This window comes from Musa acuminata, chromosome BXJ3-7, assembly GCF_036884655.1.
Source record: "Musa acuminata AAA Group cultivar baxijiao chromosome BXJ3-7, Cavendish_Baxijiao_AAA, whole genome shotgun sequence".
NCBI classification, from domain to species: domain Eukaryota; kingdom Viridiplantae; phylum Streptophyta; class Magnoliopsida; order Zingiberales; family Musaceae; genus Musa; species Musa acuminata.
The window spans coordinates 39,554,844-39,605,459 of NC_088355.1; the positions used below are offsets into that span (position 1 = coordinate 39,554,844).

The following is a 50,616-nucleotide window of genomic DNA, read 5'->3' on the forward strand; positions in this document are numbered from 1 at the left end:
GTGAGGTTTGCTAAACTCCATGGTTTGGGATCGAAGTGCTCCTATCTATTGGGTGCTCGACAAGCCTTGGTCGCTCCTATAAGATTAACATCACATTGGGTTCGAGGATCATGATGAGCGTTAGTAGTATCGTAGGCTACAGAGGTGTTGGAGCCACTTGTTGAGTGATAGGATTATGGCGATGGTCTATATCATCCCTATTAACAACTGTACTTATTGAGTTAGGTTCAAGAAGACTTTGACTTTGACAATAATATGAGTCAGGTCCTCACTAGATGATATAGGCTTGGATCATTGAACAAATGCCAATACTATATCGAAGTCTATATTGAGATTTGGGAACATCAACTGCTATCCCCCGTGTATAAAATATGCTGTGGGTCAGGGGTAGAGTGTCATCGCTTAAGCACTTGTTGAGTGGGTTGACGAGATTTATATAATATGAGTCCTCCTTCTAGCACCAAAATATTATGGGATAATTGACGCCTATGTTAGCCCAATATGGTTGCAAGAAGAATAAGATGATCATCAAGGTACCTCTAAAACTCTCTCGAGGGCTGAGGTAAATCTACTCACGTACTTCATGAATCACCTATACAAAGACCAAGGTCAAATAAATTTTTCGATCCGATCTTTTAACTCTAAGATAGTCTCGGATGGATGAGTGAAAATAGTAAAAAATGACTAACCTGTCCAAAATATAACTTTGTACAAAAGAATAATATATTTCGTTTGTTTTGGACTGACGTCCACATAGTCAGACCATTACGCGGGTCTTATCATCTTCTTACCAACTACGGCTATGTGTTATGCTATCATTAGTCGAGAAGATTTCCCTATCAAGATGAATCTTAAGCACATTCTCTTAGACATTAATCCGAGATTACGTTACTTACTCACCATGCACAGAGAGAGAGAGAGAGAGAGAGAGAGAGAGAGAGAGAGAGAGAGAGAGAGAGCCTGGTTTCGAAGAATGGAAATAGGAATCATGGACTGAGACAGCAACTCAGTGGTTTCCCACGAGAAAACGGAAGCTGCTTCTTCAGCCTGTCAGCATCAGACCACCCATCGATCACGACCGACTCTGATGACAGATTCGTCGATTATGATCATGATGTCGTACCGACAACTTCAAGTAATCCTTTCGTAGATGCTACTGGCAGCGGCGAAGCGATGGCCGAGAGAGATCAACCTATAACCAGCAACACAACCTCATCGTCCTTGCCCAAGATCTTGGAGATCAGCAGCTTTCAGACGTCGAAAGAGAAGACATAGTTATACAGCTTTCAGAGGTCGATGCAACACTTACAAGATATACGAACACTAAACCTATTACATCAGACTCAGAGATCAGCACCTGCTCACTACTTTCCTATCACCCCGGGATTGATTGCATAGTAGAAGAGAGAGAGTTAATGATCGTTAAAGAGCTCGTGTACCATCTCAGCATCATGAGCTATCAAAGAACGAAAGAAAATGTTCTGCTTGACTTTGACCAGCGCCCGCATCATAATCTGCGATCGCCATGTCGGAAGAAGTTGACTCGTTGATCTGCGATGAGAGCAACTTGTCCAAAACCTTCCAATCTATCAGCTGGCCGTCGCAGTTGCTTCTTCTCTTGTTAGCACCGTGCTCGTCACCATGTTGGACCGTCCATTCCTTCGTGGATAAGCTTGGACTGTCCATCTGTGGAATGTCAAACGCATGTTCTATGCCCCTCACGTAAGAATCCATGAGGAAGGCAGGCCTGGAAAAGTTCACCGGAGAGCGAGGTCCATCGATGGTGTAGCATGGCCTCGGACTAGGGCTTGGCTTTTGGAACGCTCTACAGACGACCCATCCTTCTTCCTGCAACTCAAGTTCAGTACGGCATGCATGCGAGCGTTGGGCTGAGTTCTTACACGGAGTTGACTTGCCTGAGGAGGTCCGTGTTGACTCGTCTGAAGACGGTACTCATGCATGATCCAATCGGTCTTCCTCCCGTTCGGGGCTCGTCCCTCGTAGAACACCAGCGTCTTCCTCATCCCTATGATTCGAGAGCTGGAAAGAACGGGCTTGTCGCGCCCCGTTGCTTTCCAGAATCCGGCAGCGGTGGCTCTGTTGGTGCGAGTTCCGCTGGGGTACTTCCTGTCCTTGAAGCTGAAGAAGTACCATTCGGTTTGCTCTTCATGGCCATACTTGCACCGATCTATCCACCAAGAACAGCAAGCATTAGTCGTACGGAGTAGATCGATGGTAAGAATCTTACCGTAACGACGACTAGCCTTGGAGATCCCATGGCTCCATTCGATAGAGATCGACATCCCGAATGACGTCCGGATCGATCTTCTGGCAGGCCACCTTTCTTGCAAGATAGTATCCGACGAGCTCTGCCTCCGTGGGGTGGAATCTGAAACCAGGTGGCACACAAGAATATTCCACCACCTCCATTGCCGATTCAGCTGTAAACCCTAACACGCACCCACGAGTCGTTCATGCATAGAGGAAGAAGATGGAAGAGAAGACACTACATACATATATCAGCTATCATGTAATGCAGCTTATTGTGATGTTTGATAGCGATCTTCTTCTTCTTCTTCTTCTCTTTGGAGCAAACGATGTCAACAACAACAACAACAACAACAACAACAACAACAACAACAACAATTGCTACTACGACAGAAAGCAGACGATAAAATTGACTTTTTTGAGGATGAAGCATGCCTGCCCTGTGTTGCTTTGAGTGCACTACATGGTTGGGTAGCTTTCAGCATCCACCACGCCCCCACAAACAAACAATCTTAAAGGCCGAAGGCACTAACGACGGCTGAAACTTTACAGTGACAATCCGCCGCAAAATCGACCGCTTACCCACTCACGGATGCTACACTTCTTCTCGCTACACACACGCATGCATGTAAAGCTTGTGAATGAGGAGAAAAGGATGAAGGGAACTAAAACCATAGCATCCATCCATCGAATGCTATACGCATCTAAGAATAGAACCACTAGCTAGCCAGTTTGTACTTGCATATATATATATATATATATGCCTTCCATTGCACTCATGCATGCTACTTGACCTAGCAATAGAGGAGAGAGAATGAATCTATCTTCAGTCTTCTTACCCATGGAGGAGTTCATCTGGCAATTCATTATCGAGTTGCTTCCAGAGAGAGAGACAGAGAGAGAGAGAGAGAGAGAGAGAGAGAGGAGAATAGAGTAAGATGGTAGAGGCAGCAGAGGGTTTTATACAGGTGGGAAGGAGCTGGAAGGACATAAATAAATGAAGGAATTAATGTAGAGAGAGAGAGAGAGAGAGAGAGAGAGTAGTCATCGATTGCGCGTGGGGTGGGCAAAGGGGAACGGAAAGCATGGAAAGGGACAGAGGAAGTCGATTTGGGCGGCGGGGAGTGACAATAAGAAATCCTCACTCCACCACCACCACCACGACCACCAGCAGCAACTCCAGCTCCCCCTCTCCCCTTGTGTTGGTAGCCTCCTTTACCGCCCTTGTATTGTGCTGCAAGACTTTCTTCTTGGAATAGACGTTAGATTCTGAATGCCACTTCTTCCTGTCCAAGAAATATCATGTGGTGGTCTTCCTCTCGCACCACAAACTAAGCCAATCATCTGTGTTCATTTCCGAGAAAGAAGCTTCCATTAACAAGAACTAAAGATTGTATATAATTCGGTAGTCTTGTAATGAAGAAGTATGACATCATGAATGGTATTGCCATCTATCTCTATGAATCCAAGACTTGGAACGCAAGAAATACCATGACGACAAAGAAAAGCTAAACCCTTGTCGTTCAAGAAGAAAGCACGGAAGACTTATGTGGGGAATGTGTCCCAAGAACAGCCATCTGAGTACCAAATGGCAGCTAGTTTAATCTGTGTATATTATTCCGGTGGCCTGCACTGCTTTTGATGGTGCTTGCTAGTACCATATTAGAACCAACAAAGGGAATCACAAGTGGAAATGCGTGCTCTATCCTTCTTTAACTCGAGTTAGTCTCACATCCATCGTTCTTCAACAGTACCTGATGGCCATTTGGTTACTTGATGAAGGGATTTCTCATGCTCTACGTACGTATAATTCATTGTATACCACACCTTCACCTTGGTCGGGAGGAAGGATGATCCAGAAAGATGACCCATCGTTATGGTCCGAGATCTTCACCATTGGTAGCTTCGGAAACATGGACTTCTCCTTCTCCTCTTAATTCTGGAATCGAAGGGTCTCACCTTCTTCTTTTCGAAGTGACATCACATCTGTAGCGTATGCAGCTTGTCCTCATGTTTAGAGAGAGTCGGATTAAGATGCTAATGGTTCATGAAAGAAGGATCTTTTTCTTTTGTGGCTAAGTGGATGATGACCAGAACTGCTGGATGCTAAGAAGAGATCAGTGAGGGAGACACAAGCAAGTAGTATATTGGGCATGAGGATACCTTTCCGTGGCCGAGGCGTGACAAAAGTGATTCGTTCCAAGTTATAGAGCCGATTTCCTGTGACACGCTTGCGCTTGTTCTTGGACAAAGCAACCTCCTTGGACTTGGACACCCACGGGCGGCCAGTCTCCCTCTTTATGTGTCTCGTCATACTTTGCTTGCTTGTAATGCCTTTCTAACATAACTATATTATGTCTTGCCTCTCTCTCTCTCTCTCTCTCTCTCTATCTGTGTGTGTGAGAACACAAGCTTTCACTTTGGCATGAGGGATCTTATAATCTTGGATGGTTAAGACAGTTAGGCAAGGCCATGCTTGTTGCTTGCGTCACTTGGATACTGTTGATTGCTTGTTGGTGGAGTTGAAACTGAAATGAAGACTACATGAAGACTTTTGTTGAAGATATAAGACTCAGTAGTCCAAAGACTTTGTTGTGGAGAAACTAATCACAGAGGTCTCTGTGTGTGTGTGTGTGTGTGTGTGTGTCTTAGAACACAAAGCTCTCAGTCTTGAGACTTGACTAGCAAGCAGATAAGGACATGTCTCCTCCCACAAGTGGTAGCCTTTCACTTTGGCATGAGGTATGATTGAACTCTACTTTGGCTCATGAGCTAAAAGCCTTGAAGGGTAAGGATAATTAGACAAAGCCGTGTGAGTTGCTTGTGATGTGGTTGGATTTGAAGCATCACTTAAATACTAGTTGGTGGTGGAGTTGAGACAGAAGTGAAGAGTACCAACTGTTCCAACAACATGAAAACCTCTTAATGAGTCCAAAGAATATGTTATTGAGAAGCTAATCACAGAGGACTCCTACTTCTTCTCTTCTCTTGGCTTGGCTACTGTTGCAAGACAAAGGAGTGAGACCAAGCTAATAATCTAACCCACTTTCCAAGTACCAAAAAAGCTTAACCCAACACTCCCCATGGGCTTATTATTTTGATCTGATGACCTGAACATGGTGGTCCTCCTTCTGTTTGTCATCATTGGAAATGGATGACTAGTTGGGACCAGTGTGGCACTGCTAATTTTTGGTATGTGTCTGACATGTGGCAGCCTTCATCATTGGGTGCATTGTATGAAGATTGCCTTCAGAAAAATAATCCAGCCTGTTGCTGCCAATGTTGATCAGACATGCTGTTCTCAGAGAGAGAGAGAGAGAGAGAGAGAGAGAGAGAGATCTAATAACCAGTTGCAGAAGTTATGGTGCATGATTTAACTAGCTTTTCTTTTCCTGCAATTTTGTGGAAAAAGGAGCCATTGTAGTTCATGTTCTGATCCTCTACCTGTAACCTGAAATCTGTAATCCATCAATGTATGATCACCATCATGTTTGCTTGTGACTTTTCTCTGTTGTTGCTCCATTATTTTGCACTCTCATGTTTATAGCATGCCTCACATAAATAGTGTTGGCATGTATAGCATGGAAGAAAATTGACATTCTAAATCAAAATTGAAGTGCTCTCTTTCCTTCACAAATCTATTTTGGTAGCCTTACTTCCTTCACTTGGTTAGGAAAAATAATGATTCATGTCAACTCCATTTACTGGTAACCATAATATTTTGTGTCAGCAATTTCTTGGGGAAGTCGAGCTCTTTATGATAGTATTTTCAAGACAACATATGAGCTGATATGAACCGAGCAGGTGATAACCGAATGCTGCAGAAAAGAATGAGAAATGTTCTTACAACATGATTCTTCTCTGTAAAGATTCTTAACAAGTCCATGAGTTTGATCTCTTGATTAGAGGCTTCATCGCCTTGTCCTCTTCAAGAGAGACCATCCCCAGATGTGATGGATCTTCCAGCATCATCTTAGCCACCAAATAACCTGCAATCGACCATGTCTGGAACTTCCTTGCCTGTTTTCCTATGTACCTCCCCAGCTTGCCATCGTAGTATTCCGGCCAGCCGTCTTTCAAGAGCCGGTTCTCTGCAAGCTCGATTGCTCGTCGGGCAATCTGCGGTCGACCAGTCTTGATACAGGCTGCAGTGAGCAGCCAAAGAAGCACTGCGGTGACAGCAAAAGAAAGGAGGAAAAGTTGTATAGTGGTTAGAGACCTTTGTGCATGTCGATAGTCAACATCTAGAATAATTACAAGCTAACAAGGTGGAAAAGAAAGAAAGCACAGTGATAATGAGCACAAAATAGCAACGATATCTTAAATAACCTGAAGCGGCAAAGTTTATGTAATGAAATCTCCAAGGCAGCAGATTCTTTTGATTCATCATCCCCATAAAAAAAAAAGCGTCAAAGGCCCCAAGTTGACTAACCTGGCCAAGATCCTCCATTGTGGTAGCTCCATCTTGTATTCTTAGGATCACAACCGGTGACGATTCGCCACTCATGGTTCTCGATGGCAGGATATGTTATTTTTAAAGGCATTTCTCCAACCAGTTCCTCCCAACGCTCTTCGATGAGATCCATAATAGCCATAGACTGCTCCGGGGTAGCAAGAGATGACAAAATGGCGACAAGGTTTCCCAATGCGAACCAGCGGAAGTCCATCCTTGCTGGACTGACATTCCCAATAAAATAACCTCCTCGCGTAGGCATGAAATCAAACACCCAATCTGGAATTGAGTCTGGGATCACATTGAACTTGTTGACTGCTGTGTGAGAATACTCCTCTGTTTTATAGCGATATATGTCATTTAATTGCTGAAAATCAAGCCAAAAGTAACTTCTCATGTGGTAACTTAGTGCATGCAAACGTTTCACGATTCTTTCTACAAATTCCTTCCCTTCCGCATCATGTTTAAGCATTGGCAGAGCACACCTCAAAGCCATAAAGAAAAGTGCCTGAATTTCGATAGGATAACCATATATACCCTGAAAATAAAGTATGTGACAGAACACATATAAGTGAATCAGAACAAATAGGAATATGTTTGTGAATAATATATACAAATCCATACAAAGTTTAAACATGTGGGACGTCGTGACCAAGTCCAAAACCATATGGTATGTTTAGAAAAGTACTAAATAAATGCTTGTTTGGGTGCATAACAACTTACGAGTCCATCTAAAGAATCTTTGCTCAAACCCCTTAAGTTCATGCCAGGCCTAAATATATGGCAAAAACCCTTTCTTAATAAACCATATGACATGACAAGACAGTGGTTGCTCCATCTGATATGTGCTCCCGGATTGTCCTACGAACAGGCCTTGCCTACTAGGACCACTAGTTTTCACAAAGTTGTTTTCTTAGGTTAGTGCTGATACAATATATGTCATGATTCCAGACTGTAAAAAATACAGGTTTTAGGCCAAAAAGACCTTCGAGTTCTTAATGATGGACAATGACTCACCATTTGCGAGGGGTCTTAGAAAGTAACTTGGTCATGCTATCATGTGTTTATGATCAAGTCTGATGTGGCCCTGTTAACCGTCATGCTTATGACCAGCTAGAAGAATTAAGTGGGGTATGTTATGGTCTTTAGTTCATACAAAACTACTTTTTTAGCCAAAATCAGTTGCATGTTACATTTGTTTCTATTGACAAAATGAATATCCTATAGTAAAGTCCAGTAAGGAGATATTCCTGTTTTAACTTCAAGAAGAAAACTTTGGTGTGAACAGGAAAAATAATAGAGATCTTAGCAGTCAAAAGCAGAAAAGGACAGCAAAGGATCTGAAGGAAACAAAAAAACGGAACATTTTAGGAGAAGGATAAAAGGTTCAGAATAGTAAAATAGTGATCGAAGCATACGATATCTGAACAGATGACTGCATTGAAGAAAAATGCTTATGGTCTTACCATTCGTCGATCAATCATTGAACAACCATCAGCACATAGGAGCGTCGGAAATGTGTCAAAACCTTCTGATAGGCATAAAGCTAATATAAGCCGCATTCCCTTTTGGCATTCATGTGTTTCTGCAAGAGATAAGTCTCCAGTTGACTTTGTATAGGCACGGAGAAGTATAATCCACCAGAACCCAGAGTCAACAGGTGCAACTCTTCCAATTGCGCTTTCACCAAAATCTGCAATCAGTGTATCTGTTTTTCGACCAGCATCATGGAGCACTTTGAAGCTCGCTGGCATGACACCTTCACCAAGCGTGAAACGGTCTATCTTCTTTTCCCACCCTTGAAGATGGAGGGTTTTCAGGAGAAAGTTTTTAACTATCTCCGGTTCCCCATTCATTAAAAAAGCGAGTGCACTCGGTACAAAATCACGAACAAACACCTATATAGAAGTAAATCAGTGATCAGCTTGCGACACCAGTAGTGATCTTATCAAGCATGCATTTTGAAATATTTTCCCCTTGCTATATTGCCATAAACACATCCATCAGAGCGAGCCATCAGAAGATAGGATGAAGCAGCAAAGTGAGCAGCCGCACGGTGCATCACATCATTAAGAAAATTTACATAACTAGAAAGGTGGGTAGCAGTGTTATCTCCGTGGCATCATAATAGGTTGAATGCACTGAAAGATCAAAAGTAAGTGCTTGGATTTGCAGAGCGACCCTTCAGGCATGCATGATAAATCACAACACCATTAAATCTATAGAAAAACATGGCAATCCAACCAGCAAAACACTAGAGAAAGGAGGAGGGTGCATTCTAGTATAATGTCATCGAGCAAAATCCAAAAGGTTTTGGATATCTACAGTACGTTACTAATGAAACACCAAACACAGCAGAATTAACTGAAGAAAAAGATCCACTCATACAATACAAACTTTATAACTACCTGATCATAGTTGAGGATCTCCTCCGACCCGTGATCATTGGCAGCGATCGTCCCCACCGGCTGCCCTCTGAAGTGCACCAACGATCTCCGGAGCGAATCCCATGCCTCGGCAACCATCGGATGCGGCTCGAAGGAGTTCCGAGCTGTCGAAGGCGTGTCAAATCCAGACCTATACCCTGCGGGCGAATATATACTGTCATAGCCCTCGAGGGCTCTGACATTGATCGAGAGCTCGCTCAAGGACCTCTCATCGAACGATCTCTGCCGCTCAATGTTGAGCTTCGGCTTGTTGAGGAGCCGTGATAGGCTAAGGTCGTCGATCTCCACCGAAGAGCTTGCCTCCTTGGGCCCGTCCATACTCAAGACCGATCTGCATCAGTTCCCAAAAAACATACAACTTTCACGAATCTAACCCAGCCCACTATCCAAAGAACAAGAACCAGTCGTTCCTAGTACAAGATCCAGTCCTTCCTAGTACAAGATCAGAAAATCCAGAGGAGTAAAATCCAAAAAAAAAAAAACAGAAAAAGAACAGACAAATTTCTCCGAGAAGTAGAGAGGGACAGACCTCGAAAGGAGGAAGAGGCGACTCTCTGTCTCTCTCGACAGATCGCTCGGAAGAGATGGAGATCAGAGGCGGCCACAGGGCTTGAGGGGGAAAGAAGAGGGGAAAAAGCGAGCGATTTGCCAAGGGCTGATATTTAAGGGCCGACAACGGGATCACAAGCTTGCGCCGTTAACCTGAAGTAGCCGGTAACATCACACGGAGACTCACCGCCGGCGCCAGTGTTGCATATTCTGGCACACATAACGGAGGTAGATCTACCAACGGCAGAAGTGCAAGTAAGGCTTCCCATGTCCGAGTTCTCGGGTAGGTTGTCGCGTTCATTCGTACGGACAGATAGGGGTATAAAAGGAATCAATTCTTTACGTACTCACCCACCGACGAACCCGCCATGTTATCGGTGGCTGACATGGCCCCTGCATGGCGGGTCTCCTCCTCCACCGGTGCAGTAGGTAGGTTAGAATGGCAGGACGATTGGTGTGTAAGGGACGGGCGAGTCGACGGCTCACCAGTCCTCACCGTTCATTCGGTGTAATCCGCACTCAAAGCCCCCCAAAAAGAAGGGCAAAAAAAAAAAGGGCGGACAGCTTGGAACAGCTTCTGATGGGTTGCAGGTGGCGGACGAAGGGAAGGTTTCAGTGAGTTGGGTTTGTTTATCCCGGCAGGCACAACCGAGTCTTTGACTGAACGCCGGCTGCACGCGTTTGTTGCATGCCACAGTATACATCCAAGGGAAGGCAGAGTGGATACATGACAGCAGTGTCGAGCACAGTGATCCCATAGACTCAGACTGGACCATCTGGTTTGAACTAGTCCATGGACGGACTTGTAAATGCTGGCCCAACCATTTCCAAGTTTTGCGATCCTTGCGCTGTTAAACACAGGTACAAAGCAGTGTTATATATCAAACTGGTTAGTTAATGAAAGCAGATAAGGGAAGGAGAATTCATTCCATGCATTTTTAAGAGTTAAGAGTTACCAAAGATGGCCATGGATGCTGAATGTCTACCATGGTGAGTCTTCATATTAGAATGGCAGGCAGGGGCACTTAATCTCTGTGCCCAGTAAGTGTTGTACTCCTGTGGAAGCAAGTCAAGAATCAGAAAAAACCAGGTCATCTTTGGAATCTTGTGCCTTCTTAAGATCACTTGTCATATGACAATATTCCTGAGCATCCAGATGACCTAACCTCTAGATTTGATGATAAAACTGTGTGCAGATCTTGTTCACTTTTCTAAGATCACTTGACACCTGACAGTGTGCTCCACCACTCAGATAACGTCCAGATATACTGTTCAGTGTATTTCTTGTGCAATTAAAGATGAAACTTGTGGACTTACTGATCTTTCCTTCACCATCATCCACTGGTGTTATCCATCTGCAGACCACAGAATGGGAGAGAGGATTAGATGCAAAAATCAACAACAAGATGGGTTTCAAATTATAACCACTAGAAAATTATACACTGCAACCACTAGGAAATTATGTAGAATCATATGGGTAGTAAAATAGAACTTGATAAGAGAAAAGATGATGACAGAGCAAATAAGCACATTGCACTGCACTAACATGAACTTGTAACAGGGTATATGATATATGAGACTCATAAGAAATGAGGATGCTGCAGACAGCTTCAGCTACAAGTTTTGGCTCAGCTTTGAATGTGGTGTTTGAAGTCATAAAAATCTGACTGAATTTTAATGAAACTCAGCTTGTTTGTCTGAATTTTAATGATTGACTGCTGACATATCCCAGTGCTAAAAGGCTGAACATGGCAATGGATTTTAATCCTGGTGAATAAATCCAAGGCAACTATTCCAGAGTGGTCATTGGTTCACAAGTATGTTTGGTCTCACAATACCTACATCATAGTTTGCATCGGCAGCTTCTTCCACATTTATGTGGTCCCTCTTGGCAATAACAGCTTTGATAAAAAGCCAGACTGTCCTAAAAATCTAAAAAACAAGTTAGCTGCCAGATAACATGATAGTTGCTGATAACATTGTCAAGCCACTCAATCTGAAACAACTTCAACTCGTTAAAAAAACACCCCACACTACAAACAAAAGAATAGAAGCTGTTTAAAGAAGAGGTATCACAGGAAAACATGATGAACTGTATGAAAAATTTACATGACATGCAAAAATGCAAAGTGAGCTACTAGCCAGATTAGAATTGTACACAAATATCCGAGACAAATTACTGTGCTGAAATGAAGTACATCTTTTGACACTTTCTAGATAAAACTTGCTAGAGAATTCCATCAGATGCATATATTGACCAGAGCATTCAAGAACCTCCGTGACGGTAAAGAAGTACTGAACGGTAGACAGTAGCAAGATGGAGGAAAACAATCAGCAAAATGATGAGATCGTCCAGAAAACCAACAAATCCAAATACTCCTGTACCAAGAGTGTCAATACTAATTGTTAAAACATGATATAAGATCAGTAACTACAAAAACACTGCAAGTACAAATATCCACAAGAATCATGGAGACGTGGTATATTACCTTCTGGGATAATGTCCACGGGACTCAGCACATATATTGCAGTTAGAGCCATCTGGAAAATTTAAATCTCAATATACTTTAGTAAATGTGCAAAATAAATCAAAATGGGTATCCTAGAAACTAGAAAGTACCTAAGCGAGCATGGGTACTGCACATAGGCTTACAATACACGTTGCATTAACATGTTGTCAACTGCTTTATAATTGGTTTACAATTTTGCAGAAATCAAATTCTAAGCCTCATTGCATAATCTTTTAAAAATTCTTTGAAGGGACTATCTGATTCTGCTTCTGGACACGTAGACTTATTCCATGGTCATAAAAATTTTGGTGTCCACTAAACAATTTGATGTACACCAAAACAGTAGCACATTCTGTCCAAATAACTCCGAGAATAGGAATGCATATCCAGATTATGCCACTAATGCATATGCTTCCTTTTCCTCATTGTTATCAATTCTTTGTCATGAATATTTTTATTGTCGTGATAAAACAGGTCGGCCATGTTAATATTACATTAATACCTTAAACATCTATCCTCTCTTGTTGTTGATCACATCAATTGGTCACTTATCACTATAACTTCAAATTACCTAATTATACTTTGATCTTGATAAAATTTTCTATTTTGATACCTGATAACATACATTCATGAACAAAGACTTTTTTCAATATTCAGTATGATGTGTGTTTCCGGGCACTTGTGTGACAGCACACACTTATGTGCTGTGTGGTAAATTGATTTGACCGCCTATCATGGCTACTTCGTAGAACATTATCATGACAATGACCAGATAACAATATTTCATAATCTGTTCACAATAATTATTCAAATATTTGGAAGTCCTTTCTCATAAACATTTAAAAACTAAAGATTATCATCGCTATGGAAAAAAGTTATGGGCCCCACATTAGATTTGTTTAGCAGAATTAAATCTCAATACTGCTAAACATTGTTGGCATTTCAGTGGCATTTCAGTCCATAACTACCAAGGATATAGTTTTTTTACCTTTGTTGCATTTTAACACATCAAGAAAAAGAGGATTGCAAACCTTAGAGGTAGGTTAAATCCCTAAAAGATTCTGGCCTAAATATTATATCAAATACATTACAGAATTATATGATATATTCATAGAGTTGATTCCAGGATAACTTGGCTCTGGTGATCTTAATGTGACCTTAAAGGATTTTGAGTATTTTAACAAATTAAAAACAATGTGGATGCAACTACTTCCATTCTACCTTGCTCTTTGGTAAAAACTCCTGAACAAAAGCAAAAGTTATTTTGTATTCCAGTCCAGAGACTCCAGACAAGCATCATTCAAGTACTTTTGTTACATAAGAATCCCAACCTAATATTGAGCTTATGATAATCATATATAAGAGTAGCAATAAACCTATATATGTTACTAGATCAACAATTACCAATCAAAATAACAAAATATGTCTGGAAATGTTGATATGCCACTGAAGAATCAAAGTTCCATAGACATCAAGAACTTTTCACTTAAATAAAACAAAAAGAAAAAGACAGGATCTAGCTTTTGTTGCATATGGTAAAAAAGGTAAATGTATGATGTAGCAATTTAAGAAGAAACAAATAGATTAGGTAGAAACACAAAATCTTGACCATGATAATGCAAGAAATATATTTATTGAAGTTTGAAAATGAATATCTAAGACTGCTCCCTTTTACTAATTACGAATTAAATTATATATTGAAAACATATAACAACCTTCTATGCACATTTCGTCTGAGTTATCAGTTACTTACAGCAAGAATCACTCGTACTCTGAGGACGAAGGGCAGTGACCTTTGTGGATCCATCATTTCTCTTAACAGCCTTCGGATGAAGAATGGAAGGTCCCTCAACCTCTGTGATGCCAAAATAGTTAATCTTTTAACAAATTGGCTTTCGATTTAGGTATCAGTTCAATATCAAAGGATTGATATTTGACTACATATTTCTGTCTGATATGCCTCTCAATATTACATATAGTAGATGTATTGGAAAGTTCTCTTCCTAACTAGAATTTCTTTTGTTGCATTTGACAATTTTTATTCTTTACAAAAATAAAATAAAATGAAACAAAAAATTCACTTTAGTATTTTTAAATGAATATTCTGCACTGTTATTGTTAAATACTCATCTAGTCACGTCATCTAGATGAACATTTGCTAGTGATTTTTCGTTTGAGATGGGAAAATTTTGATAGGCAGGGAATGGTTTTCTTATCCTTTGAAGAAATGAACAAGAAAGATATGTGATGGGAAATTCACCTGTATAAGGCTGGATGAGCTTCCACCAAAATTTCGGTTGTATTTCTCAATGTTTTCAAGAACTCGACTAGCTTCTGGGTCCTGGCGCTCTTGTACAGCAGCATCAGTAGGTATTAACAAAGTTATGAAACGACGGCAAATGGGACACTTGCATGGTTGAAGGGCAGATCCATGATGCCACACACGCAGAATACAATGGCCTGAGAATACAAATTTGATAGTCTCAAAACATATTATAACTAATTAATCAACAAACATACTGAGACAATAATGACCTCCTGACTCTACAATTAAAACTTGACTTAGGACCAATAATACCTACCATCTCTGGGATATTTGAGGTAAATGATACTGCAAATCTTCAAAGCTATAAGCTAGATGCATAATCTAAGCAAATTTAAAATCACTTCTGAGATCAAGAATCTAAACATATGTCCACTAATTGCCATTGGAAAATGTCTTTTATTCTACCTCACTAATTCATGTAGGAGATCTCTCAGGGAAACCATAAAAGATTAAGTGATAGAGCAACTAGCATGCTTATTATAGAAGCATGAATAGAACTAAAAAATCACCATCACTTTATGAGAAAGCATAAAGAAAGAATGAACAGCGAGAACAATCTGCACAGGCTGTGAATGACAACATATGACCTCTCAAAGTGTAGAAGAACTAACCAGTGTCAAGCAAAAGTCTTGAAGATACTGAAGATGAGCATTTTACGAGATTATTATGTGTCCCTAGCCAACAAATAAAGTTGGCATTGTGAAAAAGCTCCAAAACGTCACAAAAAAAAGGTAAAAGAAGAAGAAGAAAATGTACATTATAGTGTGACATGATAATAAATAGGTTTTAATACACTACTGCTACATGACTGAGCCATCGTGAGATGTTTTTTTATCTAATATAAAAATGTTGCTCAGCTGGTTTCGGGAGCAATGATTAGGAAACAAAAATGTTGTGATTCAAAAGAGGAAACAAAAACTATAAGAGTTACATGAAAGATCTACTTTTGAGTCCTCATCTTTCATGGATCAACATAATAGCCATATAAACTTTCATACTGTATGTAATCTAGTAATGATGTTATTTTAATTGATGAGAGTTTAGTTGAGATTTAAGTCTTACCTTGATCGATGGAGATAAATGATAGAAACCAAGAGTTTTAGGTTTAATAAGACTATGATCAAATATATGGTATATTATTTTAGCAAGGCCAAGAAAAGAATCCAGAGTACAGTTGAAATGTTATGTGCATAAGAAAGAATTCAACTATCATAAATAAACTTGCATTACTTGCTCGAAGAAAACATCACAAATCTTGATGGCAGATTCCATTATTCAATTAGTCAACCTTCCAAATATTCTTGCATACAAATTAATGTTATGGAAGATAAAATACTCTTCTTTATTAAACTAAACCTGACAACCATTCATAATCCAAATTCACTCCATATTTAATAACAACTAGTCATTCAAAATGCGTTTCAAAATTATGAGATATTATCAGATCAGTTACCATGGATTCCCATGAAAATTCTTCATCCAACTGACTAAAATTACAAAAATGGTGGCATGCGACTCAACCTAAAACAATGAATAAATTGGCTCTACCACCTCAGGCCAGCGAAGAATCTCCACTTTGTGGGAAAGCTCGTCTTGTTGCAACCACACACGATTAACGACGAAGAAATAGAAATGAAAGATTCAAAACTAAACAAAAGGGACATCAAGAACAAAAAAATTAGGGTTCAAGATCTTATGAGATATTGTCAGATCAGATACCACGAATTCCCATAAAAATTCTTCAACCATCAGACTGGAATGACAAAAAGCGCTGGTCAAGAATGCGAAAGCTAGTCTTGTTGCAATCGAACACAATTAACAAATGAAGAAAACGAAACTAAAGACTCAAAACCCAACAAGAAGGACGTCAAAAACAAGAAATTAAGGTTCAAGATTTTACGAGAGATTGCCAGATTAGACACCACGAGTTCCCACAAAGATTCTTCATCCGACTAAAACTACAAGAACGATGGGAATCAACGAAATCGATGAAAAAGTTGGATCCACCACCTCAGGTTAGCGAAGAATCGCCAACATGCGGGAAAACTCAGAAAACGAAACTAAAGGTTCGAAACTAAACAAGAAGGTCGTCAAGAACAACAAATTAGGGTTCAAGATTGTAGAGAGAGAGGGAGGGGGTGGGTTGGGGTTAAGAGCCGTGACCGCAGAACCAGTGGGAGCAATTGGCTTGGCATGGGAGGGTGAAGCTGTCGTGGCAGATCGAGCAGAAGTCCTCCTCCGGCGGAGATTCCATTCCTTCTTTTACTTTCTCGGGCCGGGGAACGTGATGAGATGAATCAAGAAGCAGAAGAAGCGCAAAGACCAAATGACGGCATCCTCGTAACTTCGCCGGAGCCCCGCGGGCTGCACGCCTCCTGCTTGTCTTAATGCGCGCTTAAGCATCCACGGAGCCTCACATGCCAATTATCTTTTTAATAGGATTATTATATTTTTAAAAGAAAATTATAATATTTTTAATCTGTCTTTTGAACCGATCAATGCAAAGAGTTCGTATATTTTATCGAAAATTTATCTAAGAATTATTTAGGATAAAATCCTAAAATCCCAAGAATTATTGTGTTTCCAATAATACTAAAATAATTATATTATAGTATTTTTATGTTATATCATAATATTTTTTATTCTGAAAATATTATAATATAGTGTAAAAATATATAGTATTTTTATATTACGTTATATATATATATATATACTATCACTATTTTGGATATTGGATGTAAAACTTAGCTTAGAGAGGGGTAAATATGGGAACCAATTTATGCGTAGGGATATGTCTGTCATTTTGACAAACCCTTTACGGACCCCTCCTCTGTCTCCTTCGTCGTCTTTCTCCGCTGTAGGAACCGTCAAAACCCTAACCAGGACCGAGAGGGTGATATAAACCCTGTCAAGTTTTCTTTCGTTCCATGGCGACCACCTCCGCCTACGCCGCGTCTTCCTCCGTCGTTCGCATTCTCTGCTCCAATCCCGCCCGCGATCCCCCTTCCGTAAGAAGACAGCCGGAAACATCTCTCTTCTCCCTACCCATCTCTCCTTTTTCTTTGATTACCTATTCTAATGCCTAGATGCTGCTTCGATTGTAGGGCTTTAAGTGTTGCTGGGGTTTTAGCGGGAGTTTACGGTTCTCCTCGAAGAGGAGCACAGCGCCGCTGGCGATGATGTCACGGAGATCGGACACGAGTCTGGGTGACGGGGATAGGGAGAAGGACACGAGCACCTCGGCTGTGGCGGAGGGTTTTGCTGATCGCTTGGATGATTTATCTTCGGAGTCGGGTTTGTTCAGCCTTCTTGATCATTTTTCTTGTTTTATAGATGAATTAACTGAGTTTGGAAGCTCATTTTTACAGAATTGGAAGAGAGGGAACCGAGCGTCGCCACGATATTGACTAGCTTTGGAAATTCGTTTGATCCCTATGGAGCTATGAGTACACCATTGTACCAAACATCCACATTTAAGCAGGTAAAAGTTCTTTTTTTTTCTTCCATTTCACTTCAAAGAAAATGACTTTATTGTCTAAAGAAGCTTTTAAATCTAGGCCATTTAATTGTATTTGATAGTTGCTTAGGGTGAAAAAGAAACAAAAAATAGCAGGCCTTGTGAAGCAAACCCAGGCTTTCAAGCTTTTTTCTGATAGATGCGTCTAATCAATTGGGGAAGGAGGATGATAATGGCATGATATTGAAGAGCAAAGCTTTTTCTACCTTTTTATTTTCTTTTTGCTCCCCTTTCTCAAAGAGAAATGAGTTGTTGAAGAGCTTCCTCTCCTTTTTTCTATGAATATGTGTTGGTTCTGGAAAAATACATGGATAGAGTTTAAATTGAATGTTGAGCCGTAGAAGAAGTTTAGTTTAATTTTCCCTTTTGAGCCAGTCATTTCTTGCTTATTCTGAAGTACTTGGTGATATGCTTGTTGAGTTGCAAGTTCTTGCCTTTCCATGTTCTTCAGCCTTCAGCAACTACTTATGGCCCCTATGACTATACCAGAAGCGGTAATCCTACTCGAGATGTGCTGCAAAGGTTTGTTATCTGATGCTGGTATGCACAGCTTAGATATAGCAAGTATAATTTGGAAATCATTTCTCATTTTTTATTGATAAATATATTGTTGTCTAAATAATCAGTCTTATGGCTAAGCTTGAGAAGGCTGATCAAGCATTTTGCTTCACTAGTGGCATGGCTGCTCTTGCTACTGTTACACATCTTGTTGAAGCTGGTGAGAATCTACCTTTAAATATCCTGACATTTGCCACTGGACGTAATTGAATGGCCAAGCTTTTATATCTAGGTCAAGAAATCGTTGCTGGAGATGACATATATGGCGGCTCTGACCGGTTGCTATCACGAGTGGTTCCAAAGAGTGGGGTTATCGTGAAGTTAGTTTGGCGTCCTTCCCTTCTCAACAGATATTTTTTTTACCACAGTTGTCAAATGCGAACAACATTATATATTTTTGACATTGCAGACGAGTTAACACATCTGACATCAATGAGGTGGCATCTGCAATTGGCTCTTCGACAAAGCTTGTGTGGTTAGAGAGCCCAACAAATCCTCGCCAACAGATAACCGACATACGCGTACGCAAATGGCTATAGTGGTTTGTTAGACACTATACTGCTTCCTTTTTGGAGAAATTCTTGTGCCTAGGAAGGTGTTCTGCATAAGTCAAGGGTGTCTTTTGTGACCTCTCTCATCTGATTATGAAGCATAGTAGGATTTGCACTGTGATGCCCCAGTTTGTCATTATTTAGACTTTGGCATTTGATCATTCTTTTGAAAGACTAAGATGCCTCCCCTGGATCTTATATCATGCTGTTTGTTGGTCACTGTTTTTAAATAATCTGTTCTCTTGATATCATGAGATGCCTTTGCTAATATTTTCATTTAATGGCAGAAAATCTCCGAGATAGCTCATTCCTTTGGTGCGTTAGTTATGGTGGACAATAGTATCTTGTCTCCAGTGCTATCTCAGCCATTACAACTTGGAGCAGGTATTCTTATGGACTGTTATTGTAGAATAGTATTTTACAGGTTCTGGCATCTTCAGTGTCTTAGTTAAATGATAGGTTTCTGATTTACTGGCAATTTCTTCCCCTTGCAGATATTGTGATGCACTCAGCTACTAAATTTATCTCTGGTCATAGTGATCTGATGGCAGGCATCCTTGCTGTAAAGGGTGACAGGTGGGAGATTTTTGTTATTGATGTTATTTATATAGCTCACAATCTCATTTACATTTCACATATTTTGTTGGCATACATCATATATCCCGGTAAACATCAAAATAAGTATTTTTGAGTTGCAGCCAACCATCCCTAGAGTGGATGAACAGCCAATCAGTCATTCAGTTTTAAACTCTGACATGTTATGGCATCCAACAGAATATATATATATATATATATATATATATATATATATATATATATATATATTTATTTATTTATTTATTTATATGTATATGTATATGATTGTCTATCAGAATACTGCTTTATGGAGAACAAGAAAATTTAAAAAGAAGTGACTGCAAGATATGATGTATGATGTTTATCGGAATTGGTTTGGCCTTATGGATAAAAGTAGTGCAAGGGCCTTTTGCAAGAGTATAGAGGACTCTTTTTTAGTTTCTACAAGTATCATTCTGAAGTTAAATATTAGCAACCACGTTGATAAACTTTTTTTATGCAAGAATATTGTATCATGACATCCTACTGGGCCTTGGCCTACTTGCGAGAATACTTGCGAGAGTCCCATGATTTACTATGCAAGATTCACGTTGCAATATTTTTTTTATGCAAGAATATTGTATCACTGATAGAATCATGGGACTCTAAATTTACTATCTTTTTCTAACTGTCATACTAATAATTCTATCAGTGAATCTGATTGTGTTTCCTGTCACTATGAAATTATTACCGTGTCCTGTTACTGAAGTAACATATAATACCTATTTTCTTTTTTATGGCATCACCAGCTTGGCCAAAGAGATTGCATTCCTCCAAAATGCGGAAGGCTCTGGATTGGCACCATTTGATTGTTGGCTTTGCTTGCGAGGTATCAAGACCATGGCTCTGCGTGTAGAGAAACAACAGGTGCAACCATTTGTTTTGTCCCTGTATAATTGCCTTTAAGTTCCTGTCTGTACGGAGTTAAAGTGGGAAACAAATTTGCCAACCATGAAAGAAGTAAAAGCAATAGGGTTTTGTGGACTTTGTTTATACCTAGATGCAAAGTAAATCGGGTAATGCATAAAATGACCTTTATTTTGCATTCTGTATTTATATTTCTACACCCTGTTAATAAGAAAACATGGATTTATGAGACATTTTCAACTGGGCATGACTTATGCTTTTTGCAGTTTAATCATGAGTGTTAATTATGCATGCAAAAGCAGACGTTTTGTTTTTTGAAGTTCAATACTTTTCATGGTAAATATGAACCAGGATTTGGTTTCTCTAAATGAAACATTAACGTTGTTTTAAGGTTGTTATGTTTTCAAATTTCAGTGATTATTGATGTGGAATAATTACCTTTGCATCATTTCAATATTGTATGCATTGACTTGTGCTTGTTGGCCATCACACTTATTATTATTTTGCCGATAGGCTAATGCACAGAAGCTTGCTGAATTCCTATCATCCCACCCGAGGGTGAAGCAAGTGAACTATGCCGGACTTCCTGGCCATCCTGGGCGCTCGTTGCATTATTCTCAGGTAAGGTAAAGGTGTATAGTAAAATAAGGATCTCAGGAAGATCATTTGTTTTTTGATTTACTTTGCAGGCAAAAGGTGCTGGTTCTGTACTTAGCTTCTTGACAGGATCACTAGCTCTCTCAGAGCATATTGTGCAAAGCACCAAGTACTTCAGTGTAACTGTTAGTTTTGGTAATTCTCCTCCCTTTTCAGTAGCCTTTCATACGATGAGAAAACAAAAATCTATTCCTAGATGTTTTTTGTAGCATTAGCTGGTCACCATGCTGCAATTTGACATAGCTATGTTATTAATGAATTGAAGCTCAACAGAGGCTTCACTTACCATTTTGACGAAAGCATCCATGTAGATAGCATTTTTTTCTTGTTAGCTACTCTTGATGTGCATTCACAATGTATTTTCATTTGATCCAGGGAGCGTGAAGTCCTTGATAAGCTTGCCATGCTTCATGTCCCATGCAAGTATACCGGCTTCAGTTCGCGAGGCTAGGGGTCTGACCGATGACCTTGTTCGTATCTCTGTTGGCATTGAGGACATTGAGGATCTTATAGCAGATTTAGACTATGCCATTAGATCCGGGCCAGGTTAAAGTCGATGCTGTTGTTCATCCACTTGTGCTTTCGTGTGAATCAAATCCCTGCTTAGCTGTAAGTTGAATGGGTAAAACTACTTCCATTCGGACAACCAGTAGTTGGTCCCCTTCTAGGAAAAGTTATTTATGAATCTTTGGGAGGTATTGACTATATGGAAATAAGATAGAGGGAGAGGATGCAGAAACCTTGTATCCTTGTTTGGCACATTTTGATGCTGCTGTTGATGGATTTTGATTGGTATGTGATGCATAATTTATCACCCTTCTATGGTCATGTGTTCCTCTCAGTCTTATGATTACTGTTTGTGAGGTTTCTTAGTTTGTCATGGCTGCCAGCAAAAGCATTCTCAATGAGAAAAGACTAATCATCAAATTACAAAACCTTAGTTGCTCTTTACAAGACTGCTAACTCTGCCTTTGATTTCTGGTTCATGTTCATTGTCATCCATATGAAACTTGTTCCATGCTCCTGTCTCTTGAAACAGGCATATCCACCATGTATCAGACTTGCATGTGGTTGGATCTTGTTGAGGCTGACCTATGGAAAAAAAAAGTGATGTATCATTGGCTGTGTTCTGTTTGCCTGCAGGGAAGATAGTGTAAAAAGGCTTTTGAGGAAAGGATGTGAGAGAGTTATGTTATTTTTGGTCATCAAGTTTTTATCTTTCCTATATGATAAAAAAAAATCATATATGGATCATCATTTTGTCTATTAAAAAATTCTTTGAACATGATTTACTTGATGATCATTTCTTGAGAAAAACCATTTACAAGCACTACATGTTCCAAATTGAGATATTTCCTGAAGCAAAAGTATGGCCAACCCATCAAATCTACTTTTGCTTTATCAGCTTATCTGAAACCCATCTTTGTCAGTGCAACTCCTTCAAGCATGTTCATTGAGATGATTAGGCACACCCACATTTGCTTGAAGAATTGAGGTTCTACAATCTTATCAGCTTGATTCTTCTGCCAAGAATAAAGGGAAAAGAAAGATCATTGTAATAAGTCCACCAACACCAATGGAATGATTGCTGAGTAGTGATAGTTCATGTTGGCCTACCTAATGTTCCATCCACTTAATATGAGGAAAGAGTGCAGGAATGGAAGTCCTTATAACCAAACCAATGAATGGCAAAACAGTGAGGATGATCTCCAACACAGAGATCAAGAACATTATTTAGTCTCTCTCTCTCTCTCTTCTAGTGAGGAATCTTCTACCTTGTACAAGTGCATGAGATAGACAATATGGAATCAAATGTTTTGGGCAATGAATTGCCTCATCATGGAAAGTTATTTTGCCCTGGTATATTCCATGCTCCATGACATTGAAATGGAGGTAGGGAAGAGGGTGGAGCTCAGCATGTTGGGATTCTAATGAAATTTGCAGAGTTGGGACAGCTCAAGATGGATTTGATATTATTTCCATCAACATCACTGTCATAATTGTTGTGCCCTACACAACAGAGTGGACATGACAAAGTATGAATGCAACTAAATTAGTTGTGAGATGTATAACACATCCAATAACTATTTTATCTATGAATTGAATCTATAATAACAAAACACATCCTTTTTGTTAAATGTTGATGAGGAGTGCATAAACTTTTGATTAATTGATTCCTTATTTTATTGTGAATGTCAAATTCAACTGTTGGAGTTGCATGGAAAATGAATAATTAAAATAATAGTTATTTTAAGAAAAAAATGAGCCTCATCAAATTATAATTTTCCCTTTATTTTGATAAGATTAATCAGATTCCCTTGAAAGTTTGCTAAATCAAAGTTAGAATTTCTAAAGAAAATGGATTTTACATGAAATTTAATTTAATTTTGTTTCCTTTCTGCACTTATTTTTTTGTAATGCATTTTATATAATTTTCTTGTCTTTTGAGACGTAATTAACATAAAGCTAAAAAGGGTATCTTCAAAGGACACTAAATGAGAAGTAAAACAAAAAACTAAAGAGGATGTTCATCAAGAAATCAGATTTTTAGTTTATGTTCCCATCTAAATTTCCTCCAAAATCTCATGATATTTGTGAACAAAACCAAAGGTTTCTTAAATCAACTCACATGAAGTATGAATATGAAAGTAGACTTAATGAAAGAATAATTAAGAAGTACTTAGACAATAATGATAGTATTCATCTTTGAATCTTGAAGTAATGGGAGAAGGAAAGGACATACAAATTAATTGACTGCTTAGGCAATCATTTTCCTACAATTATGTTGTTATTTGCCTACCCAATTGACCTCTTCATCTTAATAAGCTATAAGTTAAAAGTTGCACAACACCTCCTACCATTGTTATATATGTGTATATATTATATATACACATATAATAAGTGATTTTCCACTTCTCTCTCTAAATTAAAATTTAGCATATGCATCCATACAAAACTTAAAAACTTACAAATATGTCATGTGGTTAATCTTCATTAATTAATTATCATTTGGATATTAATATTATAGAAATTAATTATGATTATAATAATATTAGAGTATTAGTATATTCTTAACATAGATTAAATAATATTAATTATAATTAGTTGTAATTGACTTGAGTTTTCTAGAGAGGAGACATATCTAAACACTCTTTGATATCTAAGGACTGTGATTGTGAATCTTTTGGATTGCATCCTAAATTAGTTTCTAAAACCTCAATGTAGTCTTCCAAATCAATAGATTTTCTCTCTCTACTACCTTATTGATGTGGATTTCCTATAATAGGATTGAGTAAAATTGGATCATTGGCAAAAAAAAAAAAAAAAGTTTCATGCTAATAAATAGTAAAAAAGGGAATCTTGGATGGACCATATCCACTTGCTTGTGCTAAGGAAAGAGATGGAATTGTCATTGTCTCAGGTCAAGTTCCAATGAGGATTATCTTCCACTTGTATATGAGATGATATATAGTAATTTATTTTATTTTTTGATATCGAATAATATAGGAGGTTCGATATATCTTGATATATCATTCGATAGATTACTAAAATCGACGATGCCACTAATCATAAGGCTGCCTTATTGCGACCTAAATATACTGAGATTTGTAACTTTACAATCATGTTTGTGGCTTGTGATAACTATACAACTAAATGTAACTATCAACACTAAAACATAGGTCAGACATATATTAGATGAGAAAGAGACATTTGAGGGGGGGCACACAACCAGCTAAGCAAATGGTACTGCCACTCCAAATGAGCCATCTTGCTCCCATCTCCTAGAATTGATCTGACTCATTTGCCCTTCATCTCCAAAAATTGACAGATGAAGAAGACACATTTCTTAGGAAACCAGAAACCAAGTTACAAGCTTATGGACAAAGAAAAGGAGGAAATGGCTGAGCAATGATAGCAAGTCAAGGAGGGCAGCTTGTTGATGTTGATGGGTTGTTCTTTTGTCTTGTAGCTTGCAAGAATTCCAAGGCCATGGCAAAACAATGGGCTGGATTTATAGGAATATTCTACATCTCAATGCCTCTAATGTATACACATACAATAAAATAATAAATACTAAGAGTATTTATTATTTATTGTATCACTTGACTTGTTCTTTGTGAAGAACATCAAATGTGTACCATTGCAAGACATACTAACTTCTCACTAGAATAGTTGGTGGGTAACACAACACATTGCCATAATTATATTGACAATTACTCATTTGATTTGGTCTTTGAAAATATTTAATTTTTTTAATATGTTGTTTCAATGAAAAAGTATGGATATGTTTTTTTTTTCAGAAATTTTAATTTATTTAATAGAAACTATATGTATTGTATCAATTTCTATGTTTCATGATTGTTTCACAAAATAGTTATAAAATACAATAATAACAATATAATTATTGATTAATTTGATTATGGATTAAAATTCGAGAATTGACAATATATTTTGGATAAGCAAAATTATGTTTTACAGAATTGTTTTTCTTCATTTATCCATGAACTGTTTTTTCCTTATTTTATTTTATTTATTTATTTATTTATTTATTCATTTATTTATCTATATATGTGTTGGCTTTCTCTGCCTCCGGCCACTATTGCTTGTCACCTACCAAACTCGCGCCTGCTCGTTGGCTATGGCGGAGGAAGCCCAGAGCAAGGCAACCGAGGTGGCTCCTATGAAGGTGGAGGAAGCGGCGGTGACCGAGGCGACACCTCCGGCGCCAGCTTCTGAGCCGGCTGAGGAGGAGGCGGAGCCGAAGAAGACGGCCGAGGAGACGAAGCCCGAGGCGGAGGAAGCGGGGCCTCCCGCCGAGGCCATCGTTGCACCGTCCGTCTCCTTCAAGGAGGAGAGCAACGTCGTCGCCGACCTCGTCGACCCTGAGAAGAAAGCGCTTGATGAGCTCAAACAGCTCGTCCAAGCCGCCCTCGCCAACAACGAGTTCGCCCCTCCTCCGCCACCTCCGGTCAAGGAGGAGGAGCCCAAGCCGGAGGAGCCTGCGGCTGCGGCCCCCGCTCCGGAGGAGCCCGAGACGGAGCCTACGGAGCCTGAGGAGCCCCCGAAGCCAGCTGAGACGGACTCACCCGCTCCTCCGCCGGAGGTGGAGCCTCCGAAGCCAACGGCCGAGAAGGAGGAACCTTTACCAGCTGCAGCCGAGGACGACGGCGGCAAGACAGGTGAAGCCGTGGAGGAAACCGTCGCCCCCATCGCCACCGCTCCTGCGGCGGCCACGGAGGAGGTCACTCCGGCGGCAGGAGACGAGCCGCCAGCTGAGACTCCTGCTCCACCACCAGCGGAACCGCCGGAGGAGGTGTTCATCTGGGGCGTCCCCCTCCTTGGCGATGAGAGGAGCGACACCATCCTTCTCAAATTCCTCCGCGCCCGGGACTTCAAGGTGAAGGACGCCTTGTCGATGCTCAAGAACGCTGTCATCTGGCGGAAGCAGTTCGGGATCGAGGCCCTCCTCCAGGAGGACCTCGGCCTGCCGGAGCTGGAGAAGGCCGTGTTCATGCACGCCGTCGACAGGGAGGGCCACCCCGTGTGCTACAACGTGTATGGGGAGTTCCAAAACAAGGAACTTTACGACAAGGCCTTCGGCGACGAGGAGAAGAGGCAGAGGTTCCTCAAGTGGAGGATCCAATACCTGGAGAAGGGCATCAGAGAGCTCTTGGACTTCACTCCTGGTGGCGTCTCATCCATGGTTCAGGTGACCGATCTCAAGAACACGCCGCGGCTTGGGAAGCATCGCCAGGCTACGAGGCAGGCAGTCACCCTGTTGCAGGACAACTACCCTGAGTTCATCGCCAAGAAGGTAAAATTTAGTCCTCTTTTTACTGTTCCTGTTCAATTTCATATGAATTGTGTCTTTCGATTTCGAAGAACTGCATCTTGTCGGAAGAGATTAAATTTCTTATCAGTTCTGAGTAACAAAAGCATGAATAATAAAATGTTGGATTTGCTCAAAACATAGGATGCTTAGAAGATTGCATACAGATTACCAAAACTGAAAATTGTAGTCCAATCCCTTTGCATCCATTTGGTGGTTTGGATTCCCCTGTTAGATCTCTTAGATTGACCTTTGGTTGAATTTGAGATCCTGTACATATAATTCACTATGTTATGTACCAATTGATGCAAAATATAACCTGTAGCATCTGTGTGATTCTAGGTGTTCATCAATGTTCCATGGTGGTACTTGGCTTTTAGTCGGATGATGAGTCCCTTCTTCACGCAGAGGACCAAGAGCAAATTCGTCTTCGCTGGGCCATCCAAATCGGCAGAGACCCTATTTAAGTGCGCGAGGATCACAGAAGTTTCTTTGATAATATAATTTCTGTGTAATTTCATGATTTCCTTACGTGTGTTTGTGTTCTCGGTACAGGTACATAGCACCCGAGCAAGTTCCAGTTGCATTCGGAGGACTAAGCAATGAGAGTGATCCAGAATTCACCACTGCGGATGCTGTTACTGAAGTTACCATCAAGGCCTCATCGAAGCAATCGATAGAAATACCAGCTACTGAGGTTGTGTTTAGTTTTGAACTGCTCATTGGTGCTCGGAAGAATTAATCTTGCTTTAGAGTTTTTAGTGATAGCTTTGTTTCGGATCATTTCGCTATCTTCGCAGGCAACCCTCCTGGTGTGGGAACTCCGAGTCTCAGGGTGGGAAGTGAGCTATGGCGCTGAGTTCATGCCAAGCGCGGAGGACGGGTACACGGTGATCGTGCAGAAGACTAGGAAGTTGGTTGCCACTGATGAGCCTGTAATCAAGACCTCTTTCAAGATCGGCGAGCCGGGAAAGGTGGTTCTTAACATCGAAAACCCAACATCCAAGAAGAAGAAGCTCCTTTACCGTTCCAAGGCGAAGAGCTCTGCCAAACCCACATGAGCGGCTTGCGGTGTACCGTCATTCATCTCCATTGATATAAATGAAAGAAATAAAAGGAAGAGCTCTGTCTTAACCTTTGTTGTTGGTGTGTGATTGGTTTGTTTATTGGAGTCAAAATTATATTTGTCTACTTGTGAGTTGCTGCTGTAGTTTCATAAGACATGGTTGAGGTGTTAGAAAGGTGATAAAGAGGACTTATGCTTCTTGTTATCATTGTAAATGCTTTGTACATTGTCTTATATGCACTTTCTTGTCATATGGGTTGCCTTGTTAGTAACTTTTCTTACAAGAAGAATCTTCCTCATGTCCCCTTTCTCTTTCTTTACATCTTAGCTTGTCATGTTCTCATAGCTGCAGCTGCAGGAGAATGAATGTCTCTTGGCTTGCTACTGTAAGAAACCAAAACTGTGCATATCATTCATTCTTCCCTCACTCTATCCTGCTTCACATACAATTCCTTGTGCCAAATTGAATGCCTGCTGAAGGGAATGATCCCTTCAGAATGACTACAAGGGTACACTGCAGCCCATGTTTACAGTGTCTTGATGTGCATGTGAGTGATGATGAGCATAAACAAGGCATGGGAAGCCTCATTTACCACATGATGGCATCAGTCAGCTCCTTGTTCTGTGGCATGATTGTTTGCTCGAGTAAACAGATCTGTCCAAAGATTATAGTTCTTCTCTGCTCCCTTTGTGTTTTCAACATTGACTCTGCAGGCCAGCCATGTGCAGACCAGCCACAGCTTTTATTGTTTACAATGGACTCATGCAGTCTTGTGTTCTCCTGTCTGCAAACCACCCATCTCCTTCATTCTGCCTTGTCTGAATTGGCAGGGACTGGTTCACTCCTGAGTGTCTACAGCATGCATAACCAGGACAAATTCTCAAGCATCCTGAGTGTTTATTGCTCAGTTTCCTGATGCAAACTAATTGCAAGTAATTATTGTAAGTCTGCATGGATATTGTCTGGAAGATTTTAAGCTTGGGGTTGGACCTGGCACAACCTGTACCACATCAGTGTTTGGCTGTATCAGGACCCCACCCTGCCCACTTGCTTTGGCAATGTCACAAAGTGGTGGCTTGCAAGGAGAGTTTGAGCCAGTCATGAATGAAGTGGAACATTGGAGGAAGCCATTCTTTTATGACATGCAGCCACTGTAACACCCAGGAGATTTTGTTTCTCTGCTTGTTCTCTATACCATCATCCACAGAGCAGTAGCCAAGATGTTCCTCTGCTTGTTTCTTTGTCATCAGCATCCATGGAGCACCATCCAAGTTTTGTTGCTGGAGCAGACAAGCATCAGCCTGCAGTGTAGCAGATGAGAATTGCTGAAAGAGAACTGATGCTTGTTGATGTCCTCGACAAACTTTGAATCTGAAACAAATATCTGGACTGCTTTGAAGAGGGAGTTCATGATTTGACCCCAATAGAGCAAACAAGAAGAGAAAAGAAGAGCAAGTTGGTGACAGACAGGAAGTTGGAAGGATGCAGAAAATACATAGAAAAATGATGATTGCGATGTTATGAGGTTGGAAGAAGCATAAATTGTCCTGTCAAGTGCTGGTATTGGCTATTGCATCTCAGTTGAATGTTAAGCTTTATTCCTCATCCCCCCAGCATCATTTGGTCCATAGTCCCAAGCATGTCAATTCTATGTGCTTTGCATGATTACTTCCCCTTCATTGTCTTCCATCATCCATCTCCCTTTTGGTGCTGTGGTCATATGTTGAGGAGGCCATGAGGACCACCTTGCTCATCTCACACCAAGAAGAAAGAGAAGAGATAATGATGCAAGAAGAAGAAAGCATTGGACCAACCCACTTTGAAAGGGGCCTTTTTCCCATGTGCCAGAGGGAGTACACATCTTTAATGGACCGCGAAATGGAACACAGTACACACACTGAGAGGATTCTGAAACCGATTCAAGAATCCAAGAATTGGTGGGTTTGCTTTGGTCGCCAAAGATGCTGTGTTGTACTGATTAGCTTGTAATACAAGTCTTCAGAGCATGCTAACATATCCATCATTCTTCAGTCTCCACACAGAGAGAGAGAGAGAGAGAGAGAGCAGGAGGAAGATGGCTGAAATGGCTCATAACGGGCCGTCGTCAGATAGCCGGGCCTGAAACCTCTTCACCCGCACGCCTGCCGCGATGTCCTCAAGATAGTGGCGAAACAGAGACATGAATCATGGAGCTGTTGGGCTTGCAGGACAGGATTGCTGGGGTTGAACTCATGTCCAATTACATCCCCGTACCGAGCTCGTTGACTGTGAGGAGCTCGAGGGAAGGGCGACGGAGTCTTTCCATCGAACACCTTACCTGCTAAGGCATTTCACATGGAGTTTGTGCAGCCATACCGTGTGCTACATATCTCCCAACAAACACAAGGCACGCTCTGGTGCTTTTGCTATCATCACAGACCTGAACTTTTGTCGAACACTTGGCTGACATAATTTTGACCGGGAGCTTCGACGAAGCTCGGAGGAGACGGAGACGATGGAGCGAGTTCACGTGAACGATGAGACGTGGACGAACAGGGAAGCGACGTACCGATGCATCGAAACCGAGCTTTGAGTTGCGTGCAGATCGACGTCGTCGTGGCATTACACCGACGTCTCATTGCTGACGTGGCCGACCGAGATCTACCCAAAGATTCTCTTCGGAAGCGGTGGCCTGTGAAGATGGGGGATCTCCTGCCACTCGCCGGACACGGTCTAGGCTTTGTCTTCGTGTCCATGCAACCCTAATCTCGTGAGGAAGGAAACCATTGAGCGCTCAACGGAAGAATCTACACTGATTTCTGCCACGTAAGATAGAGGCTTTTCATCTAAATAGAAAAAGAAAATATCGTCGTGAGATGAGATTTGTGATGTTTTGATCAATTAGATTTAAGTCTACATATGATCATCAAAAGATTAAATGCTAAAATTGATTTGGGTATCTATTTAAAGATTATAATTGAATAAGTTTCTCGATCCCTTCAATGCTCAAGTAAATAATTAATAAAAAAAAATATTTTTTATAAATAAATATATCTAAATAATATTTTATAATAAATTAATTGAAAAAAAATATTCCTTAAACATCTATGGACTGCTTTATCATGTGTCAAGGGATGACTATGATAGAATATTTCACCTACAAACATCCTTAAAAGATTTCAACAAAAATATAGTAAAAAGGTTGTACTCATAACCACAGCTAATTATTGATGGGTGGGTCTCACGATCTCATCAATGGGTGATCATGCAATGGTTGCCCGTCTTCTTAGATTATCTCCACAATTAAAGCAAACAAAAGTATCTTTTCGGACCATATTCCATTAAGATCATTCTAATTAGGTAGATCCACTATGAGTGACATGGTCCATTAAGAACCACTTCTGACCAACATTATTTTGTTCCAATAATTAGCACCATTAAGTGACTTCAAAGAACCTTTTGCTGCTTAAAAGAATCGAGTGCAAGGACAAGAGAAAGGCATAAACTTACATGTTGTGCATAGTAAGCATCACTCGAAAGTCCAGCAATTGGCTCGCTTGCTAGGGAATGTGCACTCCTATTTGTCTCTCACTTCCTTAATGGTTCTATGTCTATTTTATTTCCCACTTTGATGTTGCCATTCTGCACTTTGAAGTCACCAGCAACAACTTTGGTTGCATTGGAATCAGTTCAGACTGCTAAACCTGAGCTCAACATATTTCTTCGATAAACCTCCAAGAACTGATGATGATGTATATGCAGTCATATATAGACTTGGTTTGATTCAGTAAGGTTGAGATAAAAAGTCATGTGCTTGTGGAAGCCTTGATGGAACTTTCATGATACAAGAAAAGTCAGCTCAAAGTTGGCCATGCTTTATCCACAAGAACATAAAATGATCCGACGAAATCGATCGTGTGAAGGTGGATGAGTAGAACACACACTTCATTGAGTGTAGCGGATAGCAACGACGGGGGTCAATCACTATGTCTTTTTCCTGCATGCTCGTCCAACTCGCTGCAGCGTGATATGAGTGATGGACTTGAATTGTTTGAGGTAGATGAGAAGAACAACCGAGACGACTGTGCTCGAGATAGGACCGCTCAGCTTGCGGTGGGGTCTTTTTCTCATTACGTGTAAGCTGCTATGGAATGAGACCTCTTGAGCTTGCTTAAGCTTCGATCATGTTATGATCTTAGACTGTGAAGGTTATGTAAGTTTAGATCATGTTTATGTTGTCTTCTACAGCCTTTGTCGAGTGCAACAGCACCTTCTTGTCGTCGGTCGTCAGTCATTATGGCTGACACGGGAAGAACAGAGTAGTCATCCTTCCTCCTTGCTTTTGGAAACCCTAATGACAGGTTTACCATGCACGATGGATGATAACACCTCCGTCTACCTACCGACGCAACCCTGAAAAACGTCGACGTGAGTGATGATGGACTTCGCCCTCTCCCACGCTGCCACGCCGTCAGACTTCAGTCTTCTCCCACACCGTCTTGTCGCACGTGAGACACACAGTCGCTCATGCTCGTGCGCAAACATACATCGCTTTCCCCCACGCCGCCACACGCAGGCTGGTGCGGAATAGACCATGCAGAGCTCGGTCAGGTCGCGTCATCTCCGTCGCTTTATGGAATGCAACACCGGTTAAGATCACCGCTGAAGCAGTTCGCGTCTTTTTAAAGCGGCGGGTGGACGGAGGCGATCGTGTCACCTTTGCGCTCGTGGCGACAGCTCTTCTTTGGAAGCGTGCGATGGCGGAGGGAAGAGACAGCGAGGCGGCCGCGGTGGGTGGGGGCGGCGGAGGGACGGCAAGGCTGGTGGCTGGGGAGCTACGAGAGCTGTGGAGCATGGCGGCGCCGATCACCGCCTTGAACTGCCTGGTTTACCTGCGGGCGATGGTGTCGGTGGTGTGCCTGGGGCGGCTCGGTCCTCTGGAGCTGGCCGGCGGTGCGCTCTCCATCGGGTTCACCAACATCACCGGCTACTCCGTGCTCTTCGGCCTAGCCTCCGGCCTCGAACCGCTCTGTTCCCAGGCCTACGGTTCTCGCAACTGGGAGCTCATCTCCCTTTCTCTCCAGCGCACCATCCTGCTCCTGCTGCTGGTCGCCGTTCCCATCGCCGTTCTCTGGGTCAACCTAGGCCCCATCCTCGTCGCCCTGGGGCAGGACCCCGCCATCACCGCTGTCGCTGCCACCTACTGCCTCCACTCCCTCCCGGATCTCCTCACCAACGCCCTTCTCCAGCCCCTCCGCGTCTTCCTGCGCTCCCAGGGCATTACCCGACCTATGGCCACCTGTTCCGCCGCCGCCGTCCTCCTCCACATTCCTCTCAACGTCCTCCTCGTCTTCGTCCTCCGCCTCGGCGTCCCCGGCGTGGCGCTCGCCGCCGTCGTCACCAACCTCAACATGGCCCTCTTCCTGCTCGGCTACCTCCGCGTGTCGCGCGCCTGCGAGCTCACCTGGCGGGGCTGGTCCCGGGCGGCCCTCCGCGGGCTCTCCCCGGTGCTCCGCCTCGCGCTCCCCAGTTGTGTCGGCGTCTGTCTCGAGTGGTGGTGGTACGAGATCATGACCGTGCTCGCCGGCTACCTCCCCGACCCCACCGCCGCTGTCGGCGCTACCGCCGTCCTCATCCAGACCACCAGCCTCATGTACACCGTCCCCATGGCTCTCGCCGCTTGCGTCTCCACCAGGGTGAGCTCACCTCGTCCTCCCCTGTCTCTCTCGGTCGGCTATTTGTTCGCCCACCGTCGCAGGTGTCTTCTCTTCGACGGTGTTGCGCCGGAGCATCGGACGCAGGGGTTATTCGCCGGTTGAGTCTCTCGTGTCGGCCTCTCCGTTTGCCATATCGGGCAACTTTTCGTTGGCTTTCTAGAAAGCGCTATAAGAGAGTGTTACTACAGTGTTTGTACCAATCAAAAGTCGCCACGCAGGGTTCTGACACTGTTCCATTGGTCATCTTCGAAGCTTGTACATTATGATGCGTGTTGTTGTCGTGCTGCCATGTTTGCAGCTCTGCTGTCTGCATACCAAGGCCTGATGTTGTGATGATCCATGCAGGTGGGCAATGAGCTGGGCGCCGGGAGGCCGAACCGGGCGAAGATGGCGGCGCTGGTGGCTCTCGGCTGCGCGGTGGTGATTGGCGTCATCCACGTCGTGTGGACCACCATATTCCGGGAGCAGTGGGCGAGGCTGTTCACGGCGGACGCGTCGGTCCTGCGCCTAGCGGCAGCGGCGCTGCCGCTCCTGGGGCTGTGCGAGCTGGGCAACTGCCCGCAGACCACCGGGTGCGGCGTGCTACGGGGGACCGCGAGGCCGGCCGTGGGGGCCCGGATCAACCTGCTGTCTTTCTACCTGGTGGGCGCGCCGGTGGCGGTCGGGTTGGCGTTCCAGCTCCGGGTCGGCTTCGGCGGGCTGTGGTACGGCCTCCTGACGGCGCAGGCGGTGTGCGTGGTGCTGGTGCTGGCCGTGGTGCTGCTGCGCACCGACTGGCAGGTGGAGGCGCTGCGTGCGAAGAAGCTAACCAACTTGGAGTTCCCGGTTATAGCCGAGGAGGGGATGGGGCTAATGATCACCGACAGTGATGATGATGAAGCCGTTCAAGTATAGAGTGGACCATCAATCTCGGGCTCAAGAGCATGACCCTCTTTGATCAACTTGCTTGGCGGTTGTGGTTGGTAAAGGATGGGGGAGGGAAGCTCACAAAGAAGCTTTTGGGTGATAAGGATGACTACTGTTGCTTTTGGGTTGGTTCTGCTGTAAAGGTTCTTTCTTCTCCCTCGTCTCACTGTGGTGTTGGAGATGTCCATATCTTGGGAGGGCCAAGCACAGGTGCGTGTGGATAGATCGAGAGAGCTTGTCAGGCTAAGGTTCTGAATCGAATGATGCCTTCAAAGTGGCTGGTGGCATATTGCGTTATCATCTTCTAAAGGTGGAATCCTGATAATGGAGGGCATCATCATCACCCATCCTTTTTCTTTTGCACACAGCCATATGCCTACTCTTTTTTCCTCCTCTAAAACAAAACTTCATGATCATGCCTGCTCTGCCTGCCACTCATCTGCAGTAAAAATGCCGGATTCAGTAGTACAGATGCCAACTGCGACATTCTTAGGATCGGGAACCATATCTACTGAGAAGATCATTGCACTCCATGACAGATGACACCATCTCTCTCTCTCTCTCTCTATCCTTGTGCAGAATAACCAGCTTTGGTAAAGGTTGTGTATCATTACAAGCATACGAGTAATGCTTCTTCACACACAGTTCCCTGTCCCGTGGGTTCAAAAGGGAGCATGCAGACAATGGAAGTACCCATTCCTAGGGTTGAATGGGGGCTTCATGTGGTTCCTGCAGCCTTTTGTTGTGGGACTGGAAGTCGAGTGCCACCTTCTGTTCCCCTGCTCCTGCATTGACGAATACAAAAATGACCATGCATGTCATTCACCGTATCCCCACGAAGAATACATGCATGCAGAAGGTAACCCAATTCTGTAGCCACAGAACGCCAATATATATCCACGAGCCTAAACTCGATTCGAACCGGAATCGATCTTGTCGTGGGAAACAGCCTGGAGCCGTGGCCTCGAGGTTGACGCGGCTCGGTTCGGGTCCGGACGACGGGGATCTTCCTGGGGCGTTCCTCGAGCCCGTTGAGGTGGTCGGGTGCGACGTCCGATCGGGACGATGTAGCTGTCTCATCTCGGCAGGAACTCTTCGCCTGCGCGTCCCGCGGGGACCTTCGGCTTCGCACCTGCACAAAGGTCGGGTCGGGGTGCTCGGCCCGACCCCTCCGACGATCAAGTTAGAGGATGTGGAGAGGGTTTCAGAAGAAGAAGTGTTTTTGTATATGTGCTCCCCCCTCCTCCTGATGAACGAGAGGGTATTTATAGGGAAGCTTACTGCTTCCTGAGCTGCCCGCTTGCAGGGGGCAGGCTGGTAGCATCTGACATGGGCGTTGATGTAGCGTGAAGAACCGAGCCTGAGTAGGCGTTAATGCGTCTCGGTCGGTGTTCCGGTTCGTTTGACCGAGTGCAGTCGCGCCGATCGAGGTGTGAGGCGTCGGCTGATTTGTAGAGTCTTATCATAATTATTATCCTCATGAGATCTCATCATAAATCAAATCATATTAATAGTTCCAAACTGAATCGAAAGTGGTTCATTTCTGATTTGTAGAGTCTAAAATCGAATTAGGTTATTTCGATTTGATTCCAAATCGGTCTAAGAACTGGAAAATAATCTAAAGATGATCTTAATTCCTTCTAATAGCGTGATGTGATAAGCAATCACAATATTGTTTATGTCATATGGCATTAAAGAGAACTATTTTAATTTATGGATATATTTCTTTAAAAAAATTCTAATTCTCTTTTGTTTTATTTTCATAGTGCTTCTCTTATTTTCTATAAACTTGAGCTTGGATTATAGGGCATATGATGAATTCTTCCCCACGACCACGGAGAGGGTGATCTCCTTGTCATGAGGGATATTTATGTAATTTTTGAAATACGCACGCTTGTTCGACTGCTCTTCTAACGCCCCGCCTCCCCCATCCCGATCCCGATCTCCAGAAGTCCGCCAACGCCGCCCCGGGGCCGGCGACAGGGAAACGATGACCGGCACGGCAGATTCCTCATGGCCTCGAGGAAGTGGATCGCCACCTTTCGTAGGTAATTCTTGTGTTCGTCTCTTGCCCTGGGGGGAGGTGGGTGGGTTCCGGTGTTCGCTTGTTTGTCCGATCGGAGCGGATTTCCTCTGGTTTGGTTTCTTGCGAATTGCAATTGCTTGACATTGTTGCGGACTCGATTCTTGATATCGTTATGGATCTCTAGTTTGGACAAGATGCTTTTTTGAATCGAGATTAGCGTTGAGCCCTAGGTGAGATGAGAAATGATTTTATGGTGAACAAAACGGTTTCTTAAATCAAGATTAGCAGTGAACCCATTGCGAGATGAGAGACCTACTTGGTCAGAGTCTGGGGACCTTCATTTCCACAACCTCAGACTACGATTTGTTGTCTATCAAGACGATGTTCTTTCATGAGTTTGGTCATCAAGGAGAGAGGCATTCATGAGTTTTGTCTGTCGTGTGAGTTACTTCAGTGAACTAGGGTGTGTGGTTCTTGATAAGAAGGAACCGAAGGATTAGGTTATATTTTTGTCATGTAACCTAATCCAAGTGCTTTCAAATGCATTGTTGCTGGTCGATCCTTTTGGCAAGCATTGTTACTGAGTCCACCTACAGAGCCATTGTTAGATTTCACAGTTTCTTTTTTCATTTTCGTCTTAGATTAGTAATGCAACATTGTCAATTGATATCTTTATTCCTCAATAATCTTTTCAATTGGGTGGTGAAAATTACAGTAGAACACATGTTCGTCAGAAACTTCTCTTTTGCGCTCCTCCTACCACACACCAGCCACTAGTGCACTAAAAAGCATGACTTTGATTAGTTTACATGACCAGATAAAGAGATATTTGTTTCCTGTGGCACTATGCCCAGGTTGATGCTACCATCAATCCGGTTTTTATCATGTGTTGTTAGGAGAGCTTTTACAGTCCTAGAAGGGGATGAGTGCATGTTGCTCTGTCTAGTTGATACATAAACATGTGTCCGACATTTTGAGTATGTTCTGTCTGCAATTTTAATTACATGAATTATCATTTTCTCAGCAGGCCAAAACAAATCTTGAAGAGTGCCGACTGCAGTCGGTGGTCAATGGTATGTGTAACACTCCCATCCTTTTCATTGACTTGGGTTTTCATCATATATTAATAGATATCACCATCTTTCTGTTGACTTATCTGGCTACTGAAGTCATTTTATAGCAATAGCTCTCTTTGTTGATTGGTAGGTCTGCATTTTGACTTATGTATCCATTTCTGATTTTATTTTCTACTTGTTATGAATCTTATCTTCTGCAGAGTTTGTTGTCTATCAAGACGATGTTCTTTTTTCTAATGAAGAAAAATTAATTTGCTTTTTTGTTTTTTATTATTTCACTTGATTTTAATGTTTCATTTCAAATCCTATCAAGCAATTTCAAAGACAAATGAAATCACACATGTATTAGATACTGGTTAAGAAGTGAATTAGTGGGAGTTGTAGGTGCTAATGATTGTCTTTTGTCATAATGAAGTGGTGGGAAAGCGCTAACATTCTTGACTCCATGGAGAACCTATTCTGACCTCTACTGAGAAGACAAAGGATGTTAAGCAAATTGTAAAAATTGGTTCTAGAAATCCAACAGGTTCATGCATGACCCTTTTGCATATGATTATACAATTGAATTTGTTGCTAAGGTTGTTTATATTAAAACTTAAGAATAAATGAAGAATTGTTATGGTTTTTATAATCAAGATATTTTCTTGCCTTTCAGTTGATGTTGTTGTGTTATCGTTCGCTTTCGGCAAGGAATGTTAGGATTATCTGAACCCCTCTCTCTACTTCTGACACATGCCCAAATGAAGAAAACAGTAAGCTCAGAAGTTCTAGCTCCATTCCTTTACCATTTATATGCTTTACATCTATTCTAGTATATTATTATGATTTTTTTTTCAGAAAAAAATGGTGAGGAAATTGAAACTATTGTTCCTGCTTCTACATATGCTCTTGTCAAAATCCATATGCATCTTGTGTTTAATGGGTCAGGGCAACAGATTCCTTAATGCATAAATATTGTTTTGCATGATGATTCTTTTAAGTGCTTATTAACTCTTTTAATGATTACATTTTGGATAATAATTTGTAGTTGTTGGCAAATCTGCAATGCATACAGTTTATCGCATTGGTCATGGTTAGGCACTTTGGACTTGTTGAAAAATATCTTTTCGATGATATTTATAGCTGTCGGCAAATTTGCACCAGATATTGTTCAAAGTGTTAGTCATGGTTAGGAATTTTGGACTTGTTAAAAATCTCTCCTTTCTTTTAGGTTTTCTTTAGAGCACTAGGCATTGCTTAAAGCATTGGTTGCCCACTATAGAACTCTGCTTGAGCCTTTAGATCAGGTTGATATCTGTAATGCAAGAGGCAGATGAGAGTCCAAAATATTCTGTCATTTCTGAAACCCAAAGAGACCAATTACCAACCTCCCTAGCAAATGGGATTATGTTTTTGAATCCTACAACACATGGAAACTAGGTCCACTCTTGTGGTGATCGATCACCCACATATCCAGCACTGGTCCATGCATGTTGTGAAGACATTAGTCATGCACCAGAGCTAAAACATTAGTTGAAGAAGAGCCACACAAGTGGTCCATGCATGTTGTGAAGACATTAGTCATGCACAACAGCTGAAACATTAGATGAAGAACCACAGAAGTGCCAGTGGGTAGAATCTGTTGCTAAGAACCCAACTCCAGTCCCCAACTACAGCAGGTTTCCTAACCGTAAGCATACCACTGATGGAATCAGATTCCAGTTAAATCAAAACTTTGCATATCAAAGTCCTTTGATATGCCACAGAGTTCTAGTGCGACAAATTATCACCTTGGATACCTCTGCTTTGTACAGTTCAACATGTTGTAGATATCCCTTGGTTTCTGAAAGAACCAATCACTTAGTCAAACTAAAGAAATCTTAGTCATCGACTGGGGTCACAACCATGTGCTCTGTACTTGTTCTCTTTTAATCTTTCCTTTTTTTCGGAAATGAATCAACCATACAAGACTCTCACCTCCACAAGAACATGAAATTAATTGAGACAATACCCGACCAAAGACCTCTTCAAAGGAGAACAAGCGGGCACTGCTATGTTGGAACAGCTGCTCGCTATTGCGACGCCCAAATCCTGTTACACATGCATGCAAACAACAGTGGTCTTAATCAATGAGATATCTATTTTGATACTTGCTCTTTGCAGTAGTTGATTTATGAAGAATGAATTAGTAATTAAGACAATTGCTTTGTGCAGTAGTTTGTTCATCTCATCCAAGTTACATGAAACAGATCAATGCATTAGAAATTTGGTATCTTGTATGCAGACAATCTAAGCTCCACTCGTGCTGTTGACTCTGCAGTAAGTTCCTTCCCATTAGAGATTACAATTTCTCTTACATTAAAGTGCATCTTTAATTATTTTATCCGAAATGTTGATCTTGGTTCAAATACTTTATACAACATGCAGAGGAAATCTATATTGACAGGATACTAGTAAGAACAGATAAATAGAAATATATTAAGTTGCATCACCTAATGGATTGGGTTGAAATTTTGGTGCTAGGGACTTTAGGTATTTGGGATCATGTTCAACAATGTCCTTGTCTCATGGACTTTGAATGAAGAGGAGGATCAAGGTCAAGTGGCTTCTGAGTTTATCCTATCTCGAGTCCTGTGTTTTGACAGCACTCGTTGGCGACAACTCTCGTAAAGCTCCCTTGTCCAAATGATGGAACTTTTTCTATAGGAGCAGTCAGTAGCTTTGTGATGTGTAGATGATGCCTTTTGCACCTCGTCCAAAGAACACCAACGATGGTGTCCTACTTCCTAGTCTATATGTGATGATATATGCCATGCACGCGTTGTCGTGGGTCCATTCGCATATGCATATATTAACCATACGAACGACATGGTCATCACTTCATTGCATGACCTTCCTGTCTCTTTGGTCTACGTCGTTTGTTTTCTGTCAAGATATAAATTCAAGTAAAGTATTAATCATTATGTCATGAACTTTATTTATATTTTATTCTGATTCTGCTTCCAATTTTTAGGAATAATATGATTCTAGTTTCAATTTGATTCGAAATCATCGAACCCAATCTCTTTCAATTCCGGTTCGGTTCGAACCGACCCTGCTTATATTCCTCATCGTTCAGACTCGCTCAAGACTTCCACTTCAACCTCACGTGCCAAACATTCCTCCGAATCCCCATCCTTTGTCATGTATTCTAATGTCTCCAATCGAATGGTCATCTCCCATATCTCATCTCTTTCGCGCCCACGCATCATCCATCATCCATCCTTATCCGCCCACGTCCCAAACGCACAGCCAACGCCGCCTCTTTTCCCGAATCGCTACGTGTCGATCTGCCAGCGGTCGGACCGCGGGCCGCCGGTACGGCTCGGACCGGGTCGCGACAAAACCGGTGACGCAAGCCGTGACAGAATCCCGCCGCAATCCTCGCCAGGTACGTTTTGGGATGGCCTATGCGGGACACGTGTCGACCGGGCCCCGGCCCGAACCAGTCCGCCACCACGTTGTCTTTGTTCGGCCTGCCGTCCCTTCTCCCTCGCGTTGTCTTGCTTTCCCGAGTTTTAAAGCTCCGTCGCGCCTATTAATCAGCTCCACGATGATTGCTGATCGAAGGGAACCGGCGATGAACGGCGGGGGTCTGCAGCTGCCGCCCGGGTTCCGCTTCCATCCCACGGACGAGGAGCTCGTGATGCACTACCTCCGCCGCAAGTCCGCCGGCCTCCCCATCGCCGTCCCCATCGTCGCCGAGCTCGACCTTTACAAGTACGACCCCTGGCAACTCCCAGGTAGAGCTTCTGATCTCGACCGCGTGTGATGCCTGCGTGGTCTGGGTCCGGATGGTGATCAACCTGTGATCTGTCGTGACAGGGATGGCGTCGTACGGGGAGAAAGAGTGGTACTTCTTCTCGCCGAGGGAACGGAAGTACCCGAACGGGTCGAGGCCGAACCGGGCGGCAGGATCGGGATACTGGAAGGCGACCGGGGCGGACAAGCCGGTCGGGGCCCCCAAGCCGGTGGCCATCAAGAAGGCCCTCGTCTTCTACTCTGGCAAGGCCCCCAGGGGGCACAAGACCAACTGGATCATGCACGAGTACCGCCTCGCGGACGTCGACCGCTCGCCCCGCAGGAAGAACTCGCTCCGGGTACGTATACACCGTTCCTGCCGCCTGTCACCGTACTAATCCATTCTCGTCTCTCTGAGGTGTCTCCCTTTGGTACGAAGAGCCAAAGCCCGCGGGCGTGGGTGACCACCCTGCTACAACTTGCCCAACGTTGGCTTCGCAGGTTGCTGCAGGGTGAGGGAGGCGTTGGATGCTTGTACCATTTAACGCGATTATAATGAACGGTAGTGAGTGAGAGTGGTCACAGGAAATGACTCTAAAGAAGAAAACAAGTATGAGCGGGTTGACGGAAACAAAACGATATTAACATTTGGGACGTGTTGTGGTCTGCAGCTGGACGACTGGGTGCTGTGCCGTATCTACAACAAGAAAGGAAGCAACGGCTCGGACAAGTTCGGGACCCGGGACCGGAAGCCGGCCGGGTCCAGGTGCCTCCGGCCGCCAGAGGATAGGAAGCCGGCGCTCGGTCCGCACGCGCCGCTGCCGCTTCCGGCTGGGATCGCCCCTGGGCCGCTGCTGCCTGCCGAGCTCGCGGACAGCTTCGCGCCGTCGGACTCGATGGCGAGGCTGCACGCCGACTCGAGCTGCTCGGAGCACGTGCGGTCGCCAGAGTTCACGTGCGAGAGGGAGGTCCAGAGCCAGCCACGGTGGCGCCCCACCGAGTGGGACCGGGCCTTCGCTCCCGCCGCCAACTCGGTCTTCCCTCACCCCGAGCCGGGTCTGCTCTCGTCCGAGTTCGGCGACTCGTTCCAGGACATCCTCGTGTACCTGGAGAACCCCTTTGAGCCGTACGCGCACTACGTTAGCACGTAGCGCCAACCGAGTGGACTCGGGGCCCGACTGTGGAATCGGCTGGACGAGGATTGCGGCCGTCGCGTTGGTCTGAGTTGACTCGTGGATCCATAAATTGTCATCAATGCGTGTGTATATGTAGATTGGTTCTTTATGGGTATACACTGCAATGGCAAAATATTCACTCTCCAACCCTCCAAAGTTTACAGATCTAATCATTTGAAGCCCCTGCTGTCATCTGAAGACAACCCACAATCCCAGGCGTTCCCTTTCCAGCACAAACGTACAACGCTGGTATCATCGTCCATAGCGACTCTCTCTCTCTCTCTCTCTCTCTCATTGCCGGCATCATCCATTCCTACGAGCTGGCATCGACAATGAACTAAAGCCTCTCTCTCTCTCTCTCTCTCTCTCTTCTACAACGCAAACACAACGTTAGTATCATTCATTCCTACAAGCTGGCATCGACAGTGAAGAGAAGGCCTCTCTCTCTCTCTCTCTCTCTCTCTCTTTGCGCGTGATCATCACGTTGCCAAAAGATCATACGATCACACCGCACGTTACGGGGTAAAACAATATAGAAAAAGCTTCAAGTGGAGTGCTCACGGATAAGATCTCCGGTTGACGGACGCCAACCAGTGTCGGCGACCACCACCGCCCCGGCACCCGTGGGGCACGTGCGTTCGGTGGCCTCCCCACAGCCCACCGACACCACCGCATTTACTCTATTATCCTCGTGCCTTCGCCGATACTACATCGATGCCGTCGCTTCTGGAGTTGTCGTTGAGTCCGTGGACGCGATAGGCATTATTGTCATTTCAGTTATCTATCACAAGTGGACATTTGCCCGGTGGATTTGCCGTGGTGTCTCCACTCTCGCTTCTCGACATCTTGTGCTCCCTCGCATGTATGTAACTTAAACCATACCTACCGTAAAAGACAGTTTAGCTCATTTATATCTGCATCTTTGTTTCTTTATTGTCCGATTGTTAAATTGGATCGCAGGAACATATGCGACAGAGTCCCGACAGAAACCGGGCTCGCGTCAAAACTACCTGACTTGTGATTGGACAATGAGTGGCCCACAACAGCACGAGTCGTCAACCCAACGGTATCTTCAAGTCATAAGGCAGGTACGACTTTGCGTAGATATAAAACGTATCATTTCTCTTTATCGAAATAAGAAATAATGCGCCGTTCCCGAACACACCTTCTCTCGGACTCTATAAACTGCCCTCACTCGACTCGGAGCGAGATCCAAACCTTCATGGCGTCGTCATTCTCTGGCCTTCGATCCTGCTCCGCTTAGATCCGAAGTGGGTCGCAGCCCGAGAGGGAGAGAGGGAGAGGTACGAATCCATGCTTCCTGTTGTTTGGTCTTCGGGATTCCACATTCGTGCTTCGTTTTCGTGTCAATTTGCCCGCTGTATCGACTTGGTTCTTTTTGCTGCTTTTGATACTTACTGTACGTGAGCCCTATCGTAGATCTTTAGCTCTGGTGAGCTTCCCCTTCTGTGCTTCTTGCTTAATGATGGGAAAGTTTTTAGCTTGGCGATGTTTTCTCTTTTGATCTGGTCAGTGCTGCTTGATTTCAGTAGAACTGATACAATTTAGTTGACGGCTCCGATTTCATGGTTTCGTTTCGGTCTATGGTCAATACTTGGTTCAATAGTGTAGATATGCTCGATTTTACCCTTCTCGCATCTTGTATATTCTGTTCTCTGGTTTGGATTTCGTTCTGTGCTTGCTGGTGATTGATTCTGGAACTGATTTTATCTCAAATTGTCATCGAGGCTTTGTCATTTGCCTTTTCCGAGATGGTGAGTGAGAAAGTTGGAATCTTTTTTTTCCTAAAGTTGGTCACTCTCATTATCGTGTTATATAGATACTTCATTCGTCAAGTCCATCTTCCAGTAACTAAGAATTTTTTCCCCAATGCATGTAGAAATATTAGATTCACCTCACCCACGCAATTCTTGATCAGTTTGTTGTTTTGGTATGTTTGTGGTCGTTTAGCTTCACTTAGCATTTGATAGATCTCCTTGTAATGGACAGTTCATTGAAATATCAAGCTTTATGACCGATCTGTATCATGTCCTCGATAACAGGAAGTTTCTCATCCATGTTTCCTATCCTTTGCTAGATTTTAGCGTCATTGTGTACTTGATGAACGTGATTGTTCAGGTTGTCGTCGAAGAGAGAGTGATGGAGAGCTCATCTATGTTTCTTAACTTTGTTGCCGTCTCATAATTTCAAGTAAATAATTGCAGGGTAAATCACACATAGTCAGACATGGCATTTGGGAGAAGTTCACGTACAGACACAAGGAGGACATCGTCGTCGTACTGTTCGACAATGACTCTTGTCGTATTTGTTGCCCTCTGTTTGGTTGGGGCATGGATGATGACATCCTCAGCTATGGCTCCAGCAGAGGTGCCTTCACCCGCCACCAAATCCGACATGAGTGATAAGGTTTCTCGGACTAGTTCTAACCCATACAAAGATGGTTCAGATGATACGAGTGAAGATTCAGTTAACGATGATAGCAGCAGTGGTGAAAACAACATGCCTAATAAATCAGATTCTGAGTCACATAAAACATCTGAGAAGTTGGAAGAGAAAACTGAAGAGGAAAATCCTACCAAGGGAAGTGATGATATTAATAATGACTCAGATGATTCATCAAATACTCAGAATGATGGTGATGCAAATGGGAACAAAGGTGGGGAGACAATTGAGGAAGCTGGAGATGCCAAAGAGGGAAATGACACAGGTGATGAGGAACGTGGTCAAGAACAGAAGCCCAAACCAGAGCAAGACGAGAAATCCGATGGTGATAAAACTGAGGATGGGAAAACTGACGGTGTTATAGATGAAAAAGTGGATCAAAGCTCTGATGAAGACAAAGATGGCAGCCAGTCAAGGGACAAGGGTAACAACGAGGTTTTTCCTTCTGGGGCCCAGACGGAGCTTTTGAATGAAACCAGTACACAGAATGGAGCATGGTCTACCCAAGCTGTAGAATCAAAGAATGAGAAGGAGATCCAAGCTTCTTCTTCATCCAAGGGTCAAACTATAGAATACAGCTGGAAACTGTGTAATGTCAAAGCTGGAGCAGATTATATCCCTTGTCTTGACAATGAAGCAGCTATTAAGAAGCTTCACAGTACCAAACACTATGAACACAGAGAGAGGCACTGTCCTGATAATGCTCCAACATGCCTCGTTCCTCTTCCTGATGGATACAAACGACCGATTAAGTGGCCCAAGAGCAGGGAAAAGGTACTTGCTTTGTCTGTGTTTGCATTTGATTCTTCATATTGTAAGGCTTAATGAATTTCCATCTTTTATGATCACCGCAGATATGGTACAACAATGTCCCCCATGCTAAGCTTGCTGCAGTAAAAGGACACCAAAATTGGGTGAAAGTTTCAGGAGAGTATCTCACGTTTCCAGGTGGTGGAACCCAGTTTAAACATGGTGCACTTCACTACATTGATTTCATCCAAGAGGTTCACTACTGATCTTTTTACATGAATGCTACTTGCACTCTTTTTGACTTGAGCATTTGTTAGTATCTTCTTGGGTGATCAGGGTTTTGCTCATTTGCGATCTGGGTGACCTGAGTCACCCAAACAACTTCTCAATTATAGGGGTAACGTTGCATGCATTGATGCTCTCACATCGGTGGGAGGCTTGTGCACTAAGTTTGTCCTTTATTTTGTTTGTTAGTCCCTTCTTGACCATGCTCTCTACGTATTCGAGGATTTTTGGTTCTTGATTGGGTCTTCTTTGTGCTTCTTTTACTTATATGTTATCTTCTACTGTTCCTGTTGTGTTCATGCTTGTGAATTTTGGTAAAAGAAGCCTTCCAGTTATGGATCAATTTAAATGTATAATTTTTAGATTGTGGACAAATTGCATCACAATTTTGTATGGCATGACCTATTTGGTTCTGTATATGCAAAATTGTTTAGGCGAAATTAAGTAGGTCTCTTTGTTACAGCCGTAATGGCTGTTGACTTTATTTTCCAAAGTTATTGCATCTTGTATTTCTAGTTTCTTATGAATGGAGTGTTTTTAATTTTATAGCATATATATGTTAACTACACTTGGTAAGCATTTTTTTTTTCATTTCACTTGTAATTGCAGTCATTGCCCAACATTGCATGGGGAAAACGTAGCCGTGTCATCTTGGATGTCGGATGCGGAGTGGCAAGCTTTGGTGGATTTCTATTTGACAGAGATGTGCTGGCCATGTCATTTGCACCCAAAGATGAGCATGAGGCCCAAGTGCAGTTTGCTCTTGAGAGAGGAATTCCAGCAATTTCAGCAGTCATGGGAACCAAAAGGCTTCCGTTCCCGAGCAAGGTCTTCGATGTTGTTCACTGTGCCCGCTGTAGAGTACCGTGGCACATAGAAGGTAGTTTGTCTTCACACACACTGTTGCTATTTTCTTTATAAAATCGACTTTTGAACTTATAACTTGCAGGTGGTATGCTTTTGTTGGAGTTGAACCGGTTGCTGCGCCCTGGTGGTTACTTTGTCTGGTCTGCCACTCCAGTGTACCAAGACCTTCCGGAAGATGCTGAAATTTGGAAAGGTAGAAGTTACAAATCATTTTTTCCCCTTATTTAGCTATGCTGCAATAGATTTGTTGAAACAGTAACGGTGAAGTTTTTGGACAATGTGCCTTTGTACTTTGTTTTTTTTTTTAGTATTCACAATCTTAATTTCACCTAGGAGCAAATAATTTTAGTCTAATTTTCAGTCATTTGACTATAAAGTATAATATCAAAAGCTTGAAACTACAACCTTCGAGGACAACTTAAAATCAATGGTTGACATGAATACATGCATAGTCTTCACCTGCTATTTATGAAATGCATTCTTGTAGAAACATATGCTCAAGTTTATATAACTTCTGAAAATTGTAACCAGTTATTGTTTTGAAAACTCATTCCAGCTATGTCTGCCTTGACGAAATCTATGTGCTGGGAGATGGTGACAAGGAAAAATGACACACTAAACCAAGTAGGGTTGGCTGTTTACAGAAAGCCTTCTGACAATAAGTGCTATGAAAAAAGAGCAAAAGAGAACCCTCCTCTGTGTCAAGAGTCTGATAATCCGGATGCAGCTTGGTATGTTTATTATCTTCAGAAGTGGATCAAATGACTGTCCATTTGGTAATTGTTAGCATTTGTATTAAATTTGATGCCTACTTATATGCATTCAGGAATGTACCTTTGCAAGCATGCATGCACAAATTGCCAGTGGATCCGACTAGTCGTGGCACAGTGTGGCCAGAACAGTGGCCACAAAGGCTTGAGAAGACACCTTACTGGCTGAGTGGATCACAGACTGGGGTTTATGGAAAACCTGCACCTGAAGACTTTCAAGCAGACTATGAGCATTGGAAACAGATAGTTGGCAAATCTTATGTCAACGGGATGGGAATCAACTGGTCTACCGTGAGGAATGTCATGGACATGAGATCTGTCTATGGAGGGTAAGCAAATAGAATGATCGTTCTACTTTTGTGCAAACATGTACTGTAAAATAATAAAATTTGGGTAATTAGAGTTTAGTGCTAATTTTTGAGCGATTAGAGCGTTGTGCTCTTCTTCAACAAAATTAAGGCTGTGTTCTCTTGGTCACTTTGACTTGCTAGGATATTTGTGATGAACATAACTCCTCTATCCGAATTTATTGTTCCACCGTCCTCTAGGATTATCCTGGATCAATTAGAGTTTGGAGAGTTGTAACCTTATGCATGCTAGTTGTTTAGATTGTACTTCTTTTATATTGATCACCTGGTCATTTAGATCTTTTTTCCTCTTTTAGTCGGTTCTTACCTAATATAAAGTTAACCTATTCAAGAATTTATTGCCATAGTTAGAAGCCTGTTTGATACATAACTCTTGGCTCTGATATTAAACTTATAGGATATTCTTCCTTGACAAGGGGCTTCTTACTTTCAGGAAAGATAGAATTTTCAAACTTATAATAGTATCTCTCATTCTATGCTAAATCGAGTAATTCAATGCTCATCATTTCTCTGGTTTTTTTCTTACAACCGTGATGCTTTATGTTGATTGGAAATTTTGATGCTGAATCCAATAACTATCCATGTCGTGTGTCTTAATGCTTTATTGTTTGTCTTGTGAAAGAGATTTTTCAATTGTTTCCTGATACAATTCGGACCCTTTTTTTGTTATTATTTATGAGATGGTATCATGCCCTTTTTTACCGACCTTATTAATCTTTCAGCTTCTATACATTTTTCTGGTTGTTATTTGCAGTTTCGCTGCAGCATTGCGGGACATGAAAGTCTGGGTAATGAATATTGTCTCGATTGATTCACCTGACACACTTCCTATTATTTACGAGCGTGGACTGTTTGGGATGTATCATGACTGGTGTGAATCATTTAGCACGTATCCAAGAACATATGATCTTCTCCATGCGGACCATCTATTCTCCAAACTTAAGAAAAGGTTATTTCCTGACACTTCTTATTTCAAATAAAAGTTTATAATTCATGAATTATGCTTCATAGTATTATCAAGCATTCACTGCTTAATGTAACATGAACTAATGATTCTGTGTCTATCAAGAATATCTTTGCTCCTCTGTCTATGATTCATAGCAAAAATGAAAGATGATAAATCTAGACTTTGTGTTTTCTAATAATTTGACTGCTGTTCGTCTATGTTGCTTAATTGTTATCGATAGAGGGGGGGTGAACTGTTGCATAGTCATGAGACTCAGAATCTATGATACTTGCTTTTGTTGATTAATATTAATTGTTTCTGTGGCATTACGCCGTAGGTGCCGATTGCTGCCAGTAATTGCTGAGGTGGACCGGGTACTGAGACCTGAAGGGAAGCTGATTGTTAGGGACGACGCCGATGTGATTAGCGAGATAGAGAACATGGCAAAGTCTCTCCACTGGGAGATCACACTGACTTACTCAAAGGATAACGAAGGATTGCTGTGTGTTCAAAAGACAATGTGGCGGCCGCAAGATACTGAAACCAGCATGTCATCGTTGTCCTAACGCCTCCTTGCAGGTGGATGGAATGAATTTTGCTGGTTCTGCTTCTTCATCTTTAACTTTTGCTGCTTGTCACACCCAAACTCGCATCAAAGAAGAGGAGCTCTCAAATCACAGAGTTTTAACTGTAAAACTATGAATTCTTTCCACCAATCAAATATTTATCCATTCTTACTAAGGGATAAATAATCTAATATTGTTGCGATTAGCTTAATGCCAGTCCCCATGTTTCCCATAATATGATAAGAAGCTTTGGCGTTTTTTGATCTGAACTTGTTGAGGATACATACATGTGCAAGTAGTCCCAATTGTTTTGTGGTTTTTGTGACTTGCAGAATATCAATATGTGCTGTCATCGAATATAGAACTTGTGGAAAACCTATCATGAATTAGTCCAGGTTTTGATTGTGATATTGTTGGAAGTGATCACATCAATGTGGCAACTGTAATGTTAGGCAAAGGTATTAGCTGGCTCGATGGTGAAAGCTTCTGTACCTCAATAAGTTCTTGTCTGGTTGTAACGTGACCTTCTATGGTTTAAGGGTATGCGTTCTCTGTACATTGTGCGTTGGAGTGGTTCAGCCCCAAAGTGTCATGCAAAAGTTGTGCAGTAACTATCAGAGAAAAATGTTATTGACATCCTGGTTTTATTTTGTATCCATGGGGTTATCCAAGGTTGGAAACCTCTCCTTTCGATTTGATTTGTCATCTGCACAAAGACCGAAGTCGATAATCGACCTTAGCTAACTTT

At 42.4% G+C, this 50,616-nt stretch overlaps 8 protein-coding genes and 1 long non-coding RNA gene across 14 annotated transcripts; 6 read left to right on the forward strand and 3 right to left on the reverse strand.

Annotated features, from left to right (window-relative positions):
- Window positions 1–1,221: 1,221 nt before the first annotated feature.
- Window positions 1,222–3,197, reverse strand: LOC103992997 (NAC domain-containing protein 30). 2 transcript variants are annotated; one of them, XM_018828892.2, is made up of 4 exons: window positions 3,108–3,197; window positions 2,265–2,450; window positions 1,917–2,188; window positions 1,222–1,848 (listed from the first exon to the last, which is right to left on the reverse strand). In XM_018828892.2, the coding sequence occupies exons 1-4, from the start codon at window positions 3,133–3,135 to the stop codon at window positions 1,450–1,452; spliced, it is 885 nt and encodes a 294-aa protein (XP_018684437.1). In that variant the 5' UTR covers window positions 3,136–3,197; the 3' UTR covers window positions 1,222–1,449. The 2 variants fall into 2 exon arrangements, with proteins under 2 accessions (XP_018684437.1, XP_009411204.2); XM_009412929.3 differs by having other exon boundaries at window positions 2,265–2,441; window positions 3,108–3,181.
- Window positions 3,198–5,937: 2,740 nt separating this feature from the next.
- LOC103992612 (probable alkaline/neutral invertase D) lies at window positions 5,938–11,036 on the reverse strand. Of its 2 annotated transcripts, none has more exons than XM_009412394.3 (7): window positions 10,884–11,036; window positions 10,674–10,773; window positions 9,698–10,565; window positions 9,130–9,499; window positions 8,188–8,619; window positions 6,701–7,259; window positions 5,938–6,437 (listed from the first exon to the last, which is right to left on the reverse strand). In XM_009412394.3, the coding sequence occupies exons 4-7, from the start codon at window positions 9,484–9,486 to the stop codon at window positions 6,142–6,144; spliced, it is 1,644 nt and encodes a 547-aa protein (XP_009410669.2). In that variant the 5' UTR covers window positions 9,487–9,499; window positions 9,698–10,565; window positions 10,674–10,773; window positions 10,884–11,036; the 3' UTR covers window positions 5,938–6,141. The 2 variants fall into 2 exon arrangements, with proteins under 2 accessions (XP_009410669.2, XP_009410668.2); XM_009412393.3 differs by having other exon boundaries at window positions 9,130–9,600.
- Window positions 11,037–11,714: 678 nt separating this feature from the next.
- Window positions 11,715–16,954, reverse strand: LOC135585172 (uncharacterized). 2 transcript variants are annotated; one of them, XM_065159868.1, is made up of 5 exons: window positions 16,717–16,954; window positions 14,488–14,687; window positions 13,981–14,082; window positions 12,207–12,258; window positions 11,715–12,096 (listed from the first exon to the last, which is right to left on the reverse strand). In XM_065159868.1, exons 1-5 carry the CDS (start codon window positions 16,805–16,807, stop codon window positions 11,984–11,986), a joined length of 558 nt encoding a protein of 185 aa, XP_065015940.1. In that variant the 5' UTR covers window positions 16,808–16,954; the 3' UTR covers window positions 11,715–11,983. The 2 variants fall into 2 exon arrangements, with proteins under 2 accessions (XP_065015940.1, XP_065015939.1); XM_065159867.1 differs by lacking the exon at window positions 16,717–16,954 and adding an exon at window positions 15,165–16,068.
- Window positions 16,955–17,391: 437 nt separating this feature from the next.
- Window positions 17,392–22,132, forward strand: LOC103992615 (cystathionine beta-lyase, chloroplastic). The gene is made up of 13 exons (XM_009412399.3): window positions 17,392–17,561; window positions 17,658–17,847; window positions 17,922–18,034; window positions 18,522–18,592; window positions 18,697–18,788; window positions 18,861–18,948; window positions 19,038–19,149; window positions 19,467–19,563; window positions 19,674–19,755; window positions 20,544–20,661; window positions 21,175–21,282; window positions 21,351–21,453; window positions 21,694–22,132. Exons 1-13 carry the CDS (start codon window positions 17,481–17,483, stop codon window positions 21,867–21,869), a joined length of 1,431 nt encoding a protein of 476 aa, XP_009410674.2. The 5' UTR covers window positions 17,392–17,480; the 3' UTR covers window positions 21,870–22,132.
- Window positions 22,133–25,918: 3,786 nt separating this feature from the next.
- LOC103992616 (patellin-3) lies at window positions 25,919–28,513 on the forward strand. The gene is made up of 4 exons (XM_009412400.3): window positions 25,919–27,133; window positions 27,491–27,615; window positions 27,704–27,845; window positions 27,949–28,513. The coding sequence occupies exons 1-4, from the start codon at window positions 25,958–25,960 to the stop codon at window positions 28,207–28,209; spliced, it is 1,704 nt and encodes a 567-aa protein (XP_009410675.2). The 5' UTR covers window positions 25,919–25,957; the 3' UTR covers window positions 28,210–28,513.
- Window positions 28,514–32,656: 4,143 nt separating this feature from the next.
- Window positions 32,657–35,164, forward strand: LOC103992617 (protein DETOXIFICATION 54-like). The gene is made up of 2 exons (XM_009412402.3): window positions 32,657–33,890; window positions 34,257–35,164. Exons 1-2 carry the CDS (start codon window positions 32,952–32,954, stop codon window positions 34,803–34,805), a joined length of 1,488 nt encoding a protein of 495 aa, XP_009410677.1. The 5' UTR covers window positions 32,657–32,951; the 3' UTR covers window positions 34,806–35,164.
- A 1,488-nt stretch (window positions 35,165–36,652) lies between these two features.
- On the forward strand, window positions 36,653–40,881 carry LOC108953416 (uncharacterized). Of its 3 annotated transcripts, none has more exons than XR_010498077.1 (6): window positions 36,653–36,865; window positions 37,871–37,916; window positions 38,335–38,445; window positions 38,575–38,671; window positions 40,113–40,217; window positions 40,422–40,881. It is a non-coding gene; the product is annotated as an uncharacterized LOC108953416 (long non-coding RNA). The 3 variants fall into 3 exon arrangements; XR_010498078.1 differs by having other exon boundaries at window positions 40,116–40,217; XR_010498076.1 differs by lacking the exon at window positions 40,113–40,217.
- A 575-nt stretch (window positions 40,882–41,456) lies between these two features.
- LOC135642818 (NAC domain-containing protein 48-like) lies at window positions 41,457–43,000 on the forward strand. Its single transcript, XM_065159270.1, has 3 exons — window positions 41,457–41,680; window positions 41,763–42,037; window positions 42,350–43,000. The coding sequence occupies exons 1-3, from the start codon at window positions 41,491–41,493 to the stop codon at window positions 42,827–42,829; spliced, it is 945 nt and encodes a 314-aa protein (XP_065015342.1). The 5' UTR covers window positions 41,457–41,490; the 3' UTR covers window positions 42,830–43,000.
- A 1,000-nt stretch (window positions 43,001–44,000) lies between these two features.
- On the forward strand, window positions 44,001–50,133 carry LOC135642817 (probable methyltransferase PMT26). The gene is made up of 9 exons (XM_065159269.1): window positions 44,001–44,157; window positions 45,079–46,090; window positions 46,171–46,320; window positions 46,961–47,231; window positions 47,301–47,411; window positions 47,775–47,949; window positions 48,045–48,317; window positions 49,111–49,305; window positions 49,640–50,133. The coding sequence occupies exons 2-9, from the start codon at window positions 45,101–45,103 to the stop codon at window positions 49,866–49,868; spliced, it is 2,394 nt and encodes a 797-aa protein (XP_065015341.1). The 5' UTR covers window positions 44,001–44,157; window positions 45,079–45,100; the 3' UTR covers window positions 49,869–50,133.
- Window positions 50,134–50,616: the final 483 nt, after the last annotated feature.

Excerpts from the sequence above, each read along its gene's own strand:
- LOC135642818 (XM_065159270.1), top strand. The coding sequence starts at position 41,491 with ATGATTGCTGATCGAAGGGAACCGGCGATGAACGGCGGGGGTCTGCAG. Across the intron at positions 41,681-41,762 it reads CGACCCCTGGCAACTCCCAG|GGATGGCGTCGTACGGGGAG; the intron begins GTAGAGCTTCTG and ends CTGTCGTGACAG. Across the intron at positions 42,038-42,349 it reads GCAGGAAGAACTCGCTCCGG|CTGGACGACTGGGTGCTGTG; the intron begins GTACGTATACAC and ends TGTGGTCTGCAG.
- LOC103992617 (XM_009412402.3), top strand. The coding sequence starts at position 32,952 with ATGGCGGAGGGAAGAGACAGCGAGGCGGCCGCGGTGGGTGGGGGCGGC. Across the intron at positions 33,891-34,256 it reads CCGCTTGCGTCTCCACCAGG|GTGGGCAATGAGCTGGGCGC; the intron begins GTGAGCTCACCT and ends TGATCCATGCAG.
- LOC103992997 (XM_018828892.2), bottom strand. The coding sequence starts at position 3,135 with ATGAATTGCCAGATGAACTCCTCCATGG. Across the intron at positions 2,451-3,107 it reads CCAGATGAACTCCTCCATGG|GGTTTACAGCTGAATCGGCA; the intron begins GTAAGAAGACTG and ends GGTGCGTGTTAG. Across the intron at positions 1,849-1,916 it reads GTCAACACGGACCTCCTCAG|GAAGAAGGATGGGTCGTCTG; the intron begins GCAAGTCAACTC and ends CTTGAGTTGCAG.
- LOC135585172 (XM_065159867.1), bottom strand. The coding sequence starts at position 15,324 with ATGTCACACTATAATGTACATTTTCTTCTTCTTCTTTTACCTTTTTTT. Across the intron at positions 14,083-14,487 it reads GCTCATCCAGCCTTATACAG|AGGTTGAGGGACCTTCCATT; the intron begins GTGAATTTCCCA and ends TTGGCATCACAG. Across the intron at positions 12,097-12,206 it reads CGTGGACATTATCCCAGAAG|GAGTATTTGGATTTGTTGGT; the intron begins GTAATATACCAC and ends CTCTTGGTACAG.
- LOC103992615 (XM_009412399.3), top strand. The coding sequence starts at position 17,481 with ATGGCGACCACCTCCGCCTACGCCGCGTCTTCCTCCGTCGTTCGCATT. Across the intron at positions 18,789-18,860 it reads TACACATCTTGTTGAAGCTG|GTCAAGAAATCGTTGCTGGA; the intron begins GTGAGAATCTAC and ends TTTTATATCTAG. Across the intron at positions 20,662-21,174 it reads TGCGTGTAGAGAAACAACAG|GCTAATGCACAGAAGCTTGC; the intron begins GTGCAACCATTT and ends TTTTGCCGATAG.
- LOC135642817 (XM_065159269.1), top strand. The coding sequence starts at position 45,101 with ATGGCATTTGGGAGAAGTTCACGTACAGACACAAGGAGGACATCGTCG. Across the intron at positions 46,091-46,170 it reads GGCCCAAGAGCAGGGAAAAG|ATATGGTACAACAATGTCCC; the intron begins GTACTTGCTTTG and ends TGATCACCGCAG. Across the intron at positions 47,412-47,774 it reads AGATGCTGAAATTTGGAAAG|CTATGTCTGCCTTGACGAAA; the intron begins GTAGAAGTTACA and ends AACTCATTCCAG.
- LOC103992612 (XM_009412394.3), bottom strand. The coding sequence starts at position 9,486 with ATGGACGGGCCCAAGGAGGCAAGCTCTTCGGTGGAGATCGACGACCTT. Across the intron at positions 8,620-9,129 it reads AGATCCTCAACTATGATCAG|GTGTTTGTTCGTGATTTTGT; the intron begins GTAGTTATAAAG and ends ACTTCTATATAG. Across the intron at positions 7,260-8,187 it reads CAATGATTGATCGACGAATG|GGTATATATGGTTATCCTAT; the intron begins GTAAGACCATAA and ends CTTTATTTTCAG.
- LOC103992616 (XM_009412400.3), top strand. The coding sequence starts at position 25,958 with ATGGCGGAGGAAGCCCAGAGCAAGGCAACCGAGGTGGCTCCTATGAAG. Across the intron at positions 27,134-27,490 it reads CTGAGTTCATCGCCAAGAAG|GTGTTCATCAATGTTCCATG; the intron begins GTAAAATTTAGT and ends GTGTGATTCTAG. Across the intron at positions 27,846-27,948 it reads TAGAAATACCAGCTACTGAG|GCAACCCTCCTGGTGTGGGA; the intron begins GTTGTGTTTAGT and ends CTATCTTCGCAG.